Raw genomic sequence first — 72,089 nt, 5'->3', positions numbered from 1 at the left:
AACATAGCATAATTTGCTTAGTCACCTGTGAAACAACTTCTCATTTTTGGCTTACAACACCAAGCCTTCTTACTTTTCAGTCCCTCCCCACCAACCACAAGGCTCCATTCTGCTATGTAACCCATTTTTAAAATCCAATGAAATTTCAGATGAACATCAAGTCCTGCCTTACATTTTTTTTCTACTGAATATTCTGTTTTATTTCAAATTATGTCAAATTTCAGAAGTAAATTGGTTGTGAAGATAATGTTGATTTGAAGGTGGTCACAGGTTTTTACTTGGTTTCTAGATGGTTGGACCAGCAGGTGGACCTGGTTTTGAACTAGTAAACTCCACCAAGCTTGTTAGGATTGGGAGACAACCATAAGCGAGCAAATACCAGCTACCATGTTCCAAAAACATCTTGTCCACCTTAGGTTGACCTGTTTTTTGGGGTTTTTTTACCGGCAGGGATAGTATTTGAAATACAACAGTCTTCTAATCAGTATTCACTACATAAATGTTCCTTTAGGGAGTGTGTTTATGTGTGTATTGTTCTCCTCAACGCAATCATGTAGAACACTTCACAAGGGTTTGATTCGGCCCTTGTGAACTGCAGGCATTTTCGAACGAGCACTCAATGTTTCCTTTCTACTGGATTGAAGGAGTTCACACAAAGAGGGTGCCACAAATTGCCAAACAGAGCGAGTCTGCAGGCAGGCGCTCTTGTTTGCAAATGTTTGCCTGACTTACTGAAGAACCACGGGTCGTTTAAGGTTACTGGAGCGATATCATATTTGCTTTTCTCCTTGCGCACAGCTCTCCTTAGGGACTGCTAATAAGCAGAAAATGCATTTTCTACCTCAGCTAGAAAAGAGAATTTTTATGTTTTTTTTTTTGTTTTTTTTTTCGTGCTTTGATTCCTCTTAACTTTTCATCATAGCCTCCAGCTTTCAAACGCATGTCAAACTTTAGCTTATTTGTGTCTACGTCTTCTATTTTCCAGTTATAAAGTGTCTTTCTGCAGTAATCCCTGTGTCAGGTCATTATGAAGTAGTTCTTTCCACATTCTGAAGATGATGTAGACAGGGAAGATGAACGGGTAAGCGTCTACGCTCTCTCTCTCTCTTCATCTGAGGACATCTCAATGACATCTGGGAAAAGAAGGAGATGTAGGGAGAACGATTGAGAGAGAGTGAGCAGAGTTTTGAAATGACAAATGACAACCCAGATTACAGGTGAGCATTAGAGAACAAAACATAACATTTTTCAATGCCAATACGTCCTTATATCTCTGCAGGAATGGTTGTATCACACACAGAGCTGTATTTCTTTGCCACATCTTTGTAAACAATACCTTCCCCCAAGACTGTTCATAATACAGAGCAGAATCTCAGAAAAGAAAGCCGTGATTCAATGATTAATTTAGGAACTAATTGGGTTTTTCCCCCTCTTTTCTTTGTCCCAAATAACTGCAAGGTTAGCTATTATTTCTACATTGTGTCAGCCATCTTGGAAACCACAGGAAACACAATGCAATGGTCAGGACTCATTAAGAGCTGGTCTGGGATCATCACAACAACCAGAAGTACTTAACCATTTTTTCATATAATTCAGTGATGAAGCTCTATCATCCATCATTGCAAGGTGAACCTCAGTAATTAATCTTCCAGGAAAAGTATCATGAAATGCCTTGCATCATGCCCTGGAGAAACTCGTCACCACGGTGCTTAGGAGTTGTGGATGATTGCCAGGGCTTTGCCAGGTGGTTTTTAATGCGTTCTGAGTGGTTTATATCTTGTTACTCTGCGGTTACTTGGGTATTTTAGGTGACTGCTAGGTTGTTACTTACTAGCCCAAATCAAAAGAGTCCACCTCCAAGTCACAGATATTCTGGTCCCTAGGTATTGCTTGTGTCCCTCCTCAGTGTAAGTCCATCCACGATATGAGGTATCATTCATGTTTTTATCATGGTGTCGAGACAAGTTATGCACCAAAGTTCAATACTTGGGGTTTTGTTCAAATCCATAAACACCACCAAACCGGGTGGATTGGGGAGATAGCTTTGCTAATATGTGTGCATGTCTACATCAGTACAGTACATCAAACTCAACTTATTTCAAAAGAGGAAGGAAAATCCTACTTTTAAAATGTGAACCCTTTTAAATCGTCTGTCAAATAACTGTTTTAAAACATAGCAAAAACAGGTAAGAGGTCATTGTCTTTTGCTGGTTTTTGGACTGGTGGATCCTCTCCAGCTCTGCAGAGCTCCTACAAACACTCATATGTGGCGTGAGAGATGTAGCCTTTTATTAAATCTGACAGAACTTTCCAAGTTGAGTAGCGTGTGTTAACTACATGGCAAAAAGAAGAGGGTGCTGAGATATAAATATAAAGAGAGAGAAAGCGAAAGAGAGAGCATCATCTCCTTTTGACAACACAGCTGGATTGTATTTGTTCATCTAAAAAAGGAGCAACGAAAAGTGGAGCTGTCTGCCTGCCTCTGACATGAGAGCAAAAACAGAGACTGTGATTACAACCAAACAGGAAGGACAAAAATGATGCTATAAAATGAATGATGAATGTGGCAAACAAGAGTCTAAATGAGAGAAAGTCCTTGATGAATCATTTATGTTTAGCTACTGTAGATGGTCTCTTTACTCACACTGTGACATGGAGGAGGCCGGTTATGAATGATTACCATTTTATTTTCTGACTTTGTAGTGCCCCAGGAAGCAGCAAAGAGCTGATTGTGTGGTGACATTCAGTTCATGTGAGGGCAGGTAGAAATGCAGCTGTGTTATTCAAAGGCCTGCTGACAGCTGAGGAAAGCAAAGAAAACCAAGGGGGGATTTCCATACACAATACTGATTTTACCCTTTTTGATGGATCCAGGATTTGATTCTGCCTTTCACATCATGTTTGGTGTTATTACAGCAAACTCCCATACTGATAACCCTAACCAGCTTTAAGCAGTCTTACACAAATCAAAAGTTCTGGCAAACTAGCTGCAAACTAGCTGCAAATGTGCCACTCATTTTCACATGCAAATGATCTTGTGATTTGCAGCAAATATTTGCCAGAAATTTTCAGCTTTTCACCAGTAGCGTTGAACCTGCAGCAAACCTTTGGCAACGATGGACAATTTGCCAAAAGTTTGCTACAAAGCTCATTTGCATGTAAAAATGATCAGTGGTGAATTTCCAGCAAGTTTGTGACAAACTCTCGATTTTTGTAAGGGTAGATGGACTCCCAGCCTTGCCAAGCTAGTGAAGTTAGTCTATTTTGCTGGTTTTAAAAGGGAGATCAGCTAAACTAGCTTAATCCAGTTCAACACCATTTTAGCCATGATGGGAGACCAGCTAATCACTAGTTTAGCCAGGCTAAGAGATTAGCTGAAAACCAGCTTGGCCAAGCTGATTGACAAGTTAGACCAGCTTTAGACCAGCAAAACACTAGCTTAGCCAGGTTGGGTGACCAGCTAGACAAGCTAAACACAGGCTTAACCATGTTGAGAGACAAGCTAAACACGAGCTTAGCCAGGTTGGGAGACCAGCTAGACATTAGCTTGGACAGGCTGGAAGACCGGGGAAACACCATGTTAGCCAGGCTGGGGGACCAGGTAAATAAATGCTTGGCCAGGTTGGGAGACCAGCTAAACACCAGCTAAGCCAGTTTGGGAGACCAGCTCGACCAGCTGAGCACCAGCTAGGATAGGCTGGAAGACCAGCAAAACACATTATAGCCAGGTTAGGAGACCAGACAGACCAATTGAACGCCAAGTTGGGAGACCAGCTAGACAAGCTGAAGACCAGATTAGCCATCTTAAATTAGCTAAGACCAGCAAACCACTTTACACTAGCTTAAGCATGCTGCTTGAAAACTTTCCTGCTATGTTTTGTATACCTAGACTAGCACCATTAAATAAGCACTAGCCAGCATTAACCAGGCTGAATATCCTACTAGCCTGTGATCTAACTTTTGTGGTTACATAAATGTTTGAAAGTGCTGTTAATTAAAACTGTTTTGTACATGTACTTTCCAAGACACACCTCATATTCAAGTTAACCCTGTCCTGTCTGAGCTCAAAATTCAGAAAATTCCATTCTGTGCCAGAATATGGTATTCGTATCCAAATTCATATTATATTCATATTCGTTTAACATCGCACACCTGAACTGTATATAACATAGTGAAGAGAAGAACTAGGACTTTCAAATGATATTAATATATGTATGATTATTTAAGTATAATCATCCATTATCAATAAGATTTCACACAGCAATTTTTACAAAAATCTTCTCCGGCCACCATACTTCATTAGACAACTGCATTTTCAAACATTTTAATTACAAGCTAGAGAGAAACTTAGAGTGTATGAAATATACACAATTTTGTGGGCAATGTAGAATAGCAGACAGATTAAAAATATAATCTATTGTTTAAAGTTATGACCATTCTAATGATTAGTGGGAAAACATGACCACTCCTCAAATACTCCTTTTGAGCACCTGTAATAATAAATTGAGATTGCATCTGAAATTGAAGGACAAAAACACTGAAATATACATTTTATGTGTTCAATAAAACACACAATTTATTTAATTTGAACATTACAATTACACACGAATTACACCGCAAAACATACAAAATTAAACTTTCGAACTATCTACAGTAAATACATTTTTAATAAAGAGTGCAGGAACAGAATATATATAAATTAATAAATACTCAACAACTGCAATACCTGTGGAGAGAAGAGAGGGAGAAAAGAGGGGAGGGGGAGAACAACAACACTAAACACAGCCCATCCTAGGCCTCTTCACGAAACTGGTCACACTCAAAACAGAGTGTCAAGACTGAAAACAGTTCCTATCGCGAACCAAGCAAAGTCTTTTGGCATTACCTTCTGGCATGCAACAAGCTACTTTAGTTTTATTTTCAGTCCTACTTTTCCAATAGCATAGCCAACATCTCTTAGAGGACTCTTCAAATGTAGGACCAGCATGAACATGGGCTGGGTGGAGTGATGTAAAGGAGGGGCTACAGGCTTTAGTGTATGCAAAGGGAAACTTCCGTGAATATCGATACCTCCCAGCTGACGAGACTATGAAATCTATCTGGGTTAAGTTCACCGGCCTACGATCATCACCTGGTGTCGCATGAATGCGTCGCCATTCCTTAAACAATATGAAACTATTGACGACGGCAATGTCTATTCCCCCATATGACTGGAAATTACTTTATTTAAAATGGGCTATTTAAGAATAGCATTCCCTTACAAAAATCGTAAATGCATGGCAAATTTGCCACTGATCATTTTCACATGCATTTGAGCTTTGTGGAAAATTTGCGGTGAATTGTCCATTGTTGACAAAGGTTTACCGGAGGTTCACCACTACCGGCGAAACTTCTTGCAAACTTCTGGCAAACATTTGAGGCGAATCAAAAGCTCATTTTCATGTGAAAATAACAAGTGGCAAGTTTGCGACTAGTTTAGAATTTATGAAAGGGGAAACAAATCAGCACATAATGTAACTGCCTTACTGTACATATGGTTAGATTTATATTAGAAGGCCAGAGAACATTACATCATGAGCTGGTTTAGATGCAAGAGTCAGAAGTTATTTAAATATAAAGATATATAAATAGCTGTCCAAACACGCCAAAAAATAGAAACAGGGCATATGCCAACTTATAATGAGAGCAAACTACTTTTGTTGCATTACGATGTGCTGCAGGCATCTGGTGTAGACACAAAAAGGTCGGCCATTTAGACAGTAGACAGCAAGGCAGTTCACTTGTTTTGGAATCATTAGATCACCCAGTAGTTATGCGTGTTATGTATTTAAGCCATTCTATAAGACAGGTGCCTTTTCAATTTTGGAAATAGATGTGAATTTTTGTACAATTAAAGAATTCTACCTGACAAAGAATCTCTTCAAGCCCTTGTAAATTACATTGTGCCATAGCCAACTATACTAATACAAATATATTCTAATATATTTTTGTGATGGGCAGAACATTTGACAATAAATGGTTGCTTCACTCCCTGTTATCAAGGTAATGGCCTTCTAGTAATAGCATCCAAAAGTCAATAATATGTATTTTCTATAGTGCAAAAAATAATCTATATTAATAATATAATTAAATACAGTTTTTACATCTTTTATGTAACATGGTGTATATATTATGCCTGACAATCCCTGTCAAGCATGAAAAAAAAATATGTTGAATGAGAGTAGAACTTACCAACATTTGATGTCACTTCCTCTTCATCATTTCATTTAAAGTGACAGTTCACTATTATTTTGATGCAAATAAATTGGTTGTATCTGTGCGAGGACCCCTTACGAATATTGAGAGTTCATGGCAAATTTACCACTGATCATTTTCACATGCAAATGAGCTTTGTGGCTACCTTGCGGTAAATTGTCCATTGGTGCCAAAGGTTTGCTGCAGGTTCACCACTACCAGTATATATATATAAAATGCAATTTTTCCTATTGTCTTTCAATTTTATGAAGTCTCGCTCATAATCTATTTAAAATAGGTTATTTTAGAATAAGATTCCCTTACGTAAATCGAGAGTTCATCGCAAATTTGGCGTGTTTTTTAAGGCTTTTTATGATGTAATTTAGGATCCATGACTCATTGATGAATATTATTTAATAAAAGGGGATGTTTATCATTAACTTTGTACATCTCCCTGCTTGCCGACATGTTTGCATGACACATCGCACCTGATTCCCAGCTAAATCAGAGTTGAAGATTTCAGCGTGAGTTTCGAGGTTGGAAATCCGACTTCAAGGGGCATTCCACTGCACTTTTCCTAGAAGGAAGTTGGAAATTCCGACTTAACGAGTTGAATGGAATACAGCATAATGGCTACCCTTGGGGAGTGTTTCAAATGAGGTACTTGTGACCCAGAGAGCACACGTACATCTCCGAGATGCCTGTATAAGAGCATTTCATCTTGAAAGCATCACATTCTATTTAACATATGCTAAACATTTTAAAAGATCAGATTTACCAACATTCTAAATCTTAAACATCTTAAAGACATCAGCTGAATGTCTTATTGACATCAGAGAGGAATTATGTAGAATTATTTCAGATGAGCAAACAATCTAAAACATTCATCTTCCAGATGTAAACACACAACAATGTGACATCTGGGTGATACACATTTGCTGTCAGGGGAGGTCATTTCAGTTAGTAGGTTGTAGACAAAAAGGCAGCTCAGTAGGCTTTGGAACAGAGACTCAATTCGAGATCAAAATCACTTTATGTCGAAAGACTGAAAGCATTCATGCATTCTGATTGGCAGATGATTCAGGTGTGGCCTGATTCTAACCAAATGGGCATATGTTGAACAAATCAAGCACAAGGATTCCTGTTATGATGACTTTTAAATAGTTTTTTATTTTAATTTCCATACACACTGGTGTGCCCATTTATTTTCAAAAGCAACAGCAAAAGTGATGTCACCGTCAAATGAGTACATACTATATAACCCAGAAAGAGAGTCAAGGAGAGAGAGAAAAGGAACCACTATTCCATACTTAGGAGTGCATTCTTTGTGTGGTTACTATGGAAAGAGTCTTTTTGAACTAGTAGAGATGAAAGTTTAATATGAATGCATCAGTAATTTGTTTTTTTGTTTTTTTCATGCTGGTTGGCTAAAAATTCAAAATTACTGGGTACATTGTAATACAATCTCTATTGTTTCCTTATGATTAACACATAATTGCAGGCCTCTCTATGGCACCTGTTTATCTTGCATTTTGAGATCTGTACTGATTTATTCAGTATCCTGAAGATTTGATTGTTTGTGGTTAAAACCAAATGAGCAGGACAGTCTAGGTGTCAAACTCAGTTCCTGGAGGGCCACAGCCATGCTGAGTTTAGCTCCAGCCTTGTACTAACATGCCTCCTTGTAATCTTCAAGCACTCCTGAAGACCTTAATTAGCTGCTTCAGGTGTGTTTAATTAGGGGTAGAGCTAAACTCTGCTGGACTGTGGCCCTGCAGGAACTGAGTTTGACACATGTTTACTGTATAGGCTTTGATATGTTTACCCCATGCTATTTATTTCTCAATTATAATTATACTTATATACAATAAATGTGTTTACAGAGATTCTCTGCATTACCATTCGCCACATGCAGCTGCACACGTGACGTGTGAACACACACACACACATGCTTTATGAGGTTGAATGCGGTGAATAACTGTTTCTCTGATTAAACATGAATTCAAAATTGACCCTATTTACTTTTATGCACAATTACACCAGGAATGTAATTTAACAGTTTATCGATGCTTGTTATTCCAAATAAAGAAACCCTGAGAGCACACAGACATCACCCAGATGTCTTTTTGATGTGCATGTTTACATCTGGAAGGCATATGTTTTTCATTGTTTGCTCATCTGCAATACGTCCATAAGGCTATGTTCAGTGCCAATTTTTTATCAAATCAAATTTCCACGTTCAGACATAACCAACCTATCTGCATGGGTTGCTTTGTTAAAGACGTAGGCGTACCCACGTGACGATGCTTTCAAAACAGATTCAGGAAATATGGAGGTGCATCATCTCGCTCTCCAAATAAGCACCCTGCCCAGTCGTGGTGCAGAACTCCTCCATCACACAAGAAAAACTCAGTGACGGAGACTGGTAAATATTGTGATGTTCTGTGCCACAGTCACCGATTTTTTACATCATCGTTGTGTCACATTAAGAGTGACGCAAAAGGCCATTTGAAATCCGAATTGAGCAGCCAGAGCATCCGGACTGAGACGCATCTGAAAAAATCTCCCGATCTGCTACAATTATTCTTTTAAGCAATTTTAACCAGTGAGAACTGTAATAGTTTTGTTTTCTAACTGTGCTGGGAGGGCAGAATGTCGAAATTTCAAAATCGTAACCTGTGGGGACATCACTTACCTTCCCACGCGTCGGATGCCTTGCAGGATCAGGATGGCTGAGGTCCAGTCGATGGTGGCAGTGAGAGTCGTGAAGTAGGTTGGGAGATCTCGAACATTTATGCAGCACTGACAAAAATCTCAACTGATTTGGAGGGCCTCGCAGAAATACATTGAGCGATCACATCTATGGAGGCAAATTTTTCCACCCTGATCACAAGAATGGATGATGTTGAAAAATGGGTCGAGTATCTGGAGTCGGCTGAAAAGAGTTACAGGTTAATCCACCTGCTACCAGGGCAAGATGTGGAATGCGTTTGGGAAAAATTAGAGGATATGGAAAACCAGAGCAGGTGTAATAATTTTTGTTTTTATTGGAATCCCTGAGGGAAAGGAAGGATATGGTGAAGTTTTTGGAAGGTCTTATTCTGAAATTGATCGACACAGTGGACCGCTATCTTATTGAGAGCGCCCACAGGGTTTTTGGTCAGCTTCCTGCGGTGGGTGACAGACCCCAATCTATCCTTAAGATAAGATTTTTGCTGTCGGCTGACGGAGACTTTGTTCTACGTGCGGCAAGGAATAAAGGCAAGTTGTGCTGGGAGGATCATAACATCATGTTTTTTTCAGACTTTGCAAGATCGACTCAAGCGAAGCGCGACGGATTCAAAAAGTGTAAAAAATTGCTTCACCAAAGGAAAGTGGGTTTCCAAATGCTGAGAATTGACGCCAAGGGTGGTTGCAAGACTTTTATGTGCCCTCGACAATCAAATTGTGGTTGAAGTGCCTTTTTTCTGCTCTATAGGTTATTCAGGAATTGGTTGTTACATAAATATTGGAAAGTGGTCTAAATAATTTGGTCTTGGGTGTTTGTCTTAATGTTAATGGGCTGGGGCTCCCTATAATTAAACAGACCAAAGATAATTTAGGAAGAGTCATTATTGTTTTGGCTGACATACTGGGGCAAAACAATATTTTGGCTAATATTTATACACCCAACTCTTGAGTTGAGCTACAAGCCGCTGGGTTCCTTCATGCTATGGTTTGGGTGGAGACTTAAATCTGTTAATGAATCCAGTCCTTGATCATAGTGATGCAATGGTGTGTAGACCCTTTAGAGCAATGTTGACACTTCAAAGGATTTGTTAAAATCTTGGTCTTACAGACATTTGAAACCATCTGGATGGGACTACACATTTTGTTCAGCAGTTCATAAGATTATCTCAAGAATATATATGTATTTTTTTTTTATTTAAGTCACTTATTCCATCAACCACTCACTGCTCAATTGGAAACATTTTAGTTTCAGATCATGCTTTGGTGTGTTTAGAGATGTTGCAGCATACAGAGAAAATTAAATCATATTGATGGCGCTTTAATACATCCTTTCTGCAATACCCTGAATTTCAACAAATGTTAAAGAGAGAAGACAAATGTTTATGTAGAAACTAACTGGTCCTCAGTGGCCTCAGTGGGCATGGCATGGAATGCTCTTAAAGCAGTTCTTAGGGTGCGGATCATGCAATATGCTTCATTCATTAAAAAGATCAAAGCACAAGAATTCATAGAATTGGAAAAGAGTATTAAAAGTGCCGAAACAGAGCTGAAGCTCCGAATGCCATCCAATGGTCTTAGAGAGTTGACCCAGTTAATATATATATATATATATATATATATATATATATATATATATAATGTATACAATACTAGAATAGGTTGAGTATTGATTATTTAGGGCAAGACAGACATATTTTGAGTCGGGGGAAAAAGCAGGGAAACTTCTTTCCAGATACATAAAACAAAGACTTTTTTCTCCAACATTCCTTCAGTGAAGTCTTCTGAGGGCAACAAATTTACTTCTGCCACAAATATTAATAAAGCCTTTAAATAATTATATTTTGGTCTTTATAGCTCCACGTCTTCGTCTACTGATAAGGATATTAGCAACTTTGTAGAGCCATTAGAACTTCCTAAATTGATGAGTGATCAAAAACTCTCTTGACTCAGATAGTACTTTGGAGGAGCTTGTTGAGGAAAATTAAAGCCTTGCCAACAGGTCATTGCAGAATTTTTTAGGTCTTATGTCACAGAACTGGCTTCATTATGTTGGAAATTTACACAGAGTAATTAAAGAGAGGTGAACTACAGCCAACCATGATGTGAACCCTGATCAGTCTAATTCTTAAAAAAGATAAGGACCCAAATTAATGTCAAAGTTATCATCTAATTTTCCTGATAGTTAGATGTCAAAATGTTGTCTAACATTCTGGCTAATCGATTAAGTAGAGTAATTACATCTATTATGCATATAGATCAAGTGGGGTGTATTTATGGTCGTAGTTCTGATGATATTAGAAGTTTTATAAATATTTTGTGGTCAGTAGCGAATGATCAGACCTGATCGCTGCCATCTCACTTCACGCTGAGATGGCGTTTGATGGGACTATCTTTTTAAGGTTTGGAAATGTATGGGTTTGGGAAAACTTGTATTGGGTGGATTAAGTTACTTTATAAACAAACGTTAGCAGCAGTGGATTAATTTCATATTATTTTTCTCTTGGTAGGGGAACCTGGCAAGGCTTTCCTCTCTCCCCTTTTTTGTTCTGTCTTGCCCTGGAAACATTAGCAGCCACAATAAGAAAAGAGGACGGTTTTTCTGGTGTTGTAGCAGGTGGTGTGGTGCATAAACTTCTACTCTATGCAGATGATATATTAGTATTTGTCTCAGACCCTAGTAGATCTATGCCTAGCCTCCATAAAATTATTGATTCCTTCTCAAAATTTTCAGGATACTGGGTGAATTGGTCTAAATTGGAAGCTCTTGCTCTGACAGAAAATTACCCTGCCACAGCTTTCCAACCTGGTGCCTTTCAATGCCCCAAGCAAGGCATTAAATATTTTGGCATTTTATTTCCAGCAAATTTGAGAGATTTAGGTACAGTTATTTTGACCCATTAATGAAAAGGTTCTCGTGTGATGGGGATAGGTGGGCTTCATTACATTTGTCAATGGCTGGGAAGGTCAATGTTATAAAATGAATTGTATACCAAAATTTCATTATCTACCACATTCTCTCCCCTTAGAAGTTCCTCTTTCTTATTTTAAACAATTTGATAGAATATCTAAATCCTTTATTTTGAATGGTAAACAACCTCAGTTGCATTTCAGTAAGTTACATAGACTAATTGACAAATGAGGTTTAGGCTTCCTCAAAATATTGTTTTATTACTATGCTGTTAATCTTATACACGTGGCCCATTGGTCTCTTCTTTCTGAGAAAGCCCCTTCAGGTACTTCATTGAACAAGCAGTCCTTTCCCCAATCTTGCCATTGCAAAGTTGAGATCATTTGAAAATATAACACAGCAATTTGGGATTTCTAGGTCTAGGACTTATTTTTCCGGTATTTACAGTTGCACCATTTATTTGTACTATTTTTGGTGGCAGTACACAGCCCCCTAAATCTGCAGACACCCCCAGTATGGTGCTCACAGCCTTTGGAAAAGGGGCATGAAGCTTCAGTATATTATTTCTTGTTGATTCAGAGTCTTGGTGATGGGGCCTTAACAGCTCTTAAGAGGTTATGGGAAAGAGATTTGAACTTGGTACTGGAGGATGAGGAGTGGGAAAGAATTTAAAAAAATTAAAACTATGTCTAGGGCTGCAAGGGTATGCCTTATTCAGTTTAAGATTTTGCATAGTCTCTTCTGGACTCCCTCTAGATGTTTAGGCTTGGTTTAAAAGACACACCTACATGCTGGAGGTGTCAGTTGGAGGATGGAGACATAGCCCATGCTCTGTGGTTCTGCTCTAAGATTCAAGAATTCTGGGCAAGAGTCCAGAATTTTATCTGTAAGGTTTTAGATACTCAACATTAATTGTGCCCTTGAACTTTCATTTTCATTATGTATAGTGGGTGATGGGGTGGTTATTAAACTAGGTGACAAATATACTAAAAGCTGGGTCCAATCTAGCTTAATGATCGGCAGATAAATACTGCATTTCTTAGAGGATGGAAGTCAATTAGCGCTCCCTCATTTCAAGAATGGTTCACCAAATTGAGCAGACTGGTGGCATTTGAAAGGATGTCATATACACAGTTTGGCAGATAGATGCATTTGGTAAGAAATGGGACAGGTATTTGTCCTTTCTGGAAGGCTCCATGTCGAGAGAAACAAAATTATGGTAGTAATTGTAAAGTCTGTTCTTTGTGAAATTCTTTCTTTTCTCATTGTTTGTTGATTTTTATACTTTTATTTTCTCAAAAAAAGACAAATAAATATTGTTTGTTCCTTTATATGTGTGCATTGTGTAATTTAGGCTTTGACCACAGGGTAGTTTGTTGAGGGACAGGTGGGGTTGGGGGGGTGGAGGGTAAAATAACGTGGGTTAAAGTTGATTTATTGCTTTGTTGAAATTTACTTTCCTTTGACCTTGAATACATAGGCACAACCTAATCGTTAATAAAAACAAAAATATATACATTTATAATTTTTTTTCAAACATACTTTTAAAGGTACACTCACCTAAAGGATTATTAGGAACACCATACTAATACTGTGTTTGATCCCCTTTCGCCTTCAGAACTGCCTTAATTCTATCTGGCATTGATTCAACAAGGTGCTGAAAGCATTCTTTAGAAATTTTGGCCCATATTGATAGGATAGCATCTTGCAGTTGATGGAGATTTGTGGGATGCACATCCAGGGCACGAAGCTCCCGTTCCACCATACCCAAAGATGCCCTATTGGGTTGAGATCTGGTGACTGTGGGGGCCATTTTAGTACAGTGAACTCATTGTCATGTTCAAGAAACCAATTTGAAATGATTCGAGCTTTGTGACATGGTGCATTATCCTGCTGGAAGTAGTCATCGGAGGATGGGTACATGGTGGCCATAAAGGGATGGACATGGTCAGAAACAATGCTCAGGTAGGCCGTGGAATTTAAACGATGCCCAATTGGCACTAAGGGGCCTAAAGTGTGCCAAGAAAACACCACCACCACCAGCCTGCACAGTGGTAACAAGGCATGATGGATCCATGTTCTCATTCTGTTTACCCCAAATTCTGACTCTACCATCTGAATGTCTCAACAGAAATCGAGACTCATCAGACCAGGCAACATTTTTCCAGTCTTCAACTGTCCAATTTTGGTGAGCTCTTGCAAATTGTAGCCTCTTTTTCCTATTTGTAGTGGAGATGAATGGTACCCGGTGGGGTCTTCTGCTGTTGTAGCCCATCCGCCTCAAGGTTGTGCGTGTTGTGGCTTCACAAATGCTTTGCTGCATGCCTCGGTTGTAACAAGTGGTTATTTCAGGCAAAGTTGCTCTTCTATCAGCTTGAATCAGTCGGCCCATTCTCCTCTGACCTCTAGCATCAACAAGGCATTTTCGCCCACAGGACTGCCGCATACTGGATGTTTTTCCCTTTTCACACCATTCTTTGTAAACCCTAGAAATGGTTGTGCGTGAAAATCCCAGTAACTGAGCAGATTGTGAAATACTCAGACCGGCCCGTCTGGCACCAACAACCATGCCACGCTCAAAATTGCTTAAATCACCTTTCTTTCCCATTCTGACATTCAGTTTGGAGTTCAGGAGATTGTCTTGACCAGGACCACACCCCTAAATGCATTGAAGCAACTGCCATGTGATTGGTTGATTAGATAATTTCATTAATGAGAAATTGAACAGGTGTTCCTAATAATCCTTTAGGTGAGTGTATATTTATTTATTTTTAGGCACATTTTGTTCAGATCATGCGGTGTAACTCTGGGGAAAAAAAAACGTTTTGATATTCAAAATTCAAAAATTCTAAAAATAAAGAAATAATGAAACCTTTAAAAATCTGTTTTGAAAAACATAAAATAATATATATATATATATATATATATATATATATATATATTGTGGCAGCGGGGCGTGGTCAAGCGCCCGTCCGGAGAGAGAAGCGGTAAGGGCGCTCACACCTGGGCCAAATTATGACTAACACCTGTCTCTAATTGCAGTAGAGTGAGGAGAGCGGTGAAAAAGCCAGCAGCCTGAGAGCAGAGGAGAGCCGACCAGAGCAAGCCAACCCAGTGCGCTTGTGTTGTTATGTGTTGGTTGTTTTTGTAAATAATTGTGAGGCAGACAGCCATTAAAGAACCTTACCTTTCTCGTTGTAACCTTCGTTTCCTGTCCTCCTTCCCGTGAGGGTTGTACACTGGTGCTGAAACCCGGGAACCATAATAATGGAACAGAGTCGCCCCATAGAGTCCTCCCAGCTGGCTGAAGTCCTCCAGTCCCTCGCGACACTCCACCAGAGCCACCAACAATCCCTGCTTGAGCTCCGGCAAGACCAGGATCGTCGTTTTTTTGAAATCATGCGGGCTCAAGCAGAGGACCGGCACGCCATCCGGAGCCTCCTCAGCCAGGAGGCCGCTCCAGCCGCAGCCGCGACCCCGGACACCCGCGCCACATTGCCCCCACCCGCGTTACAGAAGATGGGGCCGGCGGACGACCCAGAGGCCTTCATCGACCTCTTCGAGAGGACGGCGGAGATTTGGGGGTGGCCCCAAGACCAGTGGGCAGCCCGGTTAGTCCCTCTCCTGTCCGGGAAGCACAACTTGCGGCCCAACAACTGCCGGCAACAAGCCTCCTGGCTTACAACGACCTGCGAAAAGCCATCCTGCAACGGGTTGGTCGGTCCCCAGAAGAAAGTCGCCAACTCTTCCGGGCCTTAAAACTTGAGAAATCCGACCGCCCGTTTGCGTTACGCCCAACGGCTCCGTGATGCGTGTCGGAGGTGGCTGCTTGCGCGGGACCGCGGCGTCGAGGAGCTCGTCGACCAGGTGGTACTGGAGCAGTTTGTCCAGCGTTTGCCCCGGAAGACGGCCGAGTGGGTCCAGTGCCACCGCCCGGCGTCGCTGGAGGAAGCCGTCCGGCTCGCGGAGGACCACATGGCGGCGATTCCTAGGGCGGACGAGCCCTCTTTGTCTGTCTCCCCTTCCTCTGTGTCTTCCCCTGTTTTTTTCCCTCCCCTCTTCCCTCTCGCTCTGCTCTCTCCCCAGGGTCCGTTCCTGCCCCCCGCAGGCGTGGAGCGTTCGCGCGCCCAGCTCCCCGGTCTTGGGAACACCCACCAAGCCCTTCTCCATCCTTCAGCCGCTCTCCTCCTCAGGTGGGGGCGCCCGCCAGCACGGGTGCGGCCGCAGCGTCTGGGCCGGTCTGCTGGAGGTGCGGAGACCCGGACCACTTCCGGGATCAGTGTCCGCTGATGGAAATAGGGGCGGTGGTACGGGTCTCCGATGTTCCACAGACTGCCCCCGATCGAGCTGGAGCGTATCGGATTCCGGTAAGAATCCAGGGGGGTACATACCAAGCTTTGTTGGATACCGGCTGTAACCAGACCACCATCCACCAACGCTTGGTTCGACCCGGGGCTTTGGGCTCAGCTAAATTGGTGAGGGTAAGGTGTGTGCACGGGGATATTCACAAATATCCCGTGGTGACTTTGGCGATCAAATTCAGGGGAGAAAAGCATAGTGTAGAGGCAGCGGTTAGTCCCCGCCTCACCCATCCGCTAATTCTGGGTACAGATTGGCCAAACTTTAGGAAATTATTGGAGGGAGTTTGCGCGGATGGGTCCTGCGTGAAAGTGAAGGGGTGTGTGTTGTGCGAGGCTTTGGCGGGGAGGCGGAGCCAGGGCCGTCCTCTGCTGCTCCGAGTGACGGGGGAAGGGGCGAGGTGGACGCTCCTCCCCTCCGGGAGTTCCCGGAGGGGACTTCCCTTGGAGCAGTCGCGGGATGAAACCCTTAAGCACGCCTTTGACCAAGTGAGAGTAATCGATGGTCAACAACTCCGGCCGGGTGTCGCCGTCTCATATCCGTACTTTTCGCTGATCAATGATCGCTTATACAGGGTGACGCAGGACGCCCAGACAAAGGAAAAAGTAACTCAATTGTTGATTCCACGGAGCCGTCGGGAAATGGTTTTCCAGGCGGCTCACTATAATCCTATGGCCGGTCACCTAGGGGAACGAAAAACACTTCTCCGTCTAATAGCCCGCTTCTATTGGCCGGGCATTGGCGGTGACGTCCGCAGGTGGTGTGCGGCGTGCCGTGAATGTCAGCTGGTAAACCCACCGGCCACCCCAAAAGCGCCATTGCGCCCTCTACCATTAATCGAGGTCCCCTTCGAAAGAATTGGGATGGACCTCGTCGGGCCATTAGAACGGTCAGCACGCGGACATCGCTCGTGTTAGTCCTGGTGGATTACGCGACGCGGTATCCGGAAGCAGTGCCTCTGAGCAACATCTCCGCACGCAGTGTTGCAGGGGCACTCTTCAAGATAATCTCCGGGTGGGGATCCCGAAAGAGATCCTCACCGACCAGGGCACAACGTTTATGTCACGAGCACTTCGCGAACTTTACGAGCTCTTGGGCATCAAATCGATTCGCACTAGCGTTTACCATCCTCAGACAGATGGCCTAGTGGAACGGTTTAATAAAACGCTCAAGAACATGATTCGTAAATTCGTACACGATGACGCTAGAAATTGGGATAAGTGGCTAGACCCCCTGTTATTTGCAGTACGAGAGGTCCCGCAAGCCTCCACCGGGTTCTCCCCGTTTGAGTTGTTGTACGGACGACGCCCACGCGGGGTCCTCGATGTCATCCGTGAAAATTGGGAGGAGGGACCTTCTAATGCCAAAAATGAAATTCAATACGTTCTTGATCTTCGAGCGAAGCTCCACACACTGGGGCGACTAACACAAGAGCATTTGCTCCAGGCTCAAGAACGCCAACGCCGGCTGTATGACAGGGGTGCTCAGCTACGGGAATTTGCACCGGGAGATAAAGTGCTTGTATTACTCCCAACATCGAGCTCAAAATTACTCGCCAAGTGGCAAGGACCGTTTGAGGTCACAGGACGAGTAGGGGATCTCGATTATGAAGTCAAACGTACCGATAGAGGGGCGCGCGTCAAATATATCACCTCAACCTCCTGAAATTGTGGAGGGAGGAGGCGGCCTCTGTGACGTTGGCCACGGTAGTTCCGGAGAGGGCGGAGCTCGGACCGGAGGTAAACAAAAACTACAATCTTAACACTCCGGTCACTTGTGGGGACCAGCTCTCACCGCGGCAGCTCACAGAGGTTTCTGAGTTACAAAAAGAGTTTGCGGACGTGTTTTCCCCTCTCCGGGCCGTACTGAACCTCATACAGCACCACATCGAGACCGAGCCGGGCGCGGTGGTGCGTTGCCGCCTCTATCGCTTACCCGAACATAAAAAGAAAGTCGTTCGGGAAGAATTAGATGCAATGCTCGATATGGGCGTAATAGAGGAATCCCACAGTGATTGGTCCAGCCCGGTTGTTCTTGTTCCCAAGAGTGATGGGTCGGTTCGGTTCTGTGTGGATTACAGGAAAGTCAACGCGGTGTCTAAATTTGACGCGTACCCAATGCCCCGTGTTGATGAACTGCTCGATCGGTTAGGTACTGCTCGATTTTACTCGACCCTGGATTTAACAAAGGGCTATTGGCAGATCCCCTTGACACCAATGTCCCGCGAGAAAACAGCCTTCACCACGCCGTTTGGATTACACCAATTTGTGACGCTTCCTTTCGGTTTGTTCGGGGCCCCAGCCACGTTCCAGCGACTCATGGATCGGATCCTCAGACCGCATACCGCGTACGCCGCTGCCTATTTGGATGACATTATCATCTATAGCAATGATTGGCAGCGGCACATGCAACATCTGAGGGCCGTCCTGAGATCGCTGCGGCGGGCGGGGCTCACGGCAAACCCTAAGAAGTGTGCGGTTGGGCGTGTGGAGGTACGGTATCTGGGGTTCCACTTGGGTCATGGCCAGGTGCGTCCCCAAATTGAAAAGACTGCGGCGATTGCGACTTGCCCTAGACCTAAGACCAAAAAGGGGTGAGACAGTTCCTGGGGCTGGCTGGCTATTACAGAAGATTTGTGCCTAATTATTCGGACGTCACCAGCCCGCTGACTGATCTCACTAAAAAGGGGGCTCCAGATCCGGTCCAATGGTCGGAGCAGTGCCAACAGGCGTTTACGCAGATTAAAGCTGCACTTTGTGGGGGCCGCTTTTACATGCACCTGATTTTTCTCTCCCTTTTATTTTGCAGACGGACGCTTCAGACAGAGGGCTGGGGGCCGTACTCTCGCAGCTGGTGGAGGGAGGACGCCCGGTGCTGTACATTAGCCGGAAGCTCTCCTTAAGGGAGACTAAGTACAGCACCGTGGAAAAGGAGTGTTTGGCCATCAAGTGGGCGGTCCTCACCCTCCGTTACTACCTGCTGGGGCGGGCCTTCACCCTCTGTTCGGATCATGCCCCACTCCAGTGGCTCCACCGCATGAAGGATACTAACGCCCGGATCACCCGTTGGTATCTCGCTCTCCAGCCTTTTAAATTCAAGGTGATCCACAGACCGGGGGTGCAGATGGCTGCCGCCGACTTCCTCTCCAGAAATGGGGGGGGGAGTGGTAGGCAGGCCGGATGACGCCCCGGCCTGAGTCGGGCGGTGGGGGTATGTGGCAGCGGGGGCGTGGTCAAGCGCCCGTCCGGGAGAGAGAAGCGGTAAGGGCGCTCACACCTGGGCCAAATTATGACTAACACCTGTCTCTAATTGCAGTAGAGTGAGGAGAGCGGTGAAAAAGCCAGCAGCCTGAGAGCAGAGGAGAGCCGACCAGAGCAAGCCAACCCAGTGCGCTTGTGTTGTTATGTGTTGGTTGTTTTTGTAAATAATTGTGAGGCAGACAGCCATTAAAGAACCTTACCTTTCTCGTTGTAACCTTCGTTTCCTGTCCTCCTTCCCGTGAGGGTTGTACATATATATATATATATATATATATATATATATATATATATATATATATATATATATATATATATTTATTATTATTATTATTATTATTATTATTATTTATTTTATTAATGATTAGGTTGTGTCTATATGTTCAAGGTCCAAGGAAAGTATTTTAATACATTTTAGTTTATGGTTAAGCCAAATTACATTCCAACAAATCAATAAATAAATGTTTATGTAGAATATGCTATTAATTTTTTTCTATGAATTTAGTATGAAACTAAATTGGAGCCAAAGATTACATTTCTACAAACTTGGCACATTTGTATTACACTATATGTATCTTTTTATCATCTATAACAACCTTGTTTGTCAACAACCTTAGCACTTTTTCACAAAACTCAGTGCCATTTCCCTGCCGCAGTTAACAACGGAATTTTAAGATTTTCTCTTGATCATGACAGCAGTAATTCATCAAGTGATGGAGAAGATCATTATAACGAGCATATATCCTGGTTCACTATGTAGTCGAGTGCACATTCAGGATTTTAAAGATGTGATTCAGGTATGGATTTCAGAGGTAGCCTAATGTTATACAGACCGAGCACAGTATAAAATATTGTGATAGTCTGTTGAATCCATGACAACCTAGCATTCTGAAATCTCAAGATCAGGCACAGCAGAGTGCAAATTGTGTTAAAAAAAAAATGTTGGGATGTGTTTGTGCCATTACCCAATTTGCATAATTCATTTAGTGAACAAACAGTACATGCAAATAAATAGCCCTATCCACAAAAAATTCATTCGGAGTGAATTCCCCCAGTGTCTTTAATCTTAGTTCACCCTATTTAAAGTCATGTGGGGTGAAGCAACTGTCTGTCTATAGTTTCAAATTGATGTAGCAGGAGAAGAATGACAGGGTCCTCTGGCTGTTTTCCACGGCATCCGCTGCCTGCCTGAACGTGTCGCAGGATTGCGCAGAATGCAAAAAAGCATTTGGTGTGACGAGGCTTTGTTCCAGAAGTGAAGAGAATGCTTGCCCCTGCAATCCCCCTTTGTATTTCTTCTGTGCAGTGAGGCCTAGCTGAGGTATCTAGACATGGCTCAGAAAAGTATTTACCTGCCCATTAATCATCCATTTGGGCTTTGAGGGGAAATGGCAGGCCTCCTCATGTTCAGGGGATGCTGTACTTTCAGAAGACCCCAGGGCTGTCTATTCTCACTGAGATGACAACATGGCTGGATCGTTCTAGACCCTTGTAAAATGTAAAGTGAGAGTAAGTGTGTTTTAAATGGTGTGGGAATGCTCCTGGACACTAAAATGTCTTCTACAATGTGAGACCGTAAGTTCTATAAGTCGAGACAAAACAGATGCACCTCAATGATAATCAAAAAATGTTTTATCCAAATTTTTTATTTCTTTGTTTACTTCAAAGGAAAGAATAATCTAATAAAGATGTATTCAAATAATTCACTCATAGTATGTTGTGGATTTTCCTGGCTTGATGCATGTTTAAATAATTAAATGTACATTGATTGAATATTTGGTTTAAGTTTGGTCTGTTGCAGTTTTATACAGGTTTTTGTCATTTTGCACATTACCGTCAACAAATATTTTATTTTTGTCGACTAAAATTTTACAGCATTTTAGTAGAATTGACAAAAATTAATGGTATGATTAAATATTGACTAAATTTACCAGAGATTTTAATCAAAAGACATATATATATATATATATACTGCTTGTGATTTCCTGATCATTTTTAACAGGTTAGTGTTTTAGGTGGTTACTAAGGTGTTGCTAGTTGGTTTCTAGAACAGTACTAAATGGTTGCTTTGTGGTCGCTTTGTGGTCACAGGCCCAAGAGAAAATAGACCATCCCCAAGTCTCAATGATATCCTTATCCCTAGATATGTGTAGAGATCTTTTCAATAGAAGTCTAGGATTTTTTGATAATTTTTCATCCACCGGGCAAACATTTATATTATGAAAAACCAATTGTCATGATCCTGCCATTTTGGTCTGGTTTTATTCATTATGTTGCAGGATTGTGACAGTTTCCTCCATCTCTCTCACAGGTTGTTCATGTGCTTTTGTTTTCCTCCTTCCCTCGTGTTTACCACAGGTGCTGCTCAGCAGTGCAATCTGCATTGTCATGGTTGAGCTGATTCACGCTGCTTGTGATTATTGGCTGCTCCTGTGTTCAATCTTCCCTTACTCTTTATATTCTCTCCATTGTCTAGTCTTCCCCATCAGATTGTTGTGTTAAGTCTCCAGTTCCGATCGTGTTGTTTGGATCATGTCATCCAGTCGTTTTGTTCTCAATTCCTTTTGTCTTGTATTTTTTTCCTCCCCGTGTGTTTTGTTTCAATTAAACACCTTTCATTCCTCCACTGGATCCAAAGGTTTTCAGATCATTCTGTCACGATATATTTGAGGAAGGACCCAAGATGCAGGATGGCACTAAAAGGTGTTTTATTGAAACAAAATGCAAACCAAACTCACATGGGAAGACAAAAGGAACTGAAAACAAACCTATTGGATGACAGGATCCAAACAACTGGAGATTGATCATAACAATCTGATGGGGATGACAAGACAAAGGAGAGATTATAAAGAGGAAGGGAGGATTGAACACAGGTGCAGCCAATAATCACAAGCAGTGTGAATAAGCTCAACCATGACAATGCTGATTGCACTGCCGAGCCGCACCTGTGGTAAACACGAGGGAAGGAGGAAAACAAAAGCACATGGACAACCTGTGAGAGAGATGGAGGAAACTGTCACAATCCAGCCACAAAATAAATAAATCCAAACCAAAATGTCAGGATCATGACAATATATTTTCTACTGTAAAAGAATAGTAGCATAACACGTGGTGCTCTTTCCAGATGAAATGCTACCATAACAGCTTGTGTTTATTGTGAAAAATAAGCCTATGTAAAAGGTGCTGTAATTTTAGCCATGCTACTTTCACGAGACTAAGCTTTTGAATTAGCCATGCCCCTCTACCCAAAATCCTGCACTCCAAAGATACCAAATTATTTATATTGAGGCCAGCATTGTGCAGAAACAGTTGTTCAAAACAACAGCAGCAAAATAGCACCCTCATCTGACAACTTATGAGCAAAATGGCATAAAAATGGCATTAAGCCTCAATAATTCGCTGCAACTATAATACAATGAGAACACGCACAATGATTGAGAGGCAGAAATCATCATCGACCGTAGCCAATGGACACATTTTTGATTGCTGTTTAAAGAGTCTAGTGCTGTCACAGAGACTGGTGAGATATCTCACGACATTTGTGTCATTAATATCTTTCAGGGTGTTGAGGCATTTTTATTATCAAAAGGGAGGTGTGCTACTGTACTGTAATCTAAACAGCAAAACAAATAAAAAATAAAGCCCCATTCCTACTTGGTTTGAAATCTGATTATAATTAGTATTTTAAATGTGTCTCAATCTGAACAATCAGATCAGATTTTAAAATGTGATGCCTATGTAAGATTAAACCAAGTGCATAGTCATAATTTAGTAATATATGATAATTTTCCACCCTGTCTCTGGCCCTCTGTCTGAAACGCTTAGTTTTGGCCTAAGCGCCTCCTTAAAACTTCAACGTAACTGCCCACTGTTTTGATTGGCTAACAACATGAATTAATGAGCCCCCCAGTGACATAGAGTAGTCACGGAAGTAGCGAATGTGGCGTTTTTGCAGCTTGCTTTCAATAAATGTGTTTTTATTGCATTGGGGATTACATTTTGATTCCTGAAATTTACACCGTTTTCAAAGTAGAATGACCTCTTATATGTCAGTATTTGTGGCATAATGTTGATTACCATATTATTATAATTTAATTTCGAATTGTTCCTCCTTTCTTAAAAAAAATAAAAAGCAAAATATGGGGTTACACTAAGGCACTTACAATGGAAGTGAAAGGCGCCAATCCATAATCATTAAAATACTCACTGTTTCAAAAGAATAGCCATAAGACATAAACTGTATGCGTGTTAACAATATTTTAGTGTGATTAAATTGCTTAATTACTTTTTCTTTCAATTCCCTAACCGTAAGAACAATAGTTGAACTGATAGTTGTCTTAACATGGTATGTGTTTAATCAACAGTTAGCACTATCCTTTAGAACTGCTACATGCCCAAGTATGTAAAGTTCTTGTTGACCTAAACACAGTCATACACCTGTTTAAAAACAAATTCCTCATAGACCAGCCTGGTAAGGTTTACTGGTTTAAGATGGTCTAGTTGGTCTCCCAGCCTGGCCATGCTGGTCTTACCTAGTCTTTGTTTCATTTCCCTCCATTTAAAAATTCACCATTCTATCCTGACACCCTCTTTGTCCTCTTCTTGTGACCCAGCTCGTCCTCATTTGATGGCTGCCCTTTAAAGCCATGCCATGGCGTCATAATTTCATGAGGTCTTGCCGCTGAAGCAATTGAGCTGCTAGCTGCGACATGGCCTGTCGGTGCAGGGAAGAAAAAGATGAATGGCCTCTCGCAACCGCTGTGGTTAAAAATACCCCATGGCCCGCACTTCTGAGAAACAGGAAGGATTTGCTTTCCTCCTGCTAGCAAAGTAGCATTTGGCGCAGCCGCTTAGATGCTAGCGCTAAGGGGATTGATAAGTGTCTTGCCTAGCCCAGTTGACGTGTGTCTAATGAGGTTAACATGCTAGGAGCTGTAGCTGGGTGCAGAGAGGGGAAAAAAGACAACTAGAAACAATCTTTTTAGCTTTGCTCTCCAGTGTGACACTTCTGTGTTTAGTGATGTGGTTTAGCATTTAAGTGCAGCTGCTTAGAGTTATCCGTATGGAAGATTGTGTATCTAAAGCCTTGCTGATGCTGCAGGCTAGTAACAGAAAAGGAGATATTTTATCACTTGTGTGGCATGTGTGTGGTGCTAAAACGTTTTCTTTTCTTTTTGAAGATAGGCTTAGTCATTATGGATCCTTGTGGTTATTTTTGAAGTTGTGCAGCAGAAAGCTTATTTCAAGCAGAGCTTGTAACATATATTTAAAAATGTACCATTCATTTAACTCTAGGGAATGCGCAAAACTAGATATTTTCAAAATAGACTAGTCGTGGGTTGTCCAAATGACTAGTTTATTAGTCAGTCTTAAAGAAAGTTTGATGGAGTGCAGCAGAATAGAACAGAATGCAGGGGAGCCAAGAAGCATTCCTTAGGGGGCGTTCGCATAGATACCTTTTTCAAATGTTGCCTTAAAACTGCAATGCTCATGCTTCGTGAAAACCCCCATTGAGATTCAACACAATGGCCATACTGGTATTAATGAAAAATAGACTTGCTCTGAGAACACAGTTTAACCTCATCTAACCTTCATTATGTACATGACCCCTTCCTGGTATGTATGCTAGTGTAGTTTTATAGTGCTTATATATTCACTTGCTTATGCTATTTTTATATTTAAAAAAACATATTGGACTTTTTAACCTTATGGTTTGTGTGATTTAGCCCTTGTGACAACTTCCTTATGTGACAACTAGTCCCGGTCTACGCTATACATTTGATTTAGCATTTTCAGCCACCTCCAGGCTTGTGGACAAAATGTCAGCCGTAGTGTCAATGCAGATATAATCTGATTGAAATGTGTCATTATCTTTGCCATTAACACTCTGAAGAGAGTATCGGCTCATCATAGGCTGTCAACTAGTTACAGGTCAGAGTGATCATATAATCAAGCACATTTGCCTGAAGTCCATTGATTCAGATTTGACTAATCACACATTCAATTGATAAATTATTCAATTAATTTGTACAGCCATTCCATCCACTACCAGATATAGCCATCGTCCTCATAATTAGAAGAGGACATTTGAAAATGGTTAATGTTCGATGCTTGTGGTTATTGAATAGAAACCCCAGGCCATTTACAAGGAAACAGGTGCTATCAATAGCTAGATGGGGGGAGATGTTGTCTGCCCATGTCTAGGGAGAAATGACAAGGGTAAAGGAGAATGTAGGGGGATTTGTTGTCTAATAATGACAGAAAATTCTGTCTTTGTTTTGCTGTTCATTTAGTAATCTGACAAAGCCATTTAATTATCGTTTTTCCCTTCTTTTTTTTAATTTAAACAAGAGGGTTGATTTTATGTGGTGGTATGGAAAATATTTGCAAGTAATTTTGAGGTGGGCTATGGCAAGCCTAATCTCATCTGTGGCATACACACAAATACAGAGACCCCTTTAAACACACATACACACACACACACAAAGGCCCCTCTGTTTGCTTGTGTTTGTGCACAATAGAAGCCACACTTGATTTAAATCAGCAAGAGCAGCATGTGTTATCAAAACACGGCACAAACCTCTCCATTCCATGAGTAAGATGACCAGCAGGCATAAACTGACACATAACGCATTAGCTCAGTGTGGAGGTGAGGGCGTGGTCGAGCGCCCTTCTGGGGAGAGAGGAAGCGGTAAGGACATCCACCTAAGATGAATTGTGACTAATTACTGTCTCTATGTTCCCAGTGAGAGTTGGGGGAGATAAAAGACAGCCAGTCCACTGGAAGAAAGGCTGATGCACTCACACAGATATTGCGTGACCCCAGCAGCAACAAACCCCCACGTGACACTGTCGAAGATGGGGTTCAAGATGACCAGAGGCCTTTCTGGAGCTCTTCGAGCACACAGGCCAAGCTCTGGAATGGCCGTAGGTGCAATGGGCAGTCCGCCTACCACTGCTGACAGGGGAGGCCTAACTCGCAGCCCAACAGCTCCTGGTCAACAAACTTCTGAGGTACCCCAAGCTAAAGAAACCCCTCCTGCAGCGGGTCAGCCACAGTCCCGAAGAGCATCGCTAGTGGTTCCAATCCCTTACACTGAGCTTAAGCCATTTGCCTTCGCTCAACAGCTCCACAATGCCTGCCGTGGGTGTGTGCTGGCTGAGGAGCCCAGCGACGTCAGGGGTGTCATCGATCTCGTGGTACTGAAACAATGAATCTACCTACTACCGTAAGGGACTGCGGAGTGTATCCAGTGCCACCGACCGGCATCGCTCGATAAAGCAGTGCAGTTGGCAGGGGACCATTTAGACGGCATACCGGGGGATGGTGCATCATGCTCTCACTCTCTGTGGTCCCTCCTCTCCTTTCCAACCTATCCCGTTCCCCAGGAACTAACACTCCTGTCTCTCTCTACCCATTCTTCCTCTCAGGTGGATGTCCTTACCACTTTCACTCTCTTCAGATGGGCGCTTGACCATGCCCTTACCTCCACATTCAGCTTGGCCAGATCATGTGTTGACTTGGGACAGTCTTCTATAAATATTCCAAATTCTCATATGTTGACATGATGGTCTATCTCCTTTTCAGTTACACTTATGGAATGATATACAATCAAATCCAAATCTTGCAACAATGTTGTCATTATTTGCATGTCCATGCATTTAAGATGGTTTATTTTGACTGTACAATTAACAAAGGTATCAGTAGGTGCTTGTGTAGGTAATGTGCTAGGTAGGCATTCTTGCTGTTTGTAAACCTTCAGTGTAGTCAAATGGTTCCACACAGATGTGAAAAGCCCTCACTTGTTGATCCATTATCAAAGAGGGAATCTAAAGTACAGACTGCAGGAAGAAAATCAATATCTACTGAACTAACAATACTTGGAGGTCAAACTGTAGAAATCACAGTCACTGCATCACCTGTTTAACAAGATTGCCGATATTGGCATGGGGTAAATGGTGCAAAGCCTTCATCTAAGGCTGACTCACATGCAACATTACAGTGTGAAAACTACTGACAATAAACCATTCCTTCATTCATTGCATTTCAGACATGTTTAAAATGAATAGCCAGATTTCTTTGATGTGGGTTGTTCTGCAGCCAGTAGAAAATTTTTTAAAATAAAATTATATATATATATATAATTTCAATTTTGCAGATATTTGTTGAGGATGTTTTTAGGGTAATATGTTTTCGGTACCAATCCCTTCTGAACAATCCTGGTGAAACCAACTTAAGGTGTTATCTGTGTCCAAAATGTTTAACAGCCCAATCAGCTAGTAGTCCAGCTGGTCAACCATTTAAACCAGCTTAGAGCAGATAAGATCCAGCTCAAGGTGGTTGCTGTGTTCTGAAACAAAGTAGCTGGTTTCAGGCTGGTCCGAGCGGGTCAAAAGCTGGCCAAGCTAGTTAAGTTAGTACAGTCTTAGTACTTTTGACTACTTATCTGGTTTGTTCCATATATGAGATGGTCTACCAGTTCAGCTAGGTCTTCACCAGCTGGTAGTCAAGCTTGACAACTACCTAAACCAGCTTGGAACAGCTAGCACCAGCTTAAAGTGGTTATTGGTTTTCCTTGTCAACAACCTAAACAAACTTGGACCAGCTTAAGGTGGTTACTGTGTTTTGAAACATGGTGGCTGATTTCTGGCTGGTCCATACTGGTTACTATCTGGTCCAACCTGGTTTAGGTAGATAAAGGTGGTCAGGTTGTTTTTTGTTTGTTTGTTTGTTTGTTTGGAATATGGTGGCTGGTTTGTTGCTGGTCGACCAGTTCAGCTAGGTCGGTCCCACGGACTAGTAGTTGATCTGGTCAAACACTTAAACCAGCTTGGACCAGTTAGAAGCCATTTTACGATGGTCATTGGGTTTTTGAACATGGTAGCTGGTTTATGACTGCTCATAAACTGGCCCAAGCTGGTAGTTTGGCCATATTGGGAGATAAAAACAGCTCCAGTTATACTGGCTCAAAGTGGTTAAGCAGGAAGAAAATGGTAGCATATTTTTTGCTTGTCCAAGATGGTCTACTATCTCAGCCACGTCATCCCCACCAGCTGGTAGTTGAGATAGTCAATCACCAGCTTGGACCAGCTAAAAACCTGCTTAAGATAGTTGCTTTGATTTTTAATTTTGCTGGTTTCTGGCTGGTCCAAGCTGGTCATTAGCTGGCCCAAACTAGAAGCAAGTTACCCCACCCCCCACCCCCCAGCTAGAAGCCAGCTTAAGGGGGGTGGGGGGGAGGGTAACTATGAAATGTAGTATCTGGTTAGGCTAATAGCTAGTCTGCACTGTTCATTAGCTGGTTCAAGCTGATTTAGATGGTTGACCATCTGGAATACTATTATGGTAAAAGGCCCATACTGAGGAAAAAACAACCCAGGGAAACAACCCTAACCACCTTGGGCCAGCTAAAAATAAGCTATTATGTTTCAAAACACAGCAACAACCTAAAGCTGGTTTTACCTAGATATTTCAGCAGGGAAATCAAATGCATCAAAATTAATAACATCATTTAACACATGAAAGTAGAGAATGTTCTGTCTCTATAACTACACGTGTTCCAGCCTCGCACATGTCTGTCATCTTTTCTTTGCATTAAACGTGTATTTGTCATGGCAGGAATGATTATCTGCTCTTAAGTGAGAATATCTACATGCTTGAGAATCTCACTTTTCCGGTGTGAAAACTTCTACATTTCAATCAACAGGCAGTTTGCACCTCTCAGTTATGTATAACACTTGCGTATAAAAAAATCAAGCCTCAAAAAGCCCTGTCAAAGTTTGGAAATAAGATGCTGCTTCATTATGCTTATTAATTATGTGCATCTGATATGATAGAAAACATTGTCCAGTGTGACACATGGTGCTCTTTCCAATTGGTCCTCTGTCTTTAAAACAGAACAACTTTCCTTCATCACAAACAAAACACATGCACCCTTTCCAGAGCAATGGTGTAAACCAGCAAAAAGAATAATGTATTGCCATGCAGTCTCTTTAATGCTGCACTATACTATGGGAGAGTAAAGTTAAAAAGAATACTGCATGGCAATACTGATTTGTTTATGGTGTGTTGGTTTTGTTTAGCAGTTGTTCAGTGTGGTGATCTAAGACCAGTGCATTGGCCTTACTCGCAGTACCAGATGTTGGCATTTGGGCCAACTGTGAATGTTTTACTCTCTCACAGATCAAACAGGAGGTAAGGTGCAGGTATCAAGGCTTCCCTGTTGATTGAAAAAAATGAGTCTTGTCTAGCTAGTTTCCCTTACAAAAATTGAGAGTTCATGGCAAACTTCTGGCAAACATTTGCAGTGAATTACAAGATCATTTGCATGTGAAACTATTTAGTGGCAAATTTGGTTGAGTTGAAATCGGTGGAGAAGATGGGTTAGATGAGGTGGTTAGTGCTCGACGGAGTGTGTTAACCAGCTCCAGGATGGGTTCTGGACCTGCTGGGTTCATGGTTTTGTATTAGTTCTGGTATCCTGTGACAGTAACCCAGACTCGAAGATGGTGGTGAACCCAAATTGAGGTATTTATTGGAACAAACACAGACAGCAATTAGCAGGTGAGTGAAGAATGAGCAGATCGATTCAGGAACAGACAACATTACTTGATGGTGGTTATTGTATTTGCAGGTTGGAGTTTTACTTGGGTTTGAGAATCACACTAAGGGAAGGATATGTAGGAATAAACTTCAGATTATCGCTGGAGAGGTCTCATTGAGGTTCAGGTTCAGGTACAAATGCTGAAATAGCATTTGAAGAGTCAGGTAAGTAGAAGGTAAGTGAGTTAAGAGTGGATACGAGAGTGGAGAGTTACATAGAGGAGCTAATTGACATGGTGATTGGAGGCAGGTGAGTGTCAGTATTGGGGGAGTGAGAAGGTTGAGTGTTTGTGGCAGGAAGGTCAGGTGGATCAATGACAATATAAAATAATTGCAAACAAAACAAGTTTAATAAAAAAAAAAAAAAAAGTTTTTTTTTTTTGGTCAAATATATGTCTGACAGTTATTGGCACCCTTTTATTCAATACTTTGTGAAACCTCTCTTTGCCAAGATAACAGCACTGAGTCTTCTCCTATAATGCCTAATGAGGTTGTAGATCACCCATGAAGGGATCTGAGACCATTTCTCCATACAGAATCTCTCCAGATCCTTAAAATGATGAGGTCCACACTGGTGGACTCTCCTCTTTATTTCACCCCACAGGTTTTCTATGGGGTTCAGGTAAAGGGATTAAGATGGTCATGGCAGAACCTTCATTTTGTGGTCAGTGAACCATTTTGGGGTTGATTTTGATGTGTGTTTTGGATCATTGTCCTGCTGGAAGATCCAACCAGGGCCCATTGTAAGCTTTCAGGCTGTTAGGTTTAGATTTTTTATCTGTATTTGAAAGAGTCCATGATACCATGTATCAAAAAAAGACGTCCAGGACCTCTGGCATAAAGTTAGCTTTTTGTGAATATTTTTAATGAAAAATAAAAATGGTAAACCATAAAGACATATTTGTTTTTTGCCAAGGGTGCTATTATTAGTGGAGGCCACTGTATGTATGTGTGTGTGTGTGTGTGTGTGTGTGTGTGTATATTTATTAGTATGTGTGTATACTTCGTAGCCCCTGCTTTCCCGACTGAGAGAATGAAGTTGACTTACCGCCATGTGGGACTATGAATTACCTTGTTGCACCTCGTTACTGGATTTCGTTACATTTACATTTACATTTATTCATTTGGCAGACGCTTTTATTCAAAGCGACTTACAAAAGAGGAAAAACATCAGCGAATCATCTTAGGGAGACAGTGGTACAAAAAGTGCCATATTACAAAGTTTCACTATCATCAGAATAGTATACAAAACAAATAAATATTTTTTATTTAGTTAAGTTTAAAAGTTAAGTGCTTTTGGAAAAGATGTGTTTTTAGCTGTTTTTTTGAAGATAGAGAGTGAGTTAGCTTCCCGGATTGAGTTGGGAAGGTCATTCCACCACCGTGGTATGATGAAACTGAAAGTGCTGGAAAGTGTTTTGGTGCCTCTTTGTTTTGGTACGACAAGCCGACGTTCCTTAGCCGACCGCAGGCTTCTGGTGGGAACGTAGCTCTGCATAAATGTTTTTAGGTATGCTGGAGCAGACCCAGTGACTGTTTTGTATGCCAGCATCAGGGCCTTGAATTTAGTACGTGCATGAACCGGCAGCCAGTGGAGAGAGACAAAAAGTGGTGTAACATGTGCTCTCTTAGGTTCATTAAAGACCAGACGTGCTGCTGCATTCTGGATCATTTGGAGAGGTCTAATAGCACATGCAGGAAGGCCTGCAATGAGAGCGTTACAGTAGTCCAGTCTAGTTATGACAAGGGACTGAACGAGCAGTTGTGTGGCATGTACAGAGAGGAAGGGTCTTATCTTCCTGATATTGTAGTGTAAATCTACATGATCTTGCAGTCTTTGAAATTTGGTCTGTGAAATTTAGCTCATCATCAATGGTTACCCCTAGATTTCTGATTTTGGAAGGTGAAACTGTAGTTGGACCCAGCTCCACGGTGATGTTGTGTTCAACAGCAGGGTTGCTGGAAAGACAAGGAGTTCGGTCTTGGCTGGGTTGAGTTGAAGGTGGTGTTCCTTCATCCAGGCTGAGATGTCTGCCAGACAGGCAGCGATTCGAGCGGTCACTGTGGTGTCGTTGGGCTGGAAAGACAAGTAGAGTTGCGTGTCATCAGCGTAGCAGTGGTAAGAGAAACCATGTGACTGGATGATGGGTCCCAGTGATGTTGTGTATATGGAGAAGAGAAGTGGCCCAAGCACTGATCACTGAGTTACCCCAGTAAGTAACTGGTGTGGCTTGGATACCTCGTTACGAGGGCCATTCCCCCATAGCTGTCTGCTTCCACTGTCATCGTGCCATGTTCCCGGCCACGAGGGCCATTTCCATGCTTCAGCCAGCACTAACGCCTGCCACGGCCAATAAGCCAATGCCCACGCCTGCCACACCCTCCGTCCTTGAGCCAATGGATGAAGCCTCGCCAGTCCCAGAGCTAGTGCACAAAGCCTTGTCTCTCCCAGAGACATTGCCTGAAGCCATCCTAGTGCCAGCATTCTTGGTCATGGCGGCTCCCACAGCAGTTCTCCCGGCAGTCCAGAAGAGGAGGAGGATGTTCCCTATACGCAACCGCCAGTGCCCACGTCCATGGAGGTCGTTCACCTGTCCCTGCCTGTGTTCACAGCCACAGAGGCTGTTCCCCTGTCACTGACAGTTCTCAAAGCCACGGAACATGTTCCCCTATCACTACCAGAGCTCAGGGCCATGGAGGCCATTCCCCAGTTGCAGCTGCCAGTGCTCATGGCCATGGTTGGGGTTCTGCCTGATGGGACTGTGACAGTACCGGCTGCCTCAGTGTTTTGTGTACCCCTTTTGTGTGAGCTTTCCGGTGATATCATGTTCCTGTCAATCTGTCAGGTTGGGTTTTGTCTGACCAGGACCATGACAAAGTCGTCCCTTGTCTGTGTTTGTCAAAGCATGTTTACGTTTTGCCCTCACTTGTTTCAGTTGCCACTGGCATGCTGAATCAACATTTCCATGGGAACCCTGATTGATTCCATGGGAATGCTGATCGTTACAACCTTCAGCTGCGAGCGGCACCTGACCTATGTTTGTTCCCTGTTAATTTATATACCCTCGAGTGTCATGTCCAATGTCATATCATTGTTATTGTTACTGTGAGTGCCAATGTGAATGTTTAGTGCTGTGTTGTTCCAGAAGTGTGGTTACCTTCTGCTTTGCCTGTGATTGTTGCCTAGTTCCTGTCGAGGAGGATTCCTCGGTCTGCCCGCATGTCAGGGGAGAGACATTTCCTGGGCTTGCTTAGTGTGACAGGGCGGAGGGCGGGCCGGGTCGTGATTATACACACCCGGTCCCTTATTAAACCTCCGAGAGGGATAAAGGCCAATTGCGGACAGTGGTGCGCCGAGAGAGAGATCGTTTACGGACATGTCCGTCATGTCTGTGTGTGTTTAATCACGACATGGCCCTGCCCCGCCCTCCGCCCTGTCACACTTAGTTTGAAAAGAGAACTTTGTATATATTTTTTATTATATTAATTATATATATATATATATATATATATATATATATATATATATATATATATATATATATATATATATATTAAAAAATTTCAGCAAAGTATTTGGACACCAAAGCCACAACATTATAAAATGTATTTTAAATGTGGCTTATATATCCAAATACTTTTTGGGGCCAATAAATACTGTATTACACCACTGTGATATACAATACTCATACCAAGATGTAAGAATTTGGTTATACCACCCACTTCTACTGTTTAACCTCCATCTTCCTGCATAAATTGTAACTGACACCAAGATCCTTGTATGATTTCATCATTTGTTCCTGCAGATTTACAGTAACATCTGTGTTGGGTCTTTCTCGCATGCCTTGAATTTAATTGTGCTTTTTATAATTACTGCACTTGCAACAGAAGCGCAAACTCAACTCCCTCCAAGTTGTTGCAAACAGCTGAATAAAACACAGATGGTGTGTTTTATATAACCAGTTGCAAGCACAAATGGAACAGTGTGCAGCTAACTACTCCAGTCTTAGCCAGAAGAAAATGTCTTCAGAAGAGCCAGGAAAATGTAAAATCTTACCATCCCTGAGCTTTCAATAGAGACAATTTAACCCAACATTCGTTGTGATTGATTTAACTGTACTGTGCAAATTCATACCTGGTGGCACCAGTTAACTCACTAAAATTCTCTCAGGCGTTATGTAGCTGATTCAGGCTACAGTTCAGAATCCATTTGCAAAGTTTATTGAGGGAAGATAACATCAGCCAAGGTAGACAAATCCAAATTGAAATCCAATATTGTAAAATAAATGCTAGCAAATTTTATGATATTCATCTCACGTTCGGTGCTTTGGAAGAGCTAAATATGCTTCACATCTGAAACACGTGAGTGAAGCTTGGTTTTACGAGTGTAGCGCGAGCCACAAAGTGATTAGAAAATGGTATAAAACAATGAGCTAGTGGGGACTTGAGGAGAGAAAAAAACATATTTCAAGTGTTAATGGAATACTGTTAGTTGTTCGGGTGACAAGATGGCAAGTTTTTTACATTACGATGGCAGAATAAACCGAAAAAGGCAAGAACACACAACACAGAATTTAAACAATGGATGACTGAAGCATAACCGCTTCACATAATTACTTACGTAGTTGTGTCCAGATAACGAAAATGCATTTGCATTTACACATTCTTTGAATGTGGTCAGAGTCCATTGCTGACCAACTCTGAATGTACTTTCATTGTTCCAATCATGATCCGATCACTATGCATCTTGGGTGCATTTACACTTGTCAATTAATGTGGTCAAGTGCAATCTGATTGTGTTCTGATCACCGAAAAAGCATGTTAGTACAAGGTGTAAATGGGCTAAGTGAGTTTTAAAAACTCCGTTTTCAGTTCCCCGTCTGTCGCTCACTTCAACGTTGTGTCAAAGAGGTGACACTAGGGGTCTCTCTTGAGAGCCTCACGCATATCTGAACTTGAGAAAAGCCCAATGAGAAATTAGCAGGCAGAATTTACATGCCCCTCCCCCGGATATACGGATATAAAGGGAGGGAAATATGCAGCTGTCCATTCAGATTTTTTATTCGGAGCCGAGCGGTAGTGTGATCAGCGAGCTGCAGTCACTGACTGTTCCACTCACCTCTGTAGAGCATATGCTTTTGGATCTACGGCGCATATCAGCGGCTTTCACCTTCTCTGCACGACAGTGCAGCTTTCCCATGGGCGCCTCGACAGTGCTTCTAAAAAAATAATATTTTACATAAGAGTTTATTTTCACTAAAAAAGCAATACACAGCGGCGTTGAACGTCCTTTTCAGGACGTGTCTTTATAAAGATGCCCTTCCGCCCCTGTGTAGTTCCTGGATGCAGTCAAGGGTTGAGTCGGTCTCGTCCCGTCAGGTATGAGCCGGTAGAACTCGGTAACGCGGAACAGCTGACCGGGTGTACTGCTTGCACCTAGTGCCTTTCCCCTCCACTGAGGCGATCACGTGCACTCTTATCCCAGGAGATCTCCCTAGCCCTCTGGTCCACAAATTCAGCTGAGGAATTCCCCAACCAGACTCGCGACTCTTTACCTCCCCCCAGCCTGGGCAAGTGGTGGTCTCCACGAGGTCTTTTTCCCCTGAAAGAATAGGAGTTGGATCGGAGCGCCTTCCCCAATGCGTGTGATAGCGTTAAGATGGCCCAGCCACTTTTATTCTATGCGAGAAACATAGAGAGAGAAAAGGCGCGTCTGGTGGGCCTGCTCCCATGCTTGGCACGTAGCTTTGTTACCCCCTTTGGGGTGCCGGGAACCTAAAATGTTTAAGACGATTTTATGGGCCGTTGGGGAAGCGTACGTGCTGTCTGACGCAGCCTGTCACTTTGGCACGCAACTGCCTGCCCGCATCCGCATCAGCGACGCACGTACACAGTTCAGCACATGGCGTGACTGAATATGGACCCCTAGTGTCACTTCTTCGACACAACGTCAAAGTGAGCGACAGACGGGGAATGTCTAGGTTACTGTTGTACCCTCTGTTCCCTGATGGAGGGAACGAGATATTGTGTCCTCCCGGCCACGACGCTGAACCGACCCACTGTTATGGCCGAACCACATTCTCGGCTCCTCAGTGCAAACCAGATGCATATATCCCTCCCTTTATAGGAGGGACATGCAAATTCTGTCTGCCAATTTCTCAAGTTAAGAGATGCGTAAGGCTCTCAAGAGAGACTTCCTAGTGTCGCTCCTTCAACACAACATCTCAGGGAACAGAGGTTACAACAGTAACCTAGACTAAAGTATGCGATTATGGAGAGAACATTGTTCCAGTGTGGATGAGAGGCATAAACGTAGGTAAATGAATGTGTTTTCAAATGACATTGTTTTTGTGTATGTGGGCTTTGTCACCATTTTCTAGGTGAACTATCCCCTTAATTGTCATTGCATTAAAGCATTAACTATTGGCAATATTTTAGAAAGGCTGTGTTACCCACAACAGTTGCCAAATGCCATACTGTGGCAGGGCGGAGGGCGGGGCCTGGTCGTGATCATACACATCCGGTCCCGTATTGGGCTAATCAAGCCGCTGAGGTTTAAAGGTCGACTGCAGAGTATAGTGCGGGAGAGAGAGATTTATATCGTCAAGCCGGTTCTCGCCTCCTCCTTTCCATTGAATACCTTTACGCTGGTACCGAAGCCCGGGAAGGAGGAGGGATACGCCGTAGTAGAATTCTCGCCACTACCGTCCACCCCAACGGAGCCATCTGCCAGGGGACGAGGAGCCCATCATACGAGGAGCCAAATCATAGTTTAATGGTAAACTTAAAAGACCACATAAACACACACATGACGGACATGTCCGCTAACGATCTCTCTCTCCCGCACGATACTCTGCAGTCGACCTTTAAACCTCAGCGGCTTGATTTGCCCAATACGGGACCGGGTGTGTATGATCACGACCCGGCCCCGCCCTCCGCCCTGCCACACATACCTAAATTGCTATTTTTTCTATTGACAGGGTTGCTGCAGGGGTTTTAAGGTCAAATTTAAGACTTTTTAAGGCCTCTTTTTCAGACCTGATCAATTAAAATGAATACTGTATGTCCATATAACAACAAACCCACATAATCTAAAATTAAATAATGTATCACAGATTCTTTACCTTTAACAGGCTGGTATATATAATGTAATATATATATTACATTAAAATATGTTTATGTACCAAAATATCACAATACAAATTAGAGGTGGATTCAAAATAGTTTAGAAAGAATTGCAATAACGTTTTTTATCAAGCCAATAGATTTTAAAACTGATAGACAATATTGAATGTCTTAGACTTATCATACCTTAGTCTTACCTTCCGGTGACAGGGTGGGTCAAATTGAATGAAATCCCAGATGAAATGGGACTTTTAACTATAAACAAGCCCAGAGACTGTTATTTTGAAACATCTGTGCTTCACTGCTTCTCATTCAAACATACAGTCAGGTCCATAAATATTGGGACATCGACACAATTCTAATCTTTTTGGCTCTATACCCCACTCAATGGATTTGAAATGAAACGAACAAGATGTGCTTTAACTGCAGACTTTCAGCTTTAATTTGAGGTATTTACATCCAAATTAGGTGAACGGTGTAGGAATTACAACAGTTTGTATATGTGCCTCACACTTTTTAAGGGACCAAAAGTAATGAGACAATTGGCTGCTCAGCTGTTCCATGGCAAGGTGTGTGTTATTCCCTCATTATCCCATTTACAAGGAGCAGATAAAAGGTCCAGAATTCATTTCAAGTGTGCTATTTGCATTTGGAATCTGTTGCTGTCAACTCTCAATATGAGATCCAAAGAGCTGTCACTATCAGTGAAGCAAGCCATCATTAGGCTGAAAAATCAAAACAAACCCATCAGAGTGATAGCAAAAACATTAGGTGTGGCCAAATCAACTGTTTGGAACATTCTTAAAAAGAAAGAACGCACCGGTGAGCTCAGCAACACCAAAAGACCCGGAAGACCACGGAAAACAACTGTGGTGGATGACCGAAGAATTCTTTCCCTGGTGAAGAAACACCCTTCACAACAGTTGGCCAGATCAAGAACACTCTCCAGGAGGTAGGTGTATATGTGTCAAAGTCAACAATCAAGAGAAGACTTCACCAGAGTGAATACAGAGGGTTCACCACAAGATGTAAACCATTGGTGAGCCTCAAAAACAGGAAGGCCAGATTAGAGTTTGCCAAACAACATCTAAAAAAGCCTTCACAGTTCTGGAACAACATCCTATGGACAGATGAGACAAAGATCAACTTGTACCAGAGTGATGGGAAGAGAAGAGTATGGAGAAGGAAAGGAACTGCTCATGATCCAAAGCATACCACCTCATCAGTGAAGCATGGTGGTGGTAGTGTCATGGCGTGGGCATGTATGGCTGCCAATGGAACTGGTTCTCTTGTATTTATTGATGATGTGACTGCTGACAAAAGCAGCAGGATGAATTCTGAAGTGTTTCGGGCAATATTATCTGCTCATATTCAGCCAAATGATTCAGAACTCTGCGCTTCACAGTACAGATGGACAATGACCTGAAGCATACTGCGAAAGTAACCAAAGAAATTTTTAAGGGAAAGAAGTGGAATGTTATGCAATGGCCAAGTCAATCACCTGACCTGAATCTGATTGAGCATGCATTTCACTTGCTGAAGACAAAACTGAAGGGAAAATGCCCCAAGAACAAGCAGGAACTGAAGACAGTTGCAGTAGAGGCCTGGCAGAGCATCACCAGGGATGAAACCCAGCATCTGGTGATGTCTATGCGTTCCAGACTTCAGGCTGTAATTGACTGCAAAGGATTTGCAAACAAATATTAAAAAGTGAAAGTTTGATTTATGATTGTTAATCTGTCCCATTACTTTTGGTCCCTTAAAAAGTAGGAGGTACATATACAAACTGTTGTAATTCCTGCACCGTTCACCTGATTGGGATGTAAATACCCTCAAATTAAAGCTGAAAGTCTGCAGTTAAAGCACATCTTCATTTCATTTCAAATCCATTGTGGTGGTGTATAGAGCCAAAAAGATTAGAATTGTGTCGATGTCCCAATATTTATGGACCTGACTGTATAAGAGAAATTAAATAGGCACTCTTACAATCATCTACAATGTATTACAGTATAAACACCATCAGCAATCTCTTTGCACCACACATTTATTTAATTAAATCATAGCGTTCTGAAGCTTAATTATAATCATATTTAGGCCATATTGTGATACCTATCTTACTGTGCATACATTTAAGACCTCTTTAAATGATAATTTAGACTTTTGTTATACAATTTATTATATTAAAGACAATATTTATGACCTTACATTTTAGAAAACTGAATTAAAAACATTTTAAGGACCTGCAGCAGGAACCCTGTATAGGTAAACAGTAGTCTTGCATAGCCAGACCTTTGACTTAAACAGCAAAGGTCTGGGGTCTATCGCAGCTAACAGTGGCAAATAACCGTCCACTAAGGCAGGAAAAGCCATCTAACTAACTTGTAAAGTGACCAGTTGGGATTGTCATTGTGTGATGTTTAGGGACGGGGTTATCGGAGATGGCTCATCCCATAATAAAAGACTGGCATGGGAAAATAAGTAATTAATATAATTGTGCACGAGTCTCCATGAGCGACTGCATAGAAAACACATGGGAAATAGCAGAAAACGTGAAGCGAGTGTATTTAGTCTTCAAATGCACTCATTGTATTAATACAGAACCTAGTGCACCCGACTCGTGTTTCCACCTGTACCAGTGCAAACTAGGCTCAGGTTAGTACAGGTTAGGATAGTACAAAAACTGTGGGTGTGCTGTCTGAGGCTGAGACTAGGTTAACATTATTTTCCCCATCCATCCAGCCTACGTGACAACAGCCGAAAAAGAAAAGTTGGTTCAGAAGCGGAGCAAGTTATTATATTTTGATTAAGAAGACAAACATTTCTTTTTTTCTCACTGTAACACCAGGAGGCCTCATCTTTTGTACGTATGCTTCTGTTTATAAATAATTTGCTATCGTATTTAAAAATAAATAAATATATAGATATATATATATACAGTTACCACACACCTGCCGACTTCATCATGCACAGTTCATCTATAATATGGGCTCACCTGTCAGGGACCTTTGTGCCTGGAGCTCTGCTGCATCATAAATTTTTTGTCACCCTCTCTCTGTCTGTCTCCGCTGTGCACACAACCTCTGTCTTCTCCCAAAGGACATCATCTCCCTATCTTTCTCTCCAGGTATAACTGCTACACTGTGCAGGTGTTTTGACTTTCTTTGACAGATCGAAAGTATAATGAGTCAAGTAAGTTATTAAAAAAGTAAATAATATAGAATTGTAGTAAAAATGTACAGTATCTCACAAAAGTAAGTACACCCCTCACATTTTTGTAAATATTTGATTCTATCTTTTCATGTGACAACACTGAAGAAATGACACTTTGCTACAATGTAAAGAAGTGATTGTACAGCTTGTATAACAGTGTAAATTTGCTGTCCCCTCAAAATAACTCATCACACAGCCATTAATGTCTAAACCGCTGGCAACAAAAGTGAGTACACCCCTAAGTGTCCAAATTGGGCCCAAAGTGTCAATATTTTGTGTGGCCACCATTATTTTCCAGCACTGCTTTAACGCTCTTGGGCATGCAGTTCACCAGAGCTTCACAGGTTGCTGCCACTGGAGTCCTCTTCCACTCCTCCATGACGACATCACGGAGCTGGTGGATGTTAGAGACCTTGTGATCCTCCACCATCCGTTTGAGGATGCCCCACAGATGCTCAATAGGGTTTAGGTCTGGAGACATGCTTGGCCAGTCAATCACCTTCACCCTTAGCGTCTTTAGCAAGGCAGTGGTCATCTTGGAGGTGTGTTTGGGGTCATTATCATGCTGGAATACTGCCCTGCGGCCAAGACTCCAAAGGGAGGGGATCATGCTCTGCTTCAGTATGTCACAGTACATGTTAACATTCATGGTTCCCTCAATGAACTGTAGCTCCCCAGTGCCGGCAGCACTCAAGCAGCCCCAGACCATGACACTCCCACCACCATGCTTGACTGTAGGCAAGACACACTTGCCTTTGTACTCCTGGTTTCTGCCACACACGCTTGAGACCATCTGAACCAAATAAGTTTATCTGGGTCTAATCAGACCACAGGACATGGTTCCAGTAGTCCATGTCCTTAGTCTGCTTGTCTTCAGAAAACTGTTTGAGGCTTCCTTCTGGGACGACAGCCATGCAGATCAATTTGATGCAGTGTGCATTGTATGATCTGAGCACTGACAGGCTGACCCCTTCAACCTCTGCAGCAATGCTGGCAGCACCCATACGTCTATTTCCCAAATGCAACCTCTGGATATGACGCTGAGCACGTGCACTCAACTTCTTTGGTAACCATGGCGAGGCCTGTTCTGAGTGGAACCTGTCCTGTTAAACCACTGTATGGTCTTGGCAACTGTGCTACAGCTCAGAGATCAGAGCCTATTTAGCCTATCAGAGCCTATTTAGGCTCTGATCTCAAATATTTTGCAGGTCAGAAATTGCTCTTTTTGAGTGCAGACTCTTTAAGGGTGCTTTCATGGTGCACACTTGAGTTCAATGACGTCAAAGTTCAGTTTGTTTGATTAATGTGAACACTGTTTTCCGAACTCTGGTGTGCACCTAGGAATCTCATCAGGGTCCGCTTGAAAAGGTGGTCTGGGGTACGGTTCTTGTGAACTCTGGTATGATTTGATGATGATATGAATGCAATCATACCAAATCGCGTAAGTGAACCGTTTGTAATGATGTATAATTTGCGTCTTTGCAGGCTCCCGATCGCAGTTATTATGGTATAATGCATTTCTCATACCTGCTTCTGTCCAAATAAATCCCCTTCAGAGAGCATCTCACATTCTTCACATCTCTTGCAATGCATCCTTGGGCTTGCAGCAGACAGATGCTAATATTCTTCACATAATTGCACATTCAGTGCATCCGCAGCAGACAAAGACAAGTGTCGCTTTGTGCATATAAAGTTTTGATGGTAAATCCAAAGAGATTAATACTTTAATATACAGTGAAGCTGATTTCTTCTTGAGTTGTTACCTAGTTACAGTGGTAAACAGCTGCCGCTTCTACGCATGTTGATGAAATAATCGGACCGCGGTTCGGAACCAAATAATATAATGTGAACAGAGACTACCAGGGACAGAGGAACGAGGGAGGAAACAAACTCTGGTTCAATCCAACCAATCAAACCAAGTTTGAAAGCACCCTAAAACGATTTTCAAAATCCTTATCCAGAAATCACGTTCTGGGAATGTCATGGAAATTCATTGGCAAGATGATGTTTGAACCCAACATCTGGTATGACTGCTGCTGCTAATTAGGGGAAATCATTTGTAAAACCATTCTTTTTTAAATTGTCACATTGAGTTTATAATGTACAAAGAAATTCACTAGCTTGTTTTTCCCGAGGCCTAAAGTGTGCAACACAGCCCTTTTGGGCAAAGAATTAACCAGATCTATCAGCATCAGGCAACCTGCGTAAGTTGAACAGCTGGTAATAATGATTACTTTATGCAACAGTATGTAATGCTAACAGCTAATGCTTCAGAAACAGCAGATTCCTGCAGATTGCTGAGGCACGAAAGCACATTTGGCTCCATCTTATCATTGTTAAACCAGTTCCTACTTGTTCTGCTTAAAAGCCTCTTGATGCTAAACAGCTGGTATCTGTGGTGGCTGCATATTAAATGTAATACTAATAAAAGTATTATATGTATATGATAAACAGACCATTTCATTATGTATCTGCTGATCTGAATAATAAACTGGGATGCAGGAATTTTAAGATTGAAAAAGTTACACATATCAGCTTAGTTACCATGAAATACACAGACAGACAATCATTTACAGCATAAAAAACAGTTCATGTGGTCAGCATGAACCATGTCATCTTTTGCAAGATACATGACCTTATTGTAGTCTGGGTCAAAATGTTCCCGAAATGTTAAAAAATCTAAACGAGCCGCAAATTTGCAGCAAAGTTTTCACTTTTCATTTATTTTCACATGCAAATGAGCATTTGATTCATCGCTAATGTTTGCCAGAAGTTTGCAGCTCTTTGCTGGTAGTACTGAACCTCCGACAAACCTTTGGCAACAAGGAACAGTTTGCCTCAAGTTTTCCACAACGCTCATATGCATGTGAAAATTCTCAGTGGCGAATTTGTTGCAAGTTTGCTGTAAAGTTGTCATGAACTCTCTATTTTTGTAAAGGTATTGTTTACTGATAGTGTGTTGTGCATGAAATCTTCAAGACATGGGTTCTGGTCTCATGGAAACCAGACAGTAATCGTGGTAAGCGTGATTTGGAGGTTGCATCTTCGCTCTAAAATTACATTTAAACTCCACTTATTCTTAGGTTAAGGGTTGGGGTTAGGAAGTAGGGTTAAAATAATATGCATTTCTGTTGACCGTATTACATCACGTACAATTAAAAATACAACTCAGTGCTACCATGTGGACATTTCACATCGACAACACTTCCAGCTTCGGCCACTAGGGGAATTTTGGCAAGCACAGACTGATTTCAGCAACAGAACATTTAACCTATTGTGGCCGATTTCACAGTTTGATCAATCTGGCATGATATGATTTATTCCATTTTATTATTTGTATTTAAGATTGTTTTGTCCCTGTTCTCTGCAGCCCAATCCCATTTGAGACTAATTCAGCATGCGTGTAATCTGAAACAAATTCCAGGCCATATTCCTAAAACATCATTGTGCATGTACCTGAATTGATCTGACACACTTATTATGCAACAATGCCGGCATGAAATAGACCAAAACACATGCACACAAGATACTGCATTGTTTGAGGTTGCAACGGAAAGGGTCTGTGATAGATTTCACCATGACTGCAGGCTTCTCCAGTCTAACCAGTACGTAATCATCCTTGTAAAATGTTTATGAGAGCCGTCGCTGCTTCCCACGATTCCATTCTTCACCCAGTCACTGCCAAGCATCCTGAAAATGAGAGTTGTAGCCGAGAGCACACCTGCAGTCCACCGAGCTGGCTGTGGCCACTGATTTTGTTTGGGTGGGGTGGATTGGTAGGTGGGTTGCGGGCGGTCCTGAGATGGGGCTATTACATTAGCTAGGTTTGCTTGGGGATCTGAATTTGGAACATATTCCAAAGCATCTTACACAAACCCTGACAACTATAAATCTCTCTGCAAGCAGACAGACATTGTGTTTACTTGTATTTCAAGCACACCCCATCGACCCACTCACTCCCAGAGGATACGGCCCATCCCCATTTCTGGGCCCCCATCACTGCATCAAATTGCTTGGGTGGGCGAAGCCACCCCAGTGATCAAATTCCTTCTTTCAGTATCTCACCATGGCACACATCATACATTTCAGCAATTGCTATATTAGTTGTTTACTTGTTACTGTACATTCCACATATATGACAAAATACCAAACAACTTTAACATTGCAAATCATGCACAAAATAAAATGTTAACATCTGTTCATGCTCAATTGCATTGAATTTGCAACTGTTACAGCAGATACCTCAACTAAACTTAATGATACTCCTTCAGCATTTCATTTAGCGATAAACTGTATGGTTTGAAAACACTGTATGTTGCATTGGATGAACGCATAGCCAAATGCATAGATGTGAATATAAAATATGAGACAATCACCTTGTCTTTTCAGATATGTCCTTGTTGTCTTGTTTCATTAACCAATGCAGATCATCGATAGAAGACTGACCATGATTCAGTTCTTTAGGTCTGTTCTCACACATTCCTTGGCTCTTTCAGCTTCCTCTTGGCTCTGGAGAAGCACAAATGCATTAAAGCCCACTGTCTAATTCAGTTCCTAGACGAATGGAATTTTAAGCTCCACTTGTGCTAAGCTGTATTATCTGTCAAACCAGGAAACAATAGACCCATAGTTATGTTCTTCCATGTAAAATTTAAGACAAAGTCTCTGTACCGCTTTAATAGCACTTAGTCTGTGATGTTGTGAAAAGGACTCTGTGGTCACTCCACCGCAGAGCTTTTAATGGATGTTGATCTCTCTTTAGAGTCTACAGAGGGATATATTCAAAGATGTGTAATGAGGAAAACCATCACATGACTTTTCCAGTCCCAAAACACAGTGACTTTAGTAGTCATTAGATTTTTCAGTGTATTGTACAAATGCAGATGATTGTGTAATTTCTGCACTACTAGTATAGATCCAGGTAAAAGACAAAAATATTTGAATATGAATTTCATAAATTTAAATTCTAGACATGTGACATTTAACAAAAGTGAATTGTTGTTGTGGCGTATTTTATAGATTTGTATTTTTAAACAGCAAATTCAGATCTTACAGAAAGCAGGCCAGAGGTCAAGCTTTTGGGTTCCACAGGGAAAAGTAGAGGGTTTCAGACAAGTCGAATGGATTATTTTGGCTAATCACAGACCAGCTACAGGTTTCTGACCTCCATGAAGTTGGCACCCCACCAAATCATTACCAAACTATACCATTCATTTGTGCTGATTTCTGCTGCAAAAAGATCAACATTTGTGCTGGTTTGGTGTTTGAGATATTAAGCATAATTTATTTGTCTGTGAGATATCACTTTCCATGTGGTCCAAATTCTCTTAACTTTTTTTTTGTCTTTTGTTTGTGCTTGATGTGTGCCATTAAAAGAAGCACTGTAACCATTTCCCTTTTTTAGATATAGCAGGAAAACTTTTCGGGAACAGGGACGTCACTCTCCATCCCATGTTGTCCAAATTGCTCCAAAGTCTTTTGTTTGTGCTTGATTTGTCTTTTGTTTGTGCTTGATTTGTGCCATTAAAATAAAAAATAAAATTCTACCCACGTTAGAAATAACAGCTTGTTTTCGGAAGCGGTGGCATCACTCTCCACCCAATATAGTCCAAATCAGTGTCTTTTGCTTGTGCTGGTTTGTGCTGTTGAAAGAAACATCATAACATTTTCCTCTATTTGTATTTAACATGATACAATATGAATACAATCTCACTTTGTGGTTGTTTATTTTGCGTTTTTAGCATTGTCAACCCAAAAAACTTGAAAACTTCCTTGTGTACCTTGAGCACAGTGTTGTGGGAAACAGGACTGCCTGTCTGTGTTAAAATGAGTGTTAAACTGTGCTTAATTTTACAGAAAAAGTTACTCTGTGTGGGGTTAAACACCAACAGCATATTTATAATTTTAATATTAATTAAAATGGTTAGCATAGACATCAACATTTGTATTAGTATTTGGCATTACATAACTGTATAAAAAAATTATCAACATATATGTAATTACCTTACGTTATTTCAATCCTGCATTTGTATTCACTCATATCACCCATTAGAAAAGACAAACCTACCAAAATATTAAGTTCATATAAATGAGACATTTCCACAGACAACTCAACTTGGAGTATGAACTGCTGCAAATGTTAATTTTATCTGAAATTGTTGTTTGAACTGTGGGCCTTTATTGTTGGCCTTTTTATTTGACAGAGGCACACAGATACACTTATTGCTATTCATACTTCATCTGTGTTTGATTCTCCATATTATTTTTTACTAGATCTCTCTCTCTCTCTCTCTCTCTCTCTCTCTCTGGACACATTGGATTTGGTGTGATACATAAACTACTGTAGAATGAACTCCTACCAACTAAGAGGCAGATGCAGGGGAAGAGCAACAGGAGGCAAATGGAGAGATAAAAAAGATATTAGCATAGTTTATTGAATATGTTTCATCTTAGGCAAAGCTCTGTCTGACCAGAAACACAGTAAACAAATATTTTAATAACAAGCAAAAGGGACGTATTACTGCTTCAACAATATCATATGATTTTGGAGACCTTTAAACTCATTAACTCTTGTGGAGACAATATTGTTATTCTAGATGTATCTAGATGTACTTTCTACTATATCTATCCACTCCATGTTGGACCTTTTGTATTACTTGCATAAATTGGAAACATTTAGGCTTACCCATCTACCTCGTTTGCCTGCGCGCGCTTCACAGAGCATTAAAGAGCCACACCAGATGCTCGTTAGTGGAGCATTTGGTATGCTTTAAAAACACTGCATTGACAATCAGTCTTTGTCTGGCCTTGAATGTTGTAATACTTACTCTTGGAGCACTCATGGAAGGACTCATCATCATCATCATCATCATCATCATCATCATCATCATCATCATCATCATCATCATCATCATCATCATCATCATCATCATCATCATCATCATCATCTTCAGTTTTCCTGGATGTTATTTGTGCCTCCGATTGGTGTTTTGTTTGTTTATATTGAAAAAGAGAGCTTCCTGGTTTGATTTCTGACTGTTATTTCTCGATTTTCCTAGAATATTCACTTTGCTACTTCACAGTTATATTTAGGAACTGCTACATATATTCCTACCTGCATTGAGAAACATGTTATATTCAGTTCTCCATTTCAGTTGTGGGCAAGACTATTCTCTTGGTCTGGCCCAAAAAAGAAAATGATACATTTAGTCCCGGTTTGTTTGGCGTTCACACTGGCATCTTTAACACCGAACCTAAAGCTACAAAACAAAATACATCAGGAAAAAGTCACAACCTGATTGGACCGCTTTTATGACGTATATTTTGCAATTATATGTATATATGGTGGTATAATTTTTTTTTTTTACCAGCTGAGAACAAACGAAGAGCTAATAAAATGTGTAAAGGAGTCAAAACGGCGCTAGGATTTCCTCAGTTGTACACACAAAGGAAGATATGCTGCAAGGAAAGCTGGTGGCGGTTCCGACGCCTGTACCGAACTGTAATGGGCAACATAGCTCCTATGATGAGAAGAACCAGGTATGCTTGAGGTCAGTATTAGGCAAATTACTTCCTATTTTTGGTCCGTTTAGACGTCTTTGGTGTGGTTCAATTGATATATGATCGCAACCTGGACCAGAGTTCGTTTGGATGTGGAACGAGACCCACTATTCAGACGGTCTCGTTCCGCTTGTTTGGTGCGCACCAAGATTTGGATGGCAGCATTCACACTTGTTCAAATGATCCGCACTAACCGAGAAATCACACCGGAGTTCATTTTAATCTAACCAAACCTGCCAAGTGTGAACACATCCAAGTTTATACCTAGTCTGAGTATGCATTTCTGTTTGAGTTCCCTGCTTCTGAAGAAATGTGATGCTTACCAGTGATACCTGTTCTGTTCTAATCCAAGAATATGTTGATGATACTAGCCAGTGAATATTACCTGTCATGAGTTATATTTTATGTCTTCTCCCACTGGTTCCTGAAATTACCTTGATGGCTGTTATGGATGAATGCTGAGTTGACTTTTGAGAATCTCCTGTGGACATGCCTATAACTTATGAACTATTCTAAAGACCATATCCTGTTTGATCAGATGTCCTGCACTCTTTGAATAAATCTCCAGCACCTGGGTTCATACCTAATCTCCTCCCTATAATATCATTACAGCCTGATGGTATTTAGCCGTCTTTTGCGACTGTTTACCTAATATAATTAGGTCCTTATACAGGTCCTTTTGAACCACTGCTTTCTGAGATATTGTGAAACAATTATTTCTGTGCCACTGCTGAATCTGACAGCGATACCATCCAGTGAGTCTGGAAGCCATCTGATTATTTTCTATGGTTTTTGAGACATTTCAATATATTTTGAAGTTGCATGCTTTTACGGGTCTTCAGCTGCCTTATCTGTAGTCCCCTGGTATATTTGCCATTGTTGCCCTTTTGGGTCTGCTGCTTTGTCACCCTCTAAATCCAGTGTTACTTGAGTAAGCAATTTAAAAGAAGAATAGTAGCTTATCTCTCTGTTATATAACATTTGGATTTGTATTCTTTATCAACACACAAGCTTTTTTTTTTACGTTTTTAATGTGTGTGTGTGTGTGTGTGTGTGTGTGTGTGTGTGTGTGTGTGTGTGTGTGTAAAATATTTGTGTAATATATATTTTTTATTGCAAGACTAACACCCCTCACACTACCAAAAAAAGTCTTATGGTGGGTACCCCCATAAGTACGATAACACAACAAACAAACCGGGCCGTTCACATTGAACGCATTTTTGTGTCCATCTGCGCTCTTTTAGAATTGTATTTCAATGTAAATGTGCGCTAAATGGAAGTCTTTGATGGCTTGTTCATGCCATGTCAAGTTAAAAAGAACCTACACTGTTAAGTTTTGCTCTTTTCATGGCACTGTAAACTTTTAGCGCAACAACGCATCCTTGCTTGTGAACGGCCCCTAACAAGTTTTCAAACATTGCGCTGAAATTTTAAACAAATATTTTGAACATCAGCTGCCATATACTCCTATGAAATTATACAAACACTGTATAAAAGCAAATTTAGAGCTGAATAATATGGCTGCCAAAATAGTTGCCAAAAATTCTGAATAATTAGTCTTAATTAAAATGATGTTCTTTGCTCAGCAATGTCACATACAGTATAGCATATAAACAAACCATAACTTTCAGTACAAACACAAATGTTATGTTTCTTTCAGCGGCACAAACCTGAACAAATGAAAGACACTGGTTTGGACTATATGGGGTGGAGAGTGATGCCACTGCTCCCGAATACAAGCTGTTGTTTCTAATGACGGGAGATAAAACGTTTATTTTAATTGCACAAATCGAGCACAAACAAAAGACACCAGTTCGGAGCGATTTGGATGGCATGGGGTGGAGGGTGACATCTCTGTTCCTGAAAAGTTTTTCTGCTATATCTAAAAAAGTGAAATAGGTACAGTGCTTCTTTTAAAGGCACAAATCGAGCACAAATGAATGGCACCAGTTTGGAGAGATTTGGACCACATGGGGTGGAAAGTGACATCACACCGACAAATAAAATAGGCTAAATACCTCAAACACCAAACCAGCACAAACTATCAACTTTTTGCAACACAAATCAGCACAAATGATGTACGATATATATATATATATATATTAGGTTGGTGATGATTTGTTGGGGTGCCAACTTCACAGAGGTCAGAAACCTGTAGAAGCTCTGTGATTGGCCTAAATGCTCAGTTCGACTTTTCTGAAACCCTCTACTTTTCTCTCTGGAAAATGAAAGCTTGACCTCTGGCCTACTTTTTGTAAGATCACAATTTCTGCATTTTGAATTTTATAATATTGAATTCTATATTTAATTTTGAGTATTTCTTCTTTAGCTGTAATTTTATAATCTGAATAATTACAGCTAATTTCACCTTTAAATGGTGATACCATTTGGTACCACCCACATATACTAGTGGCACCAAATTGAATTACCAAAATAAAGTATGTTTTCAAACATTCTTTGCCAACACCCCTTAGACTCATTATGCCCTTTTACAATCTCTGATTATGAACAAAAAGGTCATACTAAATAAAATGCATTAAATGTTTAACTTCGTTATACAAGACCACTATAATATATACACACCGGACAGAATGTGTGGTGCAGAGGAATCGGGTCAAAGTTTTACCTTGTTCGGTGTCTCTGTGTCATTTAGCAATTCTTTGAAATTTTGCTTTAACATCTGCAGACAAAGCTAAATCTATTTTCCTATGCATACGTCTGCCATGGGTGTTCATATTCCCACAGCTGAACAAATTGCTATGACCCAAACTCATGTTTTAGGTTGAGCTCGAAAGTGATGGGTGGAGCTGAGCGGGGCACTCAAAATCTAAACATTACTGCTTCGATAGTTTCTGGGAGGCTCAGTTATTATACTTTTGGGGAAGGTAAACCCACAAATTGCTTACTTTTAGTTGTCAATTGACAATAAAATGGATAAATTATCTGGAGTCATCGGAGAGGGAATTATCTGCTAATACGCTACCAACCAAGGTGAATTTGGAGCGTGTCTGGGAGAAGAAAACTGTAGCCGGCGGAATAACGTCCGTATCATGGGAGTCCCGGAGGGAGTGGATGGACAGAATATGGTGGATTTCCTGGAATGGCTCTTTCCGAGTCTGCTCGAGCAAGCTCACAGGGTTCTGGCTCGGCAAGCCGCTGAGGGAGATCAATTCTGGCCAAATTTCTGAGATATAAAGTAAATTATATTAAATGTACTTACAGAAAATATCAAAAGTAAAGGATCTTGTATAACTTATTTATCAGCCCTATGTTAATACCCTTACAAAAAAAGTTCTGACAAACTTGCTGCTAATTTCCCACTCATCATTTTCACATGCAAATGAGCTTGCGATTCACCATAAATAATTGCCAGACGTTTGCAGCTCTTCACCGTTAGTAGTGAACCTGCAGCAAACCTTTGGTGACAATGAGGTGTTTGTCGTCAAGCTCATTTGCATGTGAAAATAATGAGTGGCAAATAATGTAGTAAGTTTTCCAGAACTCTTGATTTTTGTAAGGGTATCCGATGGTTGATTAATCAATCTGCCTAACATATTGGTGTTTTACTACTACCACACAGCAGCTTATGTAAAAACTGCAAGAAAAGTACATAAAAAAGGGCTTAACCTCTTAGGAATTGTTGTATGGCAAAATAGCCATTTGTTTTTATCTAGATAATGGTGCTGCCACTGTGGCTACAAAACAATGGAGCAGCATGATTGTTGCATCAGTGCCTTCAGTGTGAGGGAAGTGCGGCCCAAGCTTGAGATAAAACCAGATAATTGTGGTTTGGCAGAAGGATTAGCAGCTATTGGCTGAAATGGAATTGAGTGTATCAGAGCCAGAGACCAAGAGAGATGAGCAACAAAAAGAACAAAAACAGTGCCATTTTGACAGAGGCAAAGCAATTAAATGTTGCCAAGGTAACTGTGATGGCTGTGGCCTCATCAGGCCACAGCTTGGCCGCACTCTTGAAGACAGAAAATGGGGAAGGCAGGACCTGTGAAATTAAATGTGGCCTTGCTTACTCAGTCACATATTAATTTTGGCTGTCCTTAACCCAAACATCGTGACCTTGCTAGATGAGCTGCCACACAACTGCCCTCCTATGTCCTCACGTCTCATCATAACGCTAGATGACTGCGATCAAATTACCATTCATGTTTCCCAACTTGACTTACAGAGTGATGGCAAAACATTTCTTTATTCCCACACAAAATTAAAAAAAAATCTCTTAAATTAAATGTATTTCTCCTAGGGCAGAAGAGCATTGAAAATGCAGCCTTTGAGCAATAAAATGTTATTCTGAGAAACACCAATAGGAAATGTACTTAAACATGACCTTGTTCCTTATGGTGTAGTTATATATATCAATAATTTTTAGGTCTAATTTAATTATTTGCTAGAAAGACCACAGACACAGAGCTAAATGAAGTTGAAAGTGAAAACTGAATGAGCCCTTGCGATTGTCTAGATCCCAGGGTGTATTACTGCTTTTAAGTAAAACAGATGCACAGTGCAGCTGATCCAATCAGTGTTTGTTTGTGAACTTGTGTATCTCTGATAGACTTAGAAATCACAAGGCAGATGCATGCAATCTTGTATGTGAATGTCCAACGCACTCATGCACGAATATGAGAGCCGAGGGTTCGTATTATGCGCATGATAATGCATGATCTTGAGCTTGTTTGAGGTCATATGGCACTTGCTTTAGTGCATTTTAAAAAGAACACTGCAAACAGATTTTTTAAGAGATCTAATTGCACATTTAACCTTTTCAAAGTGTAATTGAAGGCAGCACCATGTAAGCTGCCATTAGGCACATAAGGCACATAACATACTCCAAGCAAGAATGTGAATCTTCTAGCTAAGCAAGCTCGATTTCGTGTGTTCTTGCCTTTCGAAATGTGTCAGAACACATTCATAGCATAATGCGTTGCAAATGCGTTGCTTTCTCAATATTGAAACAAAAGGCGTTATATTGGATGATGTGTGTGATCTGTCTGCTTTTAGCACAAAGTTTCTATTTCGAGCCTACTACTGTAATGGTGGAGCAAGAGTTTGATGAGACTATTGCTGAGCAAGTAAGGTAAAGTCTTTTTTTATAGCAGCTTACCTAAATCCCATTTAATGGCACAGAAAATTGAGTTAACTCTATCGGCAAGTTTTATTACCGCTACAGTAACGCAAGAATGCATGTAAGAACTGTAGGTTAAACCAGGCCGTGCTTTATCAAAGCTTTAGCAAAGCTTTTGCATCTGTTTACACATACTTGCATCAAGTATGTATCTTAAACCTAAACCTAACCCTAACCTAAACCAACCCCAACTCTTATTCTAAACACTAACCCTAATCTAAACTCTAACCCTACTCCTAAACCAACTCATACCTCAATCTCAGTAGTAGCAAATTTTTTGATCTTGTGAGCTGCACACCAATATATACTTAAAACAAAAAGTACATTGGATTGTATGTATTTTAATGTTAGTGCATAGTAGTTAAAGACATCTAATACTATATAGTGGGACAATTGAAACCAAAAATTACATTTATGCATTTGGCAGACGCTTTTATCCAAAGCGACTTACAGTGCACTTATTACAGGGACAATACCCCCGGAGCAACCTGGAGTTAAGGGCCTTGCTCAAGGGCCCAACAGTGGCATCTTGGTGGTGCTGGGGCTTGAACCCCAGACCTTCTGGTCAGTAACCCTGAGCCTCAACCACTGAGCCACCACTGCCACAAAAATAGTGGGGACAAGACAAAAATACTGATTAAGATGTTAGTTGCAGTGTTTGTGGTTTTCCGTAGAGGAACAGTTGATGCAAACATGAAAATTATATAATTATTTAATCATCATATTATCGCTCCAAACCCGTATGACTCTCTTTCTTCCATGAAGCAAATATATTTAAATCTCTTTTTGCCTTGCATTGCAAGTGATTAGTGACTCTGCACTGCCAAGCTTTAAAAATTATGGCAATATCACTCATTATTACCCTACACTCTAAAAAAAGATGGTTCTTTACTGTCCTTAAAAGCTCTTTTTATGACCATATCTTCCTGAATAACCATTTTTTGCCAAGTTTAACCAACTGAGGAGGTGAGCTGTCAATCTTTTTGTACATTTTTTTTAATTTAAATGCTGACATTATGTTCTGAAATGGGGGTAATTTTGGATTTTCATTGTGATTTCAGGTTTCCATCCCACCCGCAATATATGAGTCATTGTCTGCTCTGATAATGGCATATGCCTGCCTTATAGATGTCATATCACGTAACTCCTTTTTATCTGTTTTTGGTGTTTTTATAGCTCATTTTGCTATGAATTTATACACTAATTCATTTATGCAATGCAATTTCTTTGTGTCATAGGTTTACATTTAAAAAGCAGCTACATTATTTCTTCCAACTGTGTTCGGTGAGGATACTCTTCTCTGCTTCTCCACTAAATGAGTGAGTGATAAAGACTGAATTTGTGATCCATATAGAGTTTCAATTATTCAGTTAAGTTTCAATTATTTACTTGGATGCATCAACATTTTGCCCAATCACAGTAAAATACAATAAAATAAAAACCTATAACACTTTATTTTACTTTTTCACATTGGGAAGCACTCCCATACAGTGTATTGTCCACATATACTGAAACACTGATTCTGAACCTATTGTGTATATCTACTCAGACAGATGCTTTTGAACCCCACAACCAAATTACCTGCAGAGAACAACTGCCACTCAGTCACATTAAATTACACTGTGATTGATGGTGAAAACATCATAGAGGATTGTGCAGTTATTTTAGTGAAATATTTCATTAGACTTTGCTGTTCCTTGAATGATTGGTTTCCAGTATGGAAAATACTCTCTATATAAAGCATGTACAGGTTTCTGTCCCAGCCTTAATGTGTGGAGAAATGTAGGGTTATGCTGCTTAATTTGCATATGCATTTATTATCTCTTTTACATTAGGCATTTGGTGATGTATTTATTAATGTGAGTGATTTATGCATTTGGATTTGTTTAATCACAATATTTTATTAATGTATTCAGCTAATGGTTGCTGTAAAAGCATTGTTATTTTTTCTACATTTTTTTTATTTAATTAGAAAATAAAAGCACTTAATTGACACACATGCCTTGCTTTTAAATATTTATGTTTTTTTATATTTAATTTTAAACCATAATTGAGGCTATAATGTTTTATAGGAGCAGATATATAGAGGGTAATAAAAACTACGTAAACAAACTTGCATCAAAATAGTTCTTTATAGCATTATAAAGGTTCTATATTGTACTTTCAAAGGACGGTTCTTTATGGAACCTTTAAAAAAGGGTTCTATATAGCAACTAAAAGGGTTCTGCTATTGTTACAATGCAAAGAACCCTTATCTGGTACTATTCAGAACCATTTTCTTAAGAGTGTATTTGTCTTGTGAAGCCATACATTCACAGTGTTGTCATTCATTCTCAAATCAAATCATTGATCAATTTCCAAAAGTAGTGCCCAAATCAAATATATCGACTATGGCACAGTTTTGACATCAATAACATCAAATCTCATTGGTTCCTGCATGTCAAGCTCCAAAAAGGACAAAAAATGCCATTAGGTATATGCATTTTCTGGAAAAACTGCAAGAGTAACCTTCACATGATGCCCTCTCATCTTAACATGAAATTTGTGGGTTGCCTTAAAAGAAAGCCAAGACCCAAAGGAAGCACACTTTTTTTCCCTGTCCACAACAGATGTGTGAACGGTTGGTCTTTATCTGTACTCAGAGTTGATCCTGACTAGGGAAAAGGTGCAGGGCTGTAAAATTGAAAGAAGAAATACATCAAAGAGGGGTAATGAACCTTGTCCAATCCCAGCCCGGCCAAGAGGTGCCCTGGGCCAAGAGATGTGGAGAATAATGATGAAGCCGTTTTCTTTGCTGGAGCAATGGCCTTGGAATATGTGTGTGTGTGTGTGTGTATGTGTGTGTGTGTGCGCGCATGCCCATGGTAAGTGTTAGGTATCAAGCCAGGTGAATGGTTTTACAATCCTCAACCCTTTTGATTCTTTCACTCAGCTGAGTGCTCCATTCCTGAAAGCCTTCCGATCCGAGACTGAGGACCTTAAATGGGAACTAGGGTTCTTGTGATGTGGAGGACTTCAGTAGGGAGGGTTCTGTACACCTCATTAAGCTCAATTGTACAGAAGAGATCAGCGGGCCATCTGTACTCAACAACCTAGCCTCATCCATGTGAATCCGAGCTTCCCAACAGCATTTAAACATTAAATTGTCACCACCCAAGAAAAGATTAGGGACGTGTTCCATATATTTCATTATGGCATAGGTTTTCTGGAATTTCCACAGTTGGAGTTTGTGGGATGATTCATACAGTATTTGTAGTTCAGATATTTTTTTTTATAACTTTTGAGACTCATCAAGCAATCAGATTCTATAGTCATGTTTAGGACTTTAACAACATTCTTATACACCAATCAGATTTTAGGATTAACTTTAGGGTTTGGGGGTTATATTGTTGGGTTTGGGGAAAGGGCTTCAACTACATTTTTATCAACCAATAAGGGGCTTCAATGGCATTCTTATCATTTTAGAGGTAAAGCTTGTCCTATCCTTGTTTCATAGAGTTCATAGTTGTTCAAAAGACGTGTCTAGCTTGGCTAAATTACGTCATGTCATGTTTTGAGGAAGCTATTATCAGATTAATGTTTTTTTCTGTTGTCATACCTGCAGTATTCATCAGAACATACATTTTCCCACCAATTCTCAGAATGCAGCTGATGCTCTATTTGGTGGGTGTGATTTGGCAGGCAAGAACATCAACTCACTCACACTTGATTTAATGGACTAAATGGTCTGTACCCATGGTTGGCTGTTCTAGCCATTTCTCATTATCCAAATCACGGCTGCTGAGACGCTGCAGACAACATCAAACACGATTGGGATTCCAGCTGAGAGAGATTTGCGAATCATCTGACACGGCCAAAGAAAGAGGATTAGAGATTGTGTCTTTACCTCACCAAGATCTTTTGGCTGTGCCATTTTAGTTGAGTGGTGGGTCTCCAAAGTCCTGCTTAATCTCCAACTTCTGTATGAGTCATTATGGAATCATTTTGGAAATCTGGCACTGAATTACTCTCATTTTCACACTATTGTTACTCTAAATTTCACGCCTCTCTGATGAAATTAACGTGGTGAATGTTATATTCTGTGATTATTTAAGTGCCAAATACCCAGTTCTGTTAACAAAAAAAAAACTGTTCAACTCAACAAGAAATAAAAATGTACCATATTTGTTCATATCTTCCACATGTCTTCCATGGATATACATATAAGCCATCATAACAAACAAAAAAAAACAAGCAGTGTCAGAAAGAAACTTCTCCGTTAACAGACAAATTTGCCCCTGGATTTCATTTTCAGGGGCATTTTATTTTGGGGTTTAGGGTTAGGTTAGTGTCCCTCTTCCTCTGGAACACCTCTCTAACCCTAACCTAACCCTAACTAATTTTATGAGGGCTTATATATACTGTATATGGAAGATATTTGGAAGATTTGTCGAAGTGTGACTCAAAGATCATATCATTTGACAACTGACTTTTCGAATTGTTAGCTAACAATAACAAGAAAGTTTGAATGATGTATTATTGGCAATGTTATAAGCAGAACAAGATGATGGCTGTTCCGCATGGCATACTTCCATACTAATACATAGATATGACAGAAAAATTTGTCATTCCCACCAATGGGAATGTATGGGTAGTATGCCATTATTAACACTGCTGTTCTCTGCAGAGATTGTTGTGTGGAGATCAAAGCAGAATTCAACACTAGAGCAAGTGGATAGCTACAGCCCGCAAACTGATTAATATTGTGAAGGATGAGGGTTCAAGAGATTTAATGCCCATTGAAATAAATACACAACATATGGGGGCTAGTTCTTTTCATTAGTTAACCTCTCACTTTAGGAAAATGTTTAGTATTACTCAAATTTGTCAATCTGTCCTTATAATGTAGACTTTTTATTAGAGCTTTTCTAAGGCCACGTCTCTGTACGTGTGACAGACAGATGCTTTTGGAGCATCTCACTTTGGTTGTGTCACATCATAAAAACAGCATGTTTACAGAATGTCTCGAGACACCTGCATTTGGAGTTGTGCTTCGTCCAGTTGTGTTTGAACACAAGAGTGCCTTCTCATTTTGTGCTGTATCCTGTCAGGTACATTTTCTGCATCTGCTGGTCAACATATACTCCCATTAATGCTCTACTACTTTGGCTAACAACAGTATATTTTATTTTAAGTTACATAAGCAATATGGCCACTTTTGCTCCATTCACTATATATGTGCTTATGGCCAAGGCAGTAACATTTAGGATCAGGTAAGTATTAGCATTTCTTATTGGGATAAAACCTGTTCTGGATTAACACTTCATTTGAAGCATATACCGAATATTCAGTTGATTGAAGCTTCACATGTCATGAATTATGCATAGGTGTTGTTGGTTTGATGCAGGCTTCAACAGAAGCGTCTGTGTCTACCATCACATCATTATTCGCAATTACATATTTTCTTTTGATCTGCATCTATGGCATTCGCCAATCCTTTGACCTTTCTGTCAATTAAGATTTCAAAGAGTAAGACAATTTCAAATTGTAAGAAACATTTAAAGGCATTTTCCATTCCCAAACTTAGGAACCCATTAGTTATTGATATGCTTTGGGCTGTTGTTTACTTTTCATAGTATATTGTAATAATTGCTTGGAATTTAATTATTATCAAAAAATGTTCCTCCTTCTGGAACACCACTCTATATTACAGTTCTCATTTCACTTCTCTTTGTTAATCTGGTAAGGGTATCCATGCTGGCCTTTTTCATAAGGACCTTTTTTCAATGCAATCATGAAGCCTTCGCAACCTTGATGGTCCTGCTATTGGTTCACTCCATCTCCTAAGCAGTGAAAATGTGCTGTCCATGTGCAGCAACTGTGGCATGTTTTCTGCTATTGGCTCAGTTCATCTTCTAAGCTGTGCAAAAGTGCTATACAGGCAGGTCATGCATCCAAGCATTACATGATATCGCAAATGTCATTGATAAATAAAGAATTTATTCTCCCTTCACATGGCAAAGCATTGTTTATATTTGCAGGGGTAGTGCACAAACAATGCTCGCCCTTATCACAATGCTCGCCCTGATCGTAGGTCTCAAATGCAAAATGCTGTTATCCTTGCAGCGTATTACACAAACAACATCACCCTTCTCATAGAGCTCAAACGCTACATTGTTTGTCATTTTGTTGGGTTTGCACATGCAACATCGCCCTTATCATAGGTCTAAAATGCCTAGCTTTATTTGCCTTCTGCAGGGGTTTGCACAAACAACATTCCCCTTATTGTAGGGCTCTACACAAACTTTTTTGCAAGGGCTCAATTACAAAAGAAGGGCTCATTCACAAGCACCTTTACCCTTCTGCAAGGATATTTCACAAACAAGGCTCACCTACTTGGCATAGGTTTTAATTAGGCTATTTTCCTTTTGCGGTAAGTTCCACTCCCCGGCATCATTGCTTTTGGCAGGATATGACAGTTCAAGCAAGTATCAGAGTGCTAAAACATAGGACGGGCTTTTGCAAATGAATTTCTATGTTCTCATTTATCCCAATAACCCTGAGTATTTCTAATAGAAATGTAAGCATCAGCATTGTTCTAGCTGGAAGATCTCTTGAATAATTCTACCAGGCATTTCATCCAATCACAACACAGACAGTTTTATAGAGCTGCTCAGGTGATTCTCATTGTTGCTTACATCTGTTGTTTTCACCCCCCTCCACCCCATCACCACTAGTTTAGGTCCCATACTGGCTGGGGGTAAACTCCGCTCCCCTGCTGTCATTTATTGTTCAAGCAAGTATCAGAGCGCTGAACCATAGGACGGGGCTTACGCCAAATGATATAAGTATTTCTAAACTCTCATTAATCCCAATAATCTTTTTCAGAGTCTTTCTGATAGAAATTCCTGATGGATAAAATCAAATCCCACCCTATATATTTTATTGTTGAATATTCCCTCCAAAATAGAAACTTCAAAGACATTCCGAAGAGGTTTCGAAGATATTTCACATTGACTTTAAAAATGTTTCGGAAAGGACCAACACCAATCCAAAGATGCCATTCAAATTAAATTTAACAGCATTCCTCATTTTATTAGAATTAGATTTTTTTTTAATTATTATTATTATCCTGAAAGGCCAAGCTTCCCTGGTGTATATTGGCTATAGTGTGAAGCTTATGAACTGATGTATTTTAAAAATGTTTAAATTATGTTTTATCTCGTTGTTTGTGTCCATCAAGTTTCAAATACAAACTACTTTTACTGTGTGTGCCACTAGATTAATCATTATGCTTGTATTATTTTATTGTGTGTGCCACTGGATTGATCATTATGCTTGTATTATTTTCATTTCTAAGTCTCTTTGGATAAAGACATATGCTAAAAGAACAAATAAATGTAACCTTACTGCCAGTTTTGTCATATTGCCTGCCTCTGTAGAGGAATAGACATTTTTAGTCAACAGATCTTGTTTTAGTTTTAAAGAATTGAGAAACTCATGTCACTAACATTTTAATAATTTCACACCTTCCTCCCAGCACATCCCAGTGGTCGTAAAACCAGAGTGTGGGGTCTTGCTTTACTGGCTCAGAATGTTGGTTTGTGTCATCTTTCATATAGATTTATGGCTTCTGGCAGCTTATCTGCATTTTTAGTGTGATTGAAAAGTGTAGGCTTCATTTTTTATTTTTTCTTTCCTTTCATGCAGTAGATGCAATCACACCCTTTGCTGATTTAGCCTGGCTGTATTGTGCATTATGCGTAGAAGAAGCATTATCATCAAAGAAGAGCAGGAATAGGGCTGGGGAGTTACAGAAGTTATAGAGTACATTACAAACACTTCTATGGTGGTCATGTTTGCAATATCTGAATTGAAATTAATTTTGATTAAGAAAAAATCTTGGGGCTTAAGAAAAAAAATTATGTAGCCTTTTAGAGGACAGAGCTGGAATTATTTTCTGAAATAGTTGAAATAATTGTAATAATAACAGTGTTCTCTCGCATTAAGTTTTGCATTCCCTCACAATAGTTTTGCATTATCTTGCAATAACTTTACCATAGTATTACTACAGTAACCATGATAAACCATATATTATATGAAACCATATTGAAAATGCAGGAAAATGAAATCTATGGTAATAAAAATCATAATTTTGGGATTATTATGGTTTTACTATACAAATACCATAGTTTAAGTATGGTTACTGTAGTAAAAAATGGTTTAACTATAGTGATAACCATGACAGTTCCATGTTTTTGGCCGAAATATGGTTTTACTAGTTATATTTTATTTTTATAAATTTTTTTGGCAGAAACCATAGTTTTAATATAGTAATATTGTACAATGCAGTAACCCTAGTTTTCTGAGGAAATCTTGTTGTTACTATAGTAATATTGTAGTAACCATGACCATGAACCATTTCTTTTTGTTTGGCAGAAAGTTATTGCTAGGGAAATAAAGAATAATAATAATAATAAAATAAATAAGTCCTGTCCTTTAAGGAAGTAAAAATCATTGGCAAAAAACTTGGTATCATTTGTTATTATTTCTTAAATTCACAAGCTATGAAAAAGGTTTATCAAATATTATTTATATTTAAAAAAAATACATTTGTAAGTCATTGTGGCATAACCAACATGCAGGAAACATTTTGCTGTCAAGGTCATAAAGATCCCTTTTGACTATGGTTCACATTTTGTGATGAAGACGTTTGGGGAATTCCTTCACCGATGACCTTATTGAATACCTGCAAAAGCAGTCACAAGTGACAAAGCAGTTTTTGCTGAAAAGAAGCGCTTCTTCTCATCCTCCCTGCTTCCGCTCTGCTTCGAGCCAGCGATTGGCGAAAAACCCAGCTCCCACTGCCTCAGCAGCCATCGCTGATCCCATGTAAACCGTGACCCAAGCAAAAGCCTCACCCAACTCAGAACGAACGCCTTGCCATAGGAAAAAAAACCCTCCCAGGCACCAGGCGCAGTCCTGACCGGCTCAACGCCGTGAAGAGGAATCTGAAGCCCACTGTTCTTCTTGGCCCAGATATGAAAAAATCCCGGTTTGACACACACGGTGTTCAACTCCCCCCTCCCTGCCGAGATGTTATGCAAAATGTTGTTTCTGTGTGTTGTATACACGTATAAGAGAAAAGTGCTCATTGCGGCTGCATGAGACGCACATACATTTGCAATGAAAGGTCTCAATTTCTCTTCACGCATCTCATACCCCACACACTATGCACAACCGTTTCCTATGGTGAGCGATTCTTTAGCTGCTATAGTGAGTGAACCGCTGTCAAATTACGCAGACACGTGGTGAGCTCTCATAGGTGTGTAAGATTGGGTAAAAAAAAACATCGAACACGAGTTTTGCCCATTTTGCACACCGGCCATCTCGCATCAACGGTATTCTACAGTCCACGGTTCCCTCACGAGACGCACCACTGTTACGGGAAGAAATTCACAATCACAAAAAAAACACAATAGAGATTGTTCCAAAATGCCATGCCCACAAAGTTTTACAGCAGCTATTTTCTCATTCTGAAAAAATTCCCATTTTAGATCTGAGATGTTTGAATCGCTCAATTGCAAAATGCCCATTCAAAATGTTAAACCAGAAACAGATATTATCGCACATACAATCACAGTACTGGTTTCGTCAATAGCTCTAAAGGACGCTTACTTTCATGTTCAGATTGTACCGAATCACAAACTGTTCTTGAGATTCGCTTTTGAAGAAACTACATATCAATTAAAAGTCCTCCCCTTCTGCATGTCTTTGGCTCCCTGCACATTCACGAAATGTGTTCACCCCTTTGAAGATGAGCGGCGTGCACATTCTGAATTACCTTGACAATTGGCTATTAATTGCCCAATCAGAAGCTCTGTTATGCGAGCACAGGGACTGATAATTCACCATTTGAACAGCCTAGGTCTCAATGACAACTGGGCAAAAAGCACACTTTCCCCCAGCCGACAAATCTCCTTTTTGGGAATTTGACTTGACTCCTTATGAGCGAGCATGTTCAGACCATTCATCAGTGTCTGCCTCAGTTCAAAATGGGGAAAGCATTTTCACTGAAGTCATTACAGAGAATGCTGGGTTTTCTGATGGAAGCATCCACCATCTTACCATTAGGTCTTTTACAGATGAGACCTCCCCAGTGCTGGCTCAAACATCACGTTGACTCACTTGTCTGGCTGCTCTAGCACCATGGACTGCTCCAACCCTTTATCAGCTGGCTGATAAATTGCAATATAAGGGTATTTGTGGCAGAGTGGATGTGTGTGTTTGTATTTTGGTTTAAGTTATTCATTAAAATATAATTTATTCTGCCAAGCCGGTTCTCGCCTCCTCCTTCCCATTGAACCCCTTTACAGTGGTGCCGAAACCCGGGAACGTGGATGGGTTGAAGGAAGACCGCCGTCCACGAGGGGAGGAGGAAAGTGTCTCCCCAACCGCCTGGAATGGTAGGGCTGCTGCCAGGGGCGGAGGAGTGTCCCCACGAGAACGCAGAGGGGTGTTCAGACCGCCATAGGTCGTGAGTCTGACTCCGGTCCGCCCTGGGAGAAGTGGCTGTCGTCCGCCTGAGAGGGTGGAGAAGTGATCGAGAACCATGCGACGGTGTATCGGAGAACCGGCGAGTAGTTATTTTTTTAAAGTAAAAGAATATGCGCCATACCTCTCTCCATCACCCCTGGAAAATCATCCTCCTTTCTTATCGCGGCTGCTAATGGTTCATGGGCAAGATAGAACAATAATGAGTTGTGGTGGTGTAGTGGGCTAAAGCACATAACTGTTAATCAGAAGGTCGCTGGTTCGATCCCCACAGCCACCACCATTGCGTCCTTGAGCAAGGCACTTAACTCCAGGTTGCTCCGGGGGGATTGTCCCTGTAATAAGTGCACTGTAAGCCCCCACTGCCACACTCGTCTAGGAATTTCACCCTATCTCTGCATTCTTCATGCTCAGGAATTCCAACAATCCATATGTTCTTTCTTCGGCTCCTATTTGTGTGATCTTTCAGTTTTTCCAAATGTTTTTCACATCTATTTTGGTCATGAGTAGATAAGCGGATAATTCCCTTTTCGATGACTCCAGATAATCGATCCATTTCTCAACATCTGCCACTCTTGTAACCAGAGATCGCTATAATCGATCGACGTGTTACAGCGAGATCCTCTAAGTCAGCAACATCCTTAGTCAGCAACACAGACATGTTGGACAGTTGCCACTGAATTTCTCCCTCCGCGCCATCCAAATCAAGTCCCTGGTCTGCAGGCCCATCAGAGATTTCAGCTTGAGCACATAAGTGTCTTTTAATGTCTCCAGAGCCCAAGGATTTTTACTTCTTTGCCATGTTTACCTCAAAGAGTAAATATGTAACTGAGTATATCGAATCATACCGGATTATAACTGAAAATAATTTAAAATGAGCAAAGTGCACAGAGCTCACATGACCCCAGCTGGCTGTCTTCTTAGCCTGAAGGCTTTTTATTCTGACATAGCGAATCATCACGTTCTGATCCGGTTGGACAACATGTCAGTAGTGATGGTGGAGGAATGGAGACTTCATCTGAGGATTTGGGATGTATTTGGCAAAACAAAAGTCAACATATTGGCCTCTCCAGATACTGCCCACTGCCTTTATTGGTACTCAATGTCCCAAGCCCCACTGGGGGTGGACACTTTCGCTCATAAGTGGCCGGTTAAATGCAAATATGTGTTCCCCCTGTAAGGTTCCTTCACTCTGTCATCTGCGAAGTCCAAGAGGAAAGGAAACGGTTCTGTTGGATGTGCCATAATGGCCCAAATAGTCCTGGTTTCTGGAAATTATGGAGATATTAGACGGTCCTCCATGGGAAATTCCACTGAGGAGGGATCTCCTCTCACTAGACCAGGGCAAGATTTGGCGTACGCAGCCGGAGCTGTGAAATCTACACATATGGCCTCTGAATGGAGCACAGCAAACGAGTCAGAATTGGCTCAGTCAGTAATAAAAACAATTTTTCAGGCTAGAAACCATCGAGAAGATTTCTCTATGCATTAAAATGGCACGTGTTTGCAAATAGGTGATCCTCATGTGGCAAGGACCCAGTGAATTGCTCCATAGCGGAAATTCTTACATTCCTTCAAGAGCGGCTGGATGCAGGTCTTACTCCATCAACACTTAAGGTCTATGTAACGACCATATCGGCATTTCACACCCCAGAGGCTGGCTCCTCTATTGGCAGACATGATCTGATCATAAATTTCCTTAGAGGAGCGAGGTGCTTGAACCCCCCTCACCCTGCTTCAGTCACAATGTGGAATTTATATCTGGTGTGAGGGCTCTCATGAGCCCTCCGTTCGAACAATTGGAATCTGTTGAGTTGCGTGTGCTTTCTCTAAAGACCACACTTATGTTGGCTCTGGCCTCAGATAAATGGGTGGGTGATATACAGTCACTGTCAATTGACAGTTCATATCTGGAATTTGGACCGGGACTTTCAAAAGTCAAACAAGGCTTTGTACCAATGGTGCTATCCATGCCATTTAGGGTTCAGGTAGTTCACCTATAGGCTTTCTCCCCACTGTTTAATTTGGATGAGGAGCAGTTAGTGCATTTATTATGCCCTGTGCAGGCATTACTCATGTATGTGGAGCACAAAATGCATGTCTGTATCTAAGCAAAGGCTCTCTTATTAACGCAATTGCCCACACCTGTAATTCACTGGGTGAGAAATGCCCTATAGGTGTGAAAGTGCATTAAACTAGAGGCATGGCCTTTTCTTGGGCATGGACAAGTGATCTGTCCATGCAGGACAGGATGGTCTTTGCAAAACACATTCACAAGGTTTTATAATCTCGATGTGGCATCCATCTCTTCACGAGTCCTCTCTGTCTAGAAAGCTTACTATCCTAACACCCTGCGGGTGAGCCCAAGCTCCTTTATTACGTGCGGTTTACCTGTTATAATTTTAATACAACCGCCTGTTTAGGCTGTTATCCAAATTACTCTCTCTAAAGTCACAAGCTCTTATTTTAAGAAAAAAACTCATTTATTTATTTAATTTGCTTCCTCGGTGTTGCCTCTCTTCCTGTTTTTCTATCTATATATTCATCCATCCATCCATCCATCCATCCATCCATCCAAAAGTGCCAGAAGTACAATTCCTTTATTCAAGATTGTGTTATGTAATACTTATTTACTATAATAACATTTCTATCTCTCCCTTACATTGTACATACCATTATGCACATACAGTATCTGATCAGGTTCGGGAGATTTCAATAAACTCTGAGGTCTTCTTTTATTTTGATGTTTAAGACAAGTGCAGAGATTGGATTTATTGTGAGTCATGATTTGCCCATTCATAATAAATCACAATCATTAAATATTTGTTTTTCTTTATTCCGGTTGCAATTAAAACACAGGTCTTAAAATCCAAATGACTTAATGCTACCAACCATCTAAATTGCATTTGATGCATTTCAAAAGCACTTGGTTATTGAACAGCCTATTTAATTGAATGAAAGTAATAGAAGAAAATAAAAATAAATAAAAACAGTCATTCACCTTTTCAGTCATGGAGTGCTCAGAGCTTCAATAATTAAATTTGTATGTACAAAGTAAGACTTGTTTCAGAAAACAAGTACTTTGCAGCCTCTGTAAAGCGCAGTTTAATTACCACAGAAGTATGTCAAGTCTTTAACTATTACGCAGAGTGCTTATATGCAATTTATAAGAAAATGTCAAATTTTGGGATTTAACGCTCAAATTCACATCATAATTTGTTTAGAGAATCATCTGCTTATCTCGCTCAGCATATTATCGAGAACTGGGTAAAATATATTAGTATGAATGTCTCCTTGGTTCTCTCAGAACGCTCACCTAATGGAGCCATTGTGCTTTATCCTTGGAGCTTTGTGCTCTGTTTTGACTTTCTTTTTGTAATTGACCCTGTCTCAACATTGCATTATTCAGCAATATTTAAGAATTTTTTCCAGAATTTATCAAAGTATGATTCATCTCTATAATCCTGAAAATGTTGCATAAGGGCTTCAACTAGATCCACAGCTGAACCCAAATCAAGAGATGGAAATGAAGCATTTCAGAGAGACATTTTGTGCCACCAAAAATCTTAGTGTAGGTCACTAAAAGACCAATGAATTGGAGGTCAATTTAAGCAAGCAGGCAGCATGCATCAACAGTTCTATCTCCACTGTGTTCTTCAGCTATTTCCTCCAGGACATGATAACAGCAGGTAATCATTTGAGTACATCATTGCAAGCCATATGTTGGCAAGCCCACCTTGTCTCACTTAATCTTTGCAGCTCTCTATGTGCACCATCGTACATTTATTTCTGTATGTTAAGCCATTTTCTATGAACATAAGAGCCAGACATACTGTATATGTATATAATCTCTGCAAAACTGTAAAGAAACCATCAGCTTGTGGGACTGTTTCACTGTGTCAATCAGAACTAGATTGTGGTAATGAGCATTGCAGTGAACATAAAACGCCTTTTTGGCTACCTTCTTAATACGAGACTGAACGCCAGATTGCATTCCACTCATTACTGAGGCACCATTGTAGGCTTGTCCAACCAAGTTACTCCTGTATTCCAGGCAACACCTCTCAAGGATTTGGGACCCATTGATACAATGTACTTATTATGTACATACATCTTGTTGCATTGTAAATACATTGAAAGTACTTGCATGTAATTGCATTTGTTGTTACACTGTTAACTTTACCCCTAACACATTCCTTACCCCAAAACCTATCCGTACCTCAACATCAGTAGCAGAAAATTTGGGAATTTTGCAGAACAACATGTAGTTACACAGTAAATACATAGTGTCGTATGTATTAAATGTTAGTAGGTAAGACCACCTAATTTAAAGTGTGACCAGGATTTGTATTGTGTTTTTCTGGTATCAAGACTTTGCTTCAAGGTGCAAGAAACATTATTTTACTGTTCAACTCCAATGAGATCTGTTTATCTTTTGTCTTCGGTTTCATCAGCCATTAGGGAAAACACCTCAATTTCCTTTACCTCTTTTATGATAGAGTACCATTTCTGCCAAAATAGCCACAATTTTATTCTGAATTTGGTGACTTGTGTATTTTGCGTTGCAAGCCCCCGTCAGTTTCTTCTTAACAATCAAGTCATGGTTACCAGTGACATCTACTATTGCTAATTAGTTTCCCTTGCTGTCTTCATCAGCTGTCTCGTGGTGACCCCTCTGCAATATATTCTGTGTTGCAGTTAACTTTAACACTTCAGCTACAGTTTTATTCACCAAGGCTGAAGTAAATACTGAATCTGTATTCACAAGTCCAAAGTGTCTGCAAGCGTAACAGTACACAGAGTCCTGGCTCTGGAAGTATTCTAGCCATGGGTGTGCAATGTACCACAAGGTTTGAAAGTGTCTTCGTCTGTCACCCTGAAGAGTCCTGGGAAAGACTTCAAGGTGTGGACCATCAGCTCTTGATGTGGAAATGTCTAGAACAGGAAACATGGAGCAGAAGAAAAATAAGCTGCTTGAATTATGCTACTCAGCAGAGATGAAACATCAAGAATGACATGAAACGTCACTGGGTTGAACTATTTTCCCATTCAACATCTAACTTTCCAGATCCAGAAACTTTCATTAGCAAAAAGACTTGTGTTAATTCACAATACATGAACTTTGATATAAGTGTTTTTTATGATGAGCACTGTGAATCAGTCCTAATAACTTATAATGAAGCTCAAAGTAAACATCACTTTATCAGCATAGGCCAAACTGTAGTGAACACACTTACATGGAAGTCTTAATTAAAGTGTATGTACAAAGTAAGACTTGTTTCAGAAAACAAGATGGTTTACCTGGAGGACCAATTGGGCCAGTGTTCAACAGTGTCTCCTCTTCTTTTTCAGAATCTATTTCTTGCTGTTGTTGTGCTGTCTGGGACTGGGAAAAGCCCAAAAACAAAGTCTCCTAAAATCAGTCTCGAGTTTCCAAGGTTTTCAAACTCTTTGAAAAGGTTATGTATAATTATTGTAGAACAATTTAAGGCTATATTTGTTAACATCAGTTAATGCATTAACCATCATGGGCTAACAATGATTTAGATCATGATTTATGTTTGTTTTACAAAATAAAGTATTATTCATTGTTAGTTCAATCAGATGAGATGTTAAACCTCCAAGAGTACTTCTCGTAAAGAGTAGGGGTGTAACCACGGTGTCCTGGCTAAACTCCCCCCATTGGCCCTTCTCAATCATGGCTTCCTAATGATCCCCATCCACTAATTAGCTCTATAACTCTACTCTCTCCTCTCCACCAATAGCTGGTGTGTGGTGAGCATACTGGCGCACTATGGCTGCCGTCTCATCATCCAGGTGGATGCTGCACACTGCTGGTGGTTGAGGAGAGTCCCGTGTTCAATGTGTTGAGTGTAGTGTCAGAATAAGCGCTATATAAATGTAACATTCATTCATTCATTCATTAACTAATGTTAACGTACACAACTTGAAATGTAAAACAACTTAGAATACATGTATAAATTAGCATTTAGCAATATTGAAACATGCTGAACTGTATGTGTTTTCTTCATTGTTACTGTAGTACATGTTAACTATGTATTCATTCATGTTAATGAATACAGCATTGTTGTAAAGTGGTACAAATGATTGTTTTCTACATCATCTTTTTAAAATAGACAGTATATAACTATGAAGTAGCCAGTAGCCTCCCTCTGCAACTGGATCCTGGACTTCCTGATTGGGAGACCTCAGTCAGTCCGGATCGAGAACAGCATCTCCACCACCACCACCACACTGAGCACTGGGGCCCCCCAGGGCTGTGTGCTCAGTCCACTGCTGTTCACTCTGCTGACTCACGACTGTGCAGCAATGCACAGCTCGAATCACATCATCAAGTTCGCCGATGACACGACTGTGGTGGGTCTCATCAGCAAGAACAACGAGTCAGCATACAGAGAGGAGGTGCAGCGGCTGACGAACTGGTGTAGAGCCAACAACCTGTCCCTGAATGTCGACAAAACAAAAGAGATGGTTGTTGACTTTAGGAGAGCACAGGGTGAACACACTCCGCTGAACATCGACGGCTCCTCTGTGGAGATCGTCAAGAGCACCAAATTCCTTGGTGTTCACCTGGCGGAGAACCTCACCTGGTCCCTCAACACCAGCTCTATCACCAAGAAAGCCCAGCAGCGTCTCTACTTTCTTCGAAGGCTGAGGAAAGCACATCTCCCAACCCCCATCCTCACTACATTCTATAGAGGGACTATTGAGAGCATCCTGAGCAGCTGCATCACTGCCTGGTTTGGGACTTGCACCGTTTCGGACCGCAAAGCCCTGCAGAGGATAGTGAGGACAGCTTTTGAAGATCATTGGGGTCTCTCTTCCCTCCATCAAAGACATTTACAAAAAACACTGTATCCGCAAAGCAACCAGCATTGTGGCCGACCCCACACACCCCTCACACAAACTCTTTACCCTCCTCCCGTCTGGCAAGAGGTACCGAAGCATTCGGGCCCTCACGGCCAGACTGTGTAACAGCTTCTTCCCCCAAGCCATCAGACTTCTCAATACTCAGAGACTGGTTTGACACACACGTGTCCTGAGTTGCACTTTAATTACTGTCACTTTATAACTGTCTGCTACCTCAATAACTGCTATGTGCATAGAACATTATCTCATAGTATGTTATGTTTACATTTTTAGAAACTGTCATCTTTTTGCACTACTGAGTACTGGTCGGTGCTGCACTGTCTATTGTCCTGTTCATTGTCAGTAATTTGTTGTACTGTCCTGTACTTTTTGCACATGTTTGCACATGCACTTTATATAGGTAGTTTATATAGGTATTTTATTTCGTTGTGTAGTCTCATGTGGTCCTATGTTGGTCCTTTGTTGTTTTTATGTAGCACCATGGTCCTGGAGGAACGTTGTCTCGTTTTGCTGTGTACTGTACTAACTGTATATGGTTGAAACGACAATAAAAACCACTTGACTTGACTTGAAGCGTGAGTGAGTGAAGTATACCTATAGGTTCTCTTAGACCTGTGCTTTCTGGAGACTTCTCTCCCTCACTGTCTGCCTGCTCTTTCTCTGGCTCATCCTCTGGCTGCCTCACATTTTTCTTACAGTATGCCTCAGTGTCTGAAGGCTACTTCTTCATATTCTTGACTGCTATCTTTCTCTTCATTTTAATTTCTCTGACTGACGTACATACAAAAAGCAACACATGTACATTACTACAGCAACACGTTTTAACTACAGTAATTTTATGGACTTTTTTTATGGAAGTTTATCTAAAATTAGCTAAATGGTCTGCACTTATATGGAACCTTTTTTATCCTTAGAGGATACCAAAGCGCTTTACACTGTGTCACATTCACACCCACATTCACGGAAGAGCTGCCATGCAAGGCACTAGCCTGCCATTGGGAGCAACTTGGGGTTCAGTGTCTTGCCCAAGGACACTTTGGCATGTGGAGTCATGTGGGCTGGGAGTCGAACCACCAACCCTGTGATTAGTGGCCGACCCGCTCTATCACCTGAGCCACAGTCGCCCACTGCCTAAAAAACTGCTAAGAAGCTGTTCATTTTTAACATTGAATCAAATATTTAATGATATATAAAAAAGAAAATGATGTGACTTCATTTCACCAGTCATTTCATTTAAGCTTCCTACTAATTTAAAACTAGCTAATTTCGCAACTGCTGTTTTGAACATGGCATGGATAAACCTTCATTAAAATGATGTTTTTGAAAACAATAAAAGCAATCCAAATGATTTTGATTTCAAGACACATTGAAGCACGGGACCCCTCTGGCACGTTGAAATGCGGTAAGGTCTAAATAGTAACCCTCGTGCTGCAGAAACTCCCGTGAGATCATATTTGTTTCTCCTAAGTGGCATGGTTAGGATGAATATCGCAAGAGATTCGTAGCACAGCCCAGCCCTACTGTGCACTTGTTAGCCTTCCT

This window comes from Xyrauchen texanus, chromosome 50 (genome assembly GCF_025860055.1).
Source record: "Xyrauchen texanus isolate HMW12.3.18 chromosome 50, RBS_HiC_50CHRs, whole genome shotgun sequence".
In the NCBI taxonomy this organism is placed as follows: domain Eukaryota; kingdom Metazoa; phylum Chordata; class Actinopteri; order Cypriniformes; family Catostomidae; genus Xyrauchen; species Xyrauchen texanus.
The sequence above is the reverse complement of the archived record's forward strand: the minus strand, read 5'-3'. Positions refer to the sequence as shown.